General features: G+C 40.1%; 1 protein-coding gene across 1 annotated transcript; it reads right to left on the bottom strand.

Annotated features, from left to right (window-relative positions):
• Positions 1 to 13,623: 13,623 nt before the first annotated feature.
• Positions 13,624 to 63,240, bottom strand: TUBGCP3 (tubulin gamma complex component 3). The gene is made up of 22 exons (XM_066176750.1): positions 63,002 to 63,240; positions 52,350 to 52,457; positions 50,463 to 50,530; positions 47,883 to 47,960; positions 47,119 to 47,336; positions 43,410 to 43,582; positions 40,496 to 40,614; positions 36,470 to 36,595; positions 32,907 to 32,975; positions 29,165 to 29,297; positions 27,707 to 27,873; positions 26,208 to 26,318; positions 25,703 to 25,811; positions 21,822 to 22,011; positions 20,437 to 20,572; positions 19,581 to 19,649; positions 18,660 to 18,795; positions 17,641 to 17,729; positions 17,374 to 17,505; positions 16,844 to 16,984; positions 16,185 to 16,301; positions 13,624 to 14,716 (listed from the first exon to the last, which is right to left on the bottom strand). The coding sequence occupies exons 1-22, from the start codon at positions 63,075 to 63,077 to the stop codon at positions 14,558 to 14,560; spliced, it is 2,724 nt and encodes a 907-aa protein (XP_066032847.1). The 5' UTR covers positions 63,078 to 63,240; the 3' UTR covers positions 13,624 to 14,557.
• Positions 63,241 to 72,089: the final 8,849 nt, after the last annotated feature.

Raw genomic sequence — 72,089 nt, 5'->3', positions numbered from 1 at the left:
GATGAAGAAGAAGAAGAAGAAGAAGAAGAAGAAGAAGAAGAAGAAGAAAGTGAAGCAGATGAAGAAGACAATGACAATGACAAAGAAGAAGAAGCAGAAGAAGAGGAAGAATACTTTAAAAAAACATAGAAGAAGAAGAATAGTAATAGGAATAAGAATTTTAAAAATACATAGAAGTAGAATAAGAATAAGAGTAAGAATTTTAAAATATAGAAGAATAATAGGAATTTGAATTTAAAAATGTATAGAAGAAGATCAATAAGAATTTGAATTTGAAAATTCATAGAAGAAAAGGAAGAGTAGTAAGAAGTATAGAAGAGTAGTTAAGAATCCATAAATGAAGACGAGATCTAATGAATAAATAAAATTTCCAAATAATTTGTATTTATTACGTATTGTATGTTTACATCACAGTCTATGATATAAAAACATGAATATACAATATGTTGTAATTAGAGTATATTATTCCCAAGAAATTACCAGAGAAGAACTATTTGTTACTGAAGAATTTGCATATTTTTTCTAATAAGGTTTGTAAGGCACAAGGAAAGAGTCTCCGAATTTCATTTCCCGTCTCTCGGAGGTACTGAAGTATTTTCACACTCCGTGCCAGGGAGTGCCCTGTGAACAGTGAGTGCTCAGCCCCCAGCGGCAGCGGGAGAGTTCCCGGCTGGGCCAGCAGGGCAGGGCTGCCGCTGCTCTCTCTCTCTCTCTGTCGGCAAACTCAAGGCGCGCGTTGAGGCCGGCGGAGAGAGAACTGTGCTGGGAAGGCCTTCGCAGCAGGGCTGTGCAGCCGGGACAGCGAAGCCAGCACAGCCCCGCTGTGATGCTGCCCATGGCCAGGGAGCCAGGCTGGCTGTGCTCCTCAGCAGCGCTGCCTGCCCTGAGCAGCCTTGTGCAAGGCGGGAGGGGTTCCCCCGCTGCAGCCCCAGCTGAGGCAGCAGCAGCAGCTCTGTGCTGTTCCTGACACATCCCTGTGGGAGCAGCTGCACGGGGCTGTGCGGCCAAAGCCCCCAGATCAGCGCACACGCAGCACCGGAGCAGCGCCGCAGCACTGGGGCTGCTCTGGTGCTGCTGGGCAGCCCCGCAGGGCTCAGTGCTGAGCAGCCCTGCCTGGAGCCCGGTGTTGGCACCTCCAGCCTCGGGGCTGCTCCTCTGCTGCTCCAGGGTGGGGGCTTTCTCTGGGATTCTGTTTTCTTTCTTCTGGGATAACTTTCACAGAACCCCTGAATCCCTGAGGTTGGAAAAGCCCTCCCAGCCCATGGAGTCCCAGCTGTGCCCAGTGCCCACCTTGTCACACTGCCCAGAGCACTGAGTGCCACATCCAGGTGCCCCTTGGACATCTCCAGGAATGGGCACGCTCCAAACCTCCCTGGGCAGCTCTTGCCAAGGCCTGACCACTCTTTCCATGAGGAAATTGCTCCTGGTGTCCAACCCAAGCCTCCCCTGGCACAGCTTGAGGCCCCGTGCCCAGGGTGTTCCTGCCCCCACTGAGAGTGGCTCAGGAGGGCACAGCCCGTGTGTCCTCGAGCTGGCAGCTGCTGCCTGCGCCACCCATCCCCTCAGGGGCTCGTGCTGTGGAGCACAGCCTCATGGCCACAGTGCTCGAGAAACAGGATAATGACAATGAGCTGCACCAAGGGGAAAACATCAGTGACCAGGAGCTGTCCCAAGTGACAGAAGATATCGAGCTCTTCTGAGGGGACAGCAGGAGTGACCAGGAGCTGTCCCCAGTGGCTGAGGCCATTGTGGTCATTCCAGCGGACAGCCCGACTGATGAGGAGCTGTCTGATGTGGAAGAGGACATTGAGGTTGGTCCAGAAGACAGCACATGTGACTTTGAGCTGTCTGAATTCAGAGAGGTCATCAAGCTCTTCCCAGGGGTAAACAGCAGTGACAAGGAGCTGTCCCCAAGGGAACATGACAATCAGCTCTCCCCAAGGGACAGCAAAGGTTACAAGGAGGTGTCCCCAAATGAAGAGAAGCAGGAAAAAGAGCCGTTCCCAGGGGAGAGTGACAGTGTCAAAGAGCTGTCCCAAGGGGATAACAATGAGGTTGAGAAGCTTTCCCCAGAAGACATCAGACATGATACAGAGCTGAGGTTTGGGGAAGGCAGTGATATGGAAGAGATGTTCCCATGGGAAGAAGATGACAGCAAACTATTCTCCAATTGGGAAGAACACAAGGATGAAGAGCTTTCCCATTGGGAAGAAGATGAGGATGGAGATCTGACAAGGAGGGCCCTGCTCGGTGGCATGGACAGCGATTCAAGCTCGTCACCTGAACTGCCAGATCTGCAGCGGGTGTCAAGATATCAGAAGGTGCTGGAATGGCTGTAAGCCCATTTCCCCAACAATTATGGGGCAGAGGAGGAGGAAGAGAACAAAGCTGTCAGACACCAAAAACTGTTCCAACTGAAACGGTGCCTGGACAAGGTGGAGGCCCAATGGCAGGAGCTGTTGGACACCGTGTTATCTCCTGGTTTCAAAGTTGGTGACAATGTGCTTTCCAAAGGTGTCCCAGAGGTGTCCCAGGGGGAAGTTGCCATCTGCAATAAACCCTTGGGCCCGGTGGATGATGAAGAAGCCCTGGAGGGACCCAGCTGTTCCAGACATGTGGTCACAGAGGTGACAACAGAGTCAGTTTGTGCCCTGCCCAGCGTCTCTCCTGCCCTGTGGAGTCCCACGGGTGCCAAGCCAGCAGATGCTGAGGAGGAGGAGCCCCCCAAGCCTCTTGGCCCGGAGATGACAAAGGCACAGAGTCAGGTCTCTGAGAAACATCCTTCCCGCTTCAGGTGGCTGCTGCGGGCACTGCTGGGGCCACTCCAGTGTCCCTCTATGTTGCGGGAGCTGTTCCAATGTCCCAGCCTGGTGGCACAGCTGGAGGAGCAGCGGTCACGCCAGCACTGGGCCGGGCCTGGAAGTGGAGGCAGAGCAGCTCTTGGGCAGGACAAATGTCCTGGTTGTGGTTCCTGGGGATCAGCACAACCCAGCACAGCAAGTGCAGGAGTCAGCCAAGAGGTGGCCATGGACCATAGAGGGGATCAAGAGCACCAAAGACCCCCAAAACCATGGACCCTTTTCAGGACAGTCTGAAAGAACGGACTGGAAAGAGACCCAATTTGCATAGAGGTGAAAAACCCATTTCAGAGTGGGGAACACAGTCCATAAAAGGGTACCCCCACCAAGCCCATGATCCTGGACATCCCAACAGCTGGATCATTGCTGGAACCAGGAGTGACATGGCATCAGCTGGATCAACACTGGAACCAGTCATGGTGTCCCATCAGCCAGAACCATGCTGGAGCCAGGAGTGATGATCTCTTTTCCTCTCTTTCCTTGTCTTTCTTTCTTTGTTTCTGTCTGCCCCTTTTTAATTCATCTTTTCCTTTCTCTCTGCCCTTTCACCCTTTCCCTTTATCCCAAACTTACTGCTATGTGTTTTTATTGTAGGTCAGGGACTTAATGTAGCAGTTGTGTAGTAATAAGTCAAATTAACAAAATATTAATGTATTAATTTAAATAATCATAAGTGTTTAACAAAAGTGCTTGATTATTTTGTGGATGCTTTGGCTTTTATTGTTGCTTTCATCCCTGAGCATTTACGATTCTCAGGTACTTCCTTCCCCTTATGGGTGTGTGATCACAACACCTTGATAAAAGATGCTGCTTTTTCCAATTTTCCTTGTCTGTGCCTGGTCCACATCTAGAGCAAGGCATGTGCTGGCAGCATAAATAGTCATGGAATCGTGGAATATCCTGAGCTGTAGGGACCCACAGGGATCATCCAGTCCCACCCACAATCCCAGCCTCTTTTCCTGCTTTAAAGCAATGGAAATTCTAAGAAACTAAGTAGAGAAAGAGAGAGCCTTTCTTGTTTAAAACTGTCCAAAAATTCCAGTCAAGGGTAACCATAGCTTTGTGTTGTCCTGTGTAAAGACAAGAAGGGAAGAAATAGAAACATATCCTTTAGGCTGATGTTCGCATTGGTACATATATGTTTATACTGCCATGGATGGAAGAAGGTTTTTTTGACCATTGTAATGTACAACTATGAAAGCAATTCAATGGCAGATGGGTCTTCTAGTGAGATCAGTGAGAAGAAACAGCAGTCACTGCTCGGAGAGTCAGGCCCACAGAATCATAGAATGTCTCAAGTTGGAAGGGACCCATAAGGATCGTCAAGTCCAACTCTCTGCTCCTCATAGGACTACTTAAAACTAAAACATTTGTCCAAAGCATCCTCTGTATGCTGTTTGAATTCTGAATCCACTGAGGGAAGAAGATCCTCTAGCAATAGGATGGATGAACCAACAAGCTCTTTCAAGGTCTGTCCTCCAGCAGCCTCAAAACCAGATGATAAGGTTCCCTTTGGGATAGCAGCTTTGAGCCCAGACCTGCACTCCAGAGCCCAGACTACATGTGCAGAGATTAAAAAAAAAAAAGAGTTAAATACAACTGCAAATTTAAATAGTTAGCAAAGCTTGGCAAGTATCCCTTGTATGTTGAAATTACAGTGCTCCAAATCAGTTCCTATTAAAGGCCCAGTTCCACACTGTGTAGCAGGAAAGCTCTGAGCATCTGACATGTGAAACAGGTATGTTGGTAGACAGCAGTCTTCCCTCCAATCTCCCTCTGGTGTGATCCTCTCTGTAACTGTGGATAGGCTGTAAGGATAAGAAGGAATGTGGCTGCATCTCACTGAATCAGATAATTAAAACAATCAAAACTGCCACAGCCATAAAAGCAGTTCTAGAGACAGTCTACAGAGATACTCCACAGCATATTAATTTGCGGTGACTTGGAAGTTCCCTTTGTTGCTACTGAAATCAAGCAAATGTTGCTGTTGCAGGATTTTCACTCATTTAGAGACACTAACAAAGTGAAAAAGAAAACTTTCTGTCAATGTCAAGACAGATTACCTAAGATTACACAACAATGTCAAACACTCCATGGGATTATCAGCAATGCAGGGTCTTCTCCTTTAACATACAGACTGCATGATTCCCTCCAGACAGGAGGAACACAAAGGCTGCAGATGTGTATGAAAACACCATATAACAGTCTCTGTGGCAGTCTCTGATTTCATATTGTTTGGGGCTTCAGTAGTTACTCCAGTGAAGGAAAAAACAGCTGATGCCCACCCCACATAATTCTTTATTAGATGGTTGATATTAGCAATTAAGTGCTTGCAGTCACAAGATTTACCACTGAACTTTGGAGTACAGCATTAGCTGGTTACAGTACTGAAATCTTTGATGTAATTTTATTTTAATTGGCCTCTTAAATCATATCAGTGAGTATCATGGAATTGAAAAGGATAGAAAAGACCTCTCAGACCATTGGGTCCAACAGTTGTTCTTTTCTGAAACATTTTTTCTCTTATAGAGGAAGTATATTACCTAATACTGATACTGCCTATAAAAGAAAATAATCAGAATCAGTAGAACACAGACAAAACTCAGGAATATAAGCAAAAAGAAGATGTGATTACCATACAAAATACAAATCTCAACAATAGCTGCAGTCAACTATCCATGACTTCCAGAAGAGAAGTCCTAGGGCAATGGTATGGACTCAGTGATTTCAGAAGAGCAGTCTGATCATGAGACACCCTACACTAACTCAGCACCAAAAGCAAATGATAAAAAGACCAGAATATCTGTAATTCTACTGTACCACAAAATTTAAGCAGCTATCACAAATACCTATTATCCACAGCTGTTGTTCAGAAATGAAAACTTAAGAGAACCACAGTGCCTGCCTCACAACAGTGGAGTTGGTAATTTACTGGTCATGATACTAATTTAGTACAGCCAAACATGCATTACTGTCAAACAAACTGTTTAGTACAGTCAAACAGACTAGCAGTGTAAACTGCAGGTTCTATAATCCAGATTATTCTGGGGAAAAATACTGGACATATTATGTTGGAGCTGTGAGGAGGAGAAAGAGTGTCTTTGCCTCAACTACAGAATTTGTGATGTCTTGTCAGCAGATCTTTTTCAAGGTATTGGCAGCCTGCTAAAAAGTTAATCTATCCCTTTTGATTTTGATTTAAAAGGCTTTCTCTTGAGAGTGCCATGTCTAATTGTCCAGAAAGAAAATGACATCACGGCTGAATCCCCACCTTTCTGTCCTGTGTCCAATTGAAATGTCTGTGTCCATCCCACCTGGGAAAGGCAGGTTACCCTGCAGGATAACCTACTGGGAAGCACTCCTTACACCGTCAGCAGTGTCTGGATGGCCAGAGGACAAACCTCTTAATCTGGACCTGCAGGTTTCAAGCATTGTCCTCATGAGTCAGAGCAGCTTTGCCTGCATGGCCTGGGATGTGCCTCTGCATCTCAGGGGCTCAAGCAAGCTAAGGGCAAAGTGCAAAAAAAGTCATAGATGAGGTTCATTTGAGAGCAAATTTAATTAATAAATTCCACACAACTGTAACTACAGTTAATACTAGTACCAAAGCCTTTTCAGGGGTTTGTTTGCTAGAGAGATCTGCAAACCACCTGCACTCTGAACTGGAGCTTCTCCTTGCTTACCCTGCTCAAAATTAATGTCTTTCTGTTGCAAAAGGCAAAACAATTGCTTGAAAGATAACTGGTATTTTCTAAATTTGTACTAATGAAGCCTAATATATGGCTACTTCAATTATCTGTCATAATGGCTTTTTTGCAAACAAATCCAGAAACATTCTCTCCTCCATTATCTGATTAGAAACATATAAATACATAGCAGGAAAATAAACAAGGAAAGAGAAATAAAGTAGATTTCAATTAGTCAAGATATTTTCTAACATCAGTTTTTGAAAAGAAACTATACTCTTCTTTGAGACCACTGGGGTTTTAACTTTAGTTCTTAGGATATTTCGTAAGCAGTAAGGTCACTGCTGATCTGCTTCTACAGTTCACTCCCGTACAGAAACCACAGATTTTCCCTTCTAAATGACTACTTGAAAACAAATGCAGAAAAAAAGTCAAAGTACCTAAGGTTATTATAAATACATCACCGTGTTGAAAATTATCATAACTAAATATTTTATATAACTTCTTAACAAGAACATTTAGTCTGAATCCAGAACTCCTGGCTATAACCAGAATTATTTAAAACAGAACAAGTATGTATTAAAAATTATTTCTATTTTCTTATTAAGAAAGGAAATGGTGCTTTCTGTAAACAAAAGAACATGTGATTTTCTTTGACACAGACCCAAGTTACAGTGGAAAAAGCTCAGAAAGCTTCAAATAAAATTGGCGCTTGTTTAAAAGGATGGTTGAACAAGTTGATTGGATGCGGTTCAATCAGCCCATACAGTCCGGTAATTCTAGAAACATCAATGTAAAAAACCCTGCTTTTTTTGCTTCCTGCTAGCCCGTGTCACACAATCACTGAGCGAGAAGACGCTGCCTGCAGCAATGGAGACACGGCTGACACAGTGTGGCCGCATGATGTCAGCCCCGACGGCCGTGTGCAGCCCGAGGCGCCGCTCCGGGCGGTGTCCCCGCTCCGGGCGGTGTCCCCTCGGCAGCCGTGTCACACGTGGGAGCTGCGCCTGCCCCGCGGGCCCAGCGACACGCGCAGCCGCGGCTCCCGGGCCTCGTAGTGCTCGTTGAAGTCCAGCCGAAAGCTCAGGAACCGAAGGCTCTCGTCAGAGCTGGTGGTCAGCATTTGGATCTTCCAATGCCTGCCACGAACGTCAGAGTCTCCAGTGCAAACAGCTTGGTCTTTTAAAGTGTGTTCCCCTTTGCCACAGCCTTGGGACAGCATTCAGGATCCAGCCTGTGCCAACAGGAGTCTCACCTTGAGTCCTTGTCGCAGGTACCATGCCATCCAGGCCAGCGCTAGAGCGCTGCTGGCTTCACCCAGACCCATTTGTGCGGGTCGTACAGCAGCATGTGACACCCCACAGGCTCACAGCGCAGGCTCTGCCCAGGTCCTCAGCCAGATTCCAGCATTTCATGCAAAACCTAATTACAGTCTAATTATTGCTAGAAGCTAAAGTCCTAAATTTTGACCGAAAAGTTCCCAGGGAGGGAGATGTGCAACATTTTGACCCAGCCAGCAAACTTCTGACAGATTTAAAGCCCCCCATGACAAAGGCCTCCCAGAAAAGGTCCCCAGTATTTTTTATTGGGGGACACTCTTACCTTTTCTATTAGACCTCAACATGAAGAAGCGAGCTCCTTTTGACAATGCAGCTGTTCATTCAGTGAGGCCACAGCTTAGCCAGACGGAAAGTGGAATTCTTATCGATAGAAAAGGCTACAATATAATTAAAAATACACTGCTGTTACAAGTCACAACCTTGTCTTGAAGAAACACAGTCTGTGAACAGCACACATTATTATTTGAATGCACTTTGAATCATAATTCATATAAAAACCAAAGTATCCCGGATTATGAGACCGCAGCTGAAAATCCACCATTTGCAATTCTCCGCTGTCCCCTAAAGGCTGCTTCAGGAATTTCAGTCTCTGACTGAAACGCAAACTTTGTATCCACGTACTTAGAGCACGAGTCAGCAGGTCCAAGAGATGTGAGAGGTTTATGAAGAGCTTCAGCTGGAAATCTGCAAGCCATTGTGAAAGATTGGTCTGACCAGGACACAGAGTGACCACCTCTGTGATATGTGTGGTACTGCACCGGCAGCATAGCTGGCTTTGGCAGGGTATGGCATCAGCAGGATTTCTGTTCTTCTGCATCCTGTTACAGTTCATTTTGCTGGTGAGGTTTGGAAATCTCTCAGCATGGCCAAGTGCCTGCTACAAGTAGTAATGTGCATCCAAATCAGCTTGCCAAAACTAAACCAAAAAATCCGGTCCTGTTTGGTGCCTATCTACCCATTTAAAGGTGATTTTGAGGAGTTCTTTATTTATAAAGGAGAAAGGTCAAGCTTAAAATAAGCCTGCAGTTACATAACTGTCCATTAAGAAACCCTCTAGTTCAAGCCACAGGCAGCTGTAAACTTCTACACAGCTATTTCTTCTGATTCACTTACACTATTGCCATTTTACAGTCTTAATCAAGCAAGTGGTGACAACTATTATTTTATTTTGCTTCCTGGATACCATCCAATTACTTTTTTTTTTTTGGGTAATTATTTCCCATTCTGTTATTAATGTCTGTTTTGATCTTTTCATTTTAAGGAGCTTTCGTTAGGTTACCAGAACATTTTGCCTGTGGAAAACTGGAACCTGTGCACGTGTTCTAACGCTGGGATAAGTCTGGATCTGATTCTGGTTTTGTCTTAAACTTTAGTTGTGTTAATAAAGTTGCAATGAATGGAAGTTATGCTTTTCTCATTTACCAAATACCATTTTCACCCCACATTTTATGTTCTCTTTATGCTTCCTGTTCACCACTAAACGGCGCAATTTCACTTCTCTCTATCTGGTGGTTCAATTGCTTGCTTTCTAAAGAATTTTAGTTTCTTCCTTTTCTACCCATCATAATATGCTCCATATCTAATTTTTACACACCGGGTTGCTAAAGGAAAGACCCCAGTTGTCTTTTTAATTACTGTTGCAAGCCTGTCTGTAATTTCCCTCTGTTTCTTCATGCTCTTCAGCAGGGTCAGCAAAAGCAAGAGGCAAAACTCAGTACAAATACCCTCTTTTAAGAAGTGAATGCAGTGCCTTCTTATAAAGCGAGGCAGAAGACTGTTCTTTACATCCCTCTTGGTAATTTTTGGAAAAAAAATTCAAAGGGCGATGAAGTGGCCTTGAGCAGCTTTTTTTCTACCCATTGTAGAAGCGAGAGGCATCCTAGGTGCCTAACTATCTTGTTCTTGTGGCAGATAACTCAAATGCAAATAATTCATTTTCTGTGGCACTGGAAGAATTCATACACAGGGTGATCACGGTGTGACAGCGTTTTCTTATCATATATTTTAATATTCAGACTGATGGTAATAATAATCATTCCAGTTGCATTTTAAATACCCAAAAGTTTAGCTAACTTAATTGCTGTTCTTTTAACTTCTGAAGGAAAATATTTAACGTAATTTGCTCCACAAAGAGCTAAAGTAAATTAACTGTGCCGTGATAGAAATTTTACCTCCTACACTCCTCAGATTTTTCTTGGTATGTTTTTCTTTCTCTACTATTTCCTGGGCATCTCTTTGGCCACCATTTGATGCTTCTCAGGATTCCTGCTCTCTTCTCTGCCCTTCTCTCCTTTTGTGAATGAATATCCACCAGCTTGGTTTCTTTAGCGCTCCTGACCTCTGTGTTCTCTCTGACCCCATACACCTCTGGTCAGCTTTGGCTTTTCACCTGCACTTGAGTCTCTATTTCCACTCATGTGGCATTCAGGTTTTAGTCCCAAGATATTATGAGCAAATGTACAATACTAGGTTGTCAGAGTGTATTAGCCAAAAGCTAACATTGGAACAAAAAGAAAGAAAATAAATACTGACTGAGGTACCTTTGCTGCTCTTCTGGTAAAAGTCAGTAAGCACCGATTAATCCTTATGAGAGATTTTCATGCCTTAAGGATTGCATTGCACCAAGCTAACAAAAATAGTCAAAATACTACGTCAGGGCGCCTGCTACTTTAGGGAGTCTGAGTGGTTCATACCTTAAAGTCATAGCATTCCTTGTCAACATAAAAAATAACACATTTTCATTATATTTTAAAATTGTGGTTCAGCAAGCCCTCAGAATATGTTTTATCAATGGCAGCAGAAATTTTCACTCTGAACAACTGCAGATTAAGAAAGAGAGTATTTTACTTGTAATTGTTTATTATCCTTGGAATTTTAAGTTTTATTTCTGTTAAATAGGGTAGAGCAGGTAATGATTACAATGTCCTTGAAGAAACCAGACAATTATTTCCTCTGACTTCTGAAACAGCAGGTTCTTTCACCTGTCCCTGCTCTACTTGCCAATATTTGCATATCTCATGCAGCTCTTCCAACTTTTTCCTCTCTCCAGTTAGCAGAATCTTATTAGAGGCTTAAGTGGCATTTTAGGTTTCAAGTAATCAAAAGATGATTTTCAAAATTAATGAGACACTTTGGAGAAGTCCCTGAGCACCCTTATGTGAGTGTGAAATACATTCTGTCATCTCTGAGGCTGCTCATTCAGGTGAAAATTGAAATGAGTACAAATGTGCACAGCCACGGCTTGTTTCTAAGGCCAGCATTAGGAAACATTCATGCAAGATCACAGACAACTCCAATCTTTAAATCTAGAAGTTTAAAATAAAATTCAATTTTCTGTCCAAATACCTAATTTTTTTTCCCAATCATTTATTATCTTTCAACTCTTAGTGTGTTTAAAAAGTCACATATGTATTTAAAGAGTGTCCTCAATATTGAAATTCATTGTTAGATGTAGCATACTGCAAGTTAGAGCTGCACATTGACCAAAGATAATTGGCCATTCTTGATAAGAATGCTATTTTGAAAAGTTGAAAAGGTTCTTGTCCAAAACATGAGCATCTTACATATGTGACAAGAGGAAGACAAAATCCTTCCACAACTAATTTTAATAAAAACAAATCACATAGGTTTTGGCTTTTTAAATAAATACTATGCTTCTGTGTAAGGCTGAGAGACCTTGGCATTTATTCACTGCATCTGGTGTAGGAGGAGAAAATACACAGGGCCTTGACTGAACAGAATCACTTAAATAAAACTGGATTATAATTATATTCTGTCCTTGAACTCCTACCCTAAGCTTATAATTCACTGGAAAATACATTATATCATGAGCTTCTGCACGTGCTAGTGGATGCTTCTAAAATACTAAACTGCATCATACTGAACCCTGGTGCATTCGAGCTGTTAGAATTTACAGAGGGAGATAAAACTTTCAGGGGTTGTTCTTTTTCTTCTTCAGAGTTCATATTGGTTAAGATATTATTTCCCTTCAGTTACCGGAACAATATCCCTTGTAATTTAAAAGAAAATATTTTCCAGCTCTTTTCCTTTTAAAGTATTTGTGATAGTGGTAGCACCACATGGATAGCCCTTCACCCAGAAGAGTGTTGCATACTGTGTGACACCCTAAGCTGAGTGATAGTTTCATACTTGGTTTCTGCATTTCGACTTTTACTGCAGTTCCTCCAAAATTTCTTTAGGCTTTGGCAACCCTGAAAAGGAAGGGGCTGAGCATGCAGGTTCAGTTAGCAATGGCCCTGGAACAGGATACAATGAGGAGGAGCTGGAAACATGGCAGGAGACATAGACCCACAGCTGTATTTGTATTTTCAGGCACTGTAACTCGAAGAAAAAACCACTGAAATTACCAGTCAGAAGCGTGCATTAAAAAATAAAGAACATCCTTGTAGAGTAAGTGTGTTGCTAAGGGTTATTCTTTAACATTGACTGCAGTATATAACTTCAGTGTTGAAAAATAGAGAGGTGAAAATCTCTCGCGTTTCTCCTCAGTAATGTACCTTAATGGTGCTGCTGCCACCCACTACAAGGAAAGGCACTTGTGTAGCCACAGCAGCAGGAGCCTGTCCTCTGTGCATTCATGTAGAATTCAATACTGGTCTTTGGGCACAAATGAAATGGAAGATCATTTCTCTCCCACTTGTTAAGAATTGTTGACAAAGGCGAGGTTGGCACAAGAAAACCCGTGTAAGTTGAAATAAACATGCCAGCTGCCAGGTTAGAGGGTAAGAGACTGGTGTCCACCCAGACAGAAGCATGGGGACAATAGCAGGTCCCCACTAGTCCCCTCAGCCTGGCAATCAGCAACTTCTGCGGCAGTGAACTTTCCCCAGATCAACAGGTTGCTGTAGAATCACCTCAAAATGATCATTCCCAGCTGGCCACTACTGTGAGTTTCCTGGGTACTGCTGGATTAATTTTAGGAGCAAAAAGAATTTAACCTTCCTCGAGAACTTGTCCTCTAGTTCCAACATTAGTGCTGCCTCTCTGGCCCCTGACTTCTCTAGTGATATGATCATGCAACACATCTCTCAACCCAATGGCAAAAGAGCGCTTCTGCAGCTAATTTTTTTTTCTATGTCTTGGTCAAAACACAATCAAATAATCTTTGCTGTTCTTCCCAGCTTTACAACACTACGTTCTCACCACACTGGCAAAAAATGAGTTACCCGTGCCTGTCAATGATCCATGACCTGATGACGCCAAGCTGGGCATCCTTCAGATTTCGCTTGGCTCAGAGTCCATGCTTGCTCACAGCTGAAATGCTGCCTTCACACTACACCCAGTGACAGCACCTGCACCAGCAGGGCACAGGGAGAAAAGCCTTACATGTTTTAACCAAAGCAAGGATTCTGAGGCCTGCACAATAGGAATCCTGGTGTCCAGAGAGCAAACCAGCTAGTCCATGGCCACAAGTGGTCCCCACCAGAGCTCACTGCCATGACGACTCACAGCAGCCTTACCTGCATGGCCTGGCAGGTGCCTCTGAGTCCCAAGGGATCAGGCAGAGTAAGGGAAACAGGCCACAGACCTGGCTGATCTGAGGGTAATTGTTAATTAATGAACTGCATACAACTCTCAGTTCAAGTAAGACTAGTACGAAAATCCTTCAATGGGAAGGGTTCTATAAATCAATATGCTTCTAACTGGAAGCTTCTCCTTTCTTAACTTGTGAAAAAATCATAAACTCTCAACTGCAAATAGCAACACACTTGTGTGAAAGATAATTGTGTTTTTATTTTTCTAAGCTCGCACTTGTGGAACATAATAAATGACCTGATATAATGACAACTTTCCAAAAGAAGAATCCCCCTCTCCCCAACATCTGGACAGCAATATATAAATATTTACAATGAAAAAATAGGAAAAGAGAAGAGAATGAAGTCAACATTAGCCAAGTTAGTTTCTATATATTTGATTTTGAACATTAAGTATTCAAGCTTAACCAACATTTTCCTTCAGTACTGAGGCTTTAACCTCATTTTTAGATCTCATGTGCAACAGATACACTCCGGACTTTGCTTTTATAGTTAGCTCCTGTACAGTAACCATAGAATTTCCCCGCTAAATTTTTATTCCAGGTTTTTAACTTCGAAAACAACAAAAAATTAAATATAACTTTATGTCTCCTGATACAAAGTTTCTCACACAGTCAAACACATCACAACACTGAAAATCAGCATAATGAAATGCTGTATAGCTTCTTAACAACGACAATAGGTCTGGGTCCTGATCTGTTGGTTTTAACAAAAGCTCTCTTCAAATAGAACAAGTACATATAGAAAAAATAACCTTCTTATTTTCTTCTTAAAAAAGGAAATGGTGCTTTCTATAACAAAAGAACATGTGATTTTCTTTGACACAGACCCAAGTTACAGTGGAAAAAGCTCAGAAAGCTTCAAATAAAATTGGCGCTTGTTTAAAAGGATGGTTGAACAAGTTGATTGGATGAGGTTCAATCAGCCCATACAGTCCGGTAATTCTAGAAACATCAATGTAAAAAACCCTGCTTTTTTTGCTTCCTGCTAGCCCGTGTCACACAATCACTGAGCGAGAAGACGCTGCCTGCAGCAATGGAGACACGGCTGACACAGTGTGGCCGCATGATGTCAGCCCCGACGGCCGTGTGCAGCCCGAAGCGCCGCTCCGGGCGGTGTCACACGTGGGAGCTGCGCCTGCCCCGCGGGCCCAGTGACACGCGCAGCCGCGGCTCCCGGGCCTTGTAGTGCTCGTTGAAGTCCAGCCGGAAGCTCAGGAACCGAAGGCTCTCGTCAGAGCTGGTGGTCAGCAGGACCAAGAACTGTTGGACGATGCCCTGAAAGGGAAAGAAAAATCCAAGAGGCAGCTAAGAAAACACCCTTGGTGTGTTTTGCACAGGAATATCAGGTGGTGCACAGACAGGCAGAGAGAATCTGGGAAAAGGCAAGCACAAGGGTTCATATCCAACAGAATGACCCCAGCATAACTGATTTGTTAACTTTCTGCAAAAGCCCAGAGCGTTTTTATTTTTCAAGTATCTGCCATGCATACCAGAGTCTCCAGCACAAACAGGTTTAAAGTGTGCTCCCCACTCCTTGTGCCCTGCTGGCACACTCCATCTGCCTGAAGGCTCCCAGGCTGCAGAGCAGCTGTCTCTGTGTGCCTCTACCTTGGGATGGCATTCAGGATCCAGCCTGTGCCAACAGGAGACCTCGCCTTGAGTCCGTGTTGCAGGTACCATGCCATCCAGGCCGCCATTAGAGCACTGCTGGCTTCAAACATACCCATTTGATGTGGGTTGTAGAGCAGTACTGGGCAGCCCAGAACAGCAAACCATGTGCCCAGGAGGGCAGTCAGTGCTGCAGACCAACTAGAACGTGTATTTGGAGCAATTAGGGGAGGGGTTTGCACTTGGCATGAGAGGCACATTTCTGCATCCCATCCTCCCATTAGGCTCTCTCCTAGCTATGTCACTGCATGAGCCTTGCAGGACACAGGAAAGGAGAAGACTTTGGGAAGATGGGAAAATTCACTTGAAGAGCTCATTCCTAATCTCCATAAATAATAACAAGAACATGTCTATAACTAGAGTTACTAGAGTAACTCCATTACTTCCAAAGATGACCAAAGCTGGCCAGGGAAATCCTGTGTGGAAAATCTTGTAGGGCTCAGCATGAATATACAGTCCAGGCAGGCAAAACCTATATTGTTAACTTGTAGCAATCTTGTAGAGCACATAAACCACAATTAGTTTACAACCTACACTTTAAGACTTCGGCTCATTTTTCTGGGGAATGGTAGTTTATCAGATACGACAAATAAAGACAAAATAAAAAATAAATTACTTACTGAAAAATAGCCTGCACATGTTCCCCAAAACATCTTATCCGCTGCTCACTCCACTGATCTTAAAATTAAGTGTTAGGCCCTTAATAAAAAACTTTCTGCAGTCTTTAATAGACTGCAATGACTTGCAAAGACTGTGAGGAACAAATAGAATGCAGAAGGAATACTATCTTTTTCCTCCTCAGACTATACCAAACAATAGCTATTACTTTCACTACTGGAGAAAGAAAACAACTTGCATGAAGCGATTCTTCTCTTTTGTCAGGGGAACATAAATGATCACAAAACCTTTGATTACTACGGAACAGCGAACACAGGCTTATTAGGAGAGAAGGAAAAAACAAAGACCAAGCTCCAACTTCACACACATGAATACAGAAGTTATACCTACTCAATACTTGAAGGTCTTTTCTACACAAAGCTCAGCATGTTTTAGAAAAATATAATTTAAGAGGCACCTGGTAAAAGTGAGTGAGTATTCGCAGTTGTGAGCACATTTTAGGTATTGAGTCTTGAAATTCTTTCATCCTCTTGTTCTCTTCTTCCTCTTCTGATGCAGTTACACCCCACTTGCCCTATATAGAAACCAAACAAGTCAAGAGGTGAAGCATCATATGATTCAAGTTGCTAACTGGGACACCTTCTGCCCAGTGACATCAGCTTTATAAAAACCAACCATTGCCATAGAAAGACAAACACAGAGCCTCCAATATGGAAACTATCAGACCCCCCCTTTGGTGGTTGTACAGCACATGAAAGAAATTAGGTTTATTAGCAAGGCAAGTCTCACACCAACACCGCATGTCAGTCTCCCAGCAGGGAGGCAGACATGGAGCTGTGGCATTTTTTGCAAAATGGTTTCATTTACTTCATCTAAAAGAACCCTAAATTTCTCATCCTCCAAAGTCCACTAGAGAAATCAACACAGATTTTGGGCAAGACAAAAATCAAAAACACCACTCAACAGTTTTTCTTGGTCACTAGCAACTGCTGATGACTTTTACATCTGTCCCGACTACATTTTTCACTTTTACTGTATGTCTACATGGTATCTAAAATCCTCCATGTATCAAAAGCCTCAATTCATTTTTACATTCTAGAAATATCCTTATTGTACCTCAAGTTCACGCTGTTTTTTCCTCTCTTCAAATTGCAACCTCAGCTGCAGCTCCTCCAGAGCAGCTCTGTACATTGCATCTTGGGCATTCTGGAGCTCAATGATCTGGTCAAAAACTGCTCGAAGTTGGTTGAGAAGTACCTGTGAGACAGGCAATAAAACAATTCAACAGCTGTACAGCACAAGAGTTTTAAGTTACCATCCTTCTCCAGAAAAGGAGCAAAGAAAAAAGTAAAAGAAAAGTGAAAGAAAAATATCTTTTTACACAGCTGGAGAGACTGTTGTGCAAAGCCCTAAGTCACTTGCTCTATGATCACACAGATTCTTAGCTGTGGCCAGCACTACAGCAAATTTCACCCAATATGTCTCACTGTGTCTGGGCAGTAGGTAGAGAATCTATCACTATAAAATCTAAAATCAGAGGAATAAAAATGACTTTTCCCTTTGCTCCTACAATGTTAAAGGTGGTCATTCCTGACATTTATGCCAAGATCATAAAGTTACAATTTCATGCGTAGGAGAAGACTTACCCTGGAATCACTATCCAGCAAGCACCGAGCTATGATCGTGTCCAGAAAAACTTCATGAGCTGCAATGATGTGATCCAAGTCCTGTGCTTGTTGGACCTTGTTCCAGAGTTCATCCCATGAACATTCAAGCACCTGGAGCAAGGATACAGGATTGGGCTGTTTTGATTTGCTAGATGACAAGCTCTTTGAAATTTAAGACACACAATACATACAGAATATTACAAGTGCTTCATTTTCTAAGTAACTAATTGGGTGAGTAGAGTATACCTCAAATGTAATATAATACTGCATTTGATGAATGAAATGGACCATTTCTGATGCCAGAACGTGACACTGATGGAGCACCCCAGAAAGCTCTGTAAAAAATCCAAAGAGATGGCATATTAAAGACTGCAAGGACAAACACAGCCAACAAATCAGCTTGGTACATTTTTTTTCACCAAATTGAATACTTCATAACACAGCCACTAATCTTAAATGGTAGCAGCAGTGACCTTCTGAGGCCAGGTGTCCTCTCCCACCTATCAAAAATTCTTGATTAGAAAACAAATAATTTCTAAGTATTACTATGCCATAAAGAAGAGTAACTGTCAATAGTTATCTTTTACTGAAAGAAATGTAGATAGATTAAAAAAAAAAAATTCAAGAGTGAGCCAGTACAGATGCTCACAAATATAGCTATATTCTCTAGCTGAGAAATAGGATCAAAAAGTCCCAGTCCATGAAACATACATCAGAGCCACTACATTTCAGAGCTTTCCTACTTCTTCTCAAACATCTTTCTCTTCTTAGCCTCTTCTGTTCTTAGCTAAACAAAAGCAGAGGGAATAAGTGAAGGTAAAACTAGTAAATTCGAACTGTGCATGCATGAGGCTTAATAGTTACCAGACAGCATAAGAAAGAGGGAGACATGGGGTACAGATAAGAGATCAAGGAAGATGAACACAAAAGGACAGAAGAGCTACAGTCTCAGAACCTGGCCAGCATAAAGATACTTATGTAAGTGCAACTCTTCAAGACAGGGACCAAGGATTAAGCAAAACAACAGAAAAGAAACTTCCATTTACAATAATGTTATTTTACCTTCATCATCATCACCATCATCTACCATTAAACAGCTAGTCAAGATGAGTACCAAAATACAAAATTAATCTGAACATCATTCATCAGACGTTGTTCTTTGTTCAACAAAGAAGACTTTGTTCCCTCTTAACACACAGTTTAAAATAAGATGCAGTCATCCATATCCATTTTACAAGCATGTTATCCATCTGGACACCTCTCACCTGGCATACTTTTCAGAAGCTTTGCATTGCACATGTGCCCTTTCCATATATCAGTAAGAATATACTCCATTCTCTTCGCTCTCCAAAGGAAATTAAATACTCTTAGATAGTGGCTCATGCACTCACGTGTAAATACCTACAAAACAAAGAAAATAACAGTATAAATTAATAGACTTCCCATATGTCCTGAAGTACCAAGGACCTCTTCACAGCCATCTTACAGTCCATGCAGTTTATTGGTAAGTATTGTAAAAATATTGTAAAAAAAAAAAAAAAGTTTCCTGGAAATCCCAGAGTTTTTGGAAAGGCCCTTTCTTGAGGGCTGAACAGTTACCTAGCACTCAAGTAGACAGCGGGCACTGCTGGAAGTGTAAGAAGGGTGAACATAACAAAGCCTCAGCTTCTTTTAAATCTGAATATGAAAATTTCTTTCTGCAGGTCAGACTCAGTTTGTCCTGCTTAAAAAGAAAGTTCTTTCTTTGCAGAGGCTAAATCCATTCTGATAAACAGTGCAACGACCTATGAAATGTCATTTAGACAGCATAAATAAGTTCTCCACAAAGACATTCTTCAGTTCCTTAAAAATTTTTCCAAATTAGTACCTACAGACTAGTAATTATCAAAGAATAGGAGCACTCAATTTATTAAGTACTTGCTAAAAACTGTGCTGGAACAAATGAATTACTGATTTTCAGTAATGATTGTTTTACATGTAGCTTTTCACCACTCAGAGTTAACTGGTAAGAACTGAGATTTTTGCTTAACTGTTGATACAGTGGGTACATCCTAGATGCAAAATAAAAAAAAAAATCTCAGATTTCACACTCTGGAACAAAAAAAAGGTTACTTCAATTAAAAAAACACTTAGGAATTTAATTCAGCACCCAAAACACATTCAGAGCCAGCAGTGTATGACATTACCGTTGCTATTGGCCCATCAACATGATAGTCCAAACTGAAGACATCCCATCCAGTGTCCCCAGGAGATACCTGTATTAAAAAGATATGCTACTATCAGTGTATAGTCAGAGCATCCTAAAGCTGAAGATGAGCATTGCTTGTTTACTCTTTCATTCTGAAGGGCCTATGAGCAAACAAGCATCCACATCAACAAGAGATACAGGAGTTTCTTGTTGAAAGTAGCAATTAGGCAAAAACTGATCAAACCATTTGATACAAGGGCAAGAATGATCTCACACGAATACTAATGTTTGCAATGTCAGTGTTTCTCCAGTGTACCTAGTAAAGGAAAATAAAGGTAAGGAAAAATTTCTTTGGCATCTGAAATAGACTTACTTCAGATGCTATAGCTCAGCACTAAAGTCTCACCTCAGGGAATGAAGCTTTCAAATTAACTCATGTTTCTAAACACAGGCCTCTCCCATGAAATGTGCTTTCATTGCTTCTCTTTTTTTAACTAGAGGCAAGAAGGAAGCACACATGCCAACCCGCCCTTTCCTGCCCCAATTCTTGTAAGAGCAATAGCATTAAGGGCTGTTAGGAGAACCTCAAATCAGGGCCACCAGCATCAATTGCTGTTAGGCCCCAAGTACTCAACCTTGCATTGTCAATGGTGGTAAACCCACATCTTGAAATACAAATAGACAAAAGACAGGGAAAGCAAAAAGAAGATGACTTATTAAGTTACCTTAATATTTAGTGGAAAGCAAGGGGGGAAATGTATTCACATACAAAAATTTTGTTTCATATAGATGTCTGCATGTATACACACAAACAAAGGTATGCTTCAGGTCAGAGTCACCATGATGCAACAGACCTCCAGAAGTCGAACATCCAATCGCTTGAGAATCTCAGGATTATCAAACTGGGCGTTCGTGGCCCTCACCGCCGTTTCCAGGATTCCGGTGAGATTATGCTGATATAAGGTTGTAGCTGGTCGTGCAAGCTCTGGCCTGGTGGTTACGAAAAAGTCATAGCACATTACTGAAATATTCTGCAGCAGCAATTCAGTAGTAACTGCAGCACACAGCAAAACCCTTTTCTAACAGGCATTCAAAACTTTTCATATTACTCTTTCAGACTTAATCACGAAGAAAATCAGTGAGCAAAATATTTGCACAGAATATGTCTATTCATGTGCAGTTACACTCCTGAATATTAGCATGAGGAGTAACTTAACCCTCATTTAATGCCAGTAATTTGAAGTTACCAGGATTGCTAGTTTAGCTAGCCTGTAATTTGAGATGCATTTGTATCTTAAATGAGGCATATTAAATCATTAGCACATCAAACCAATAATTTCACTTCAGTTTTGAGAAGCTTACTGATAGCCATCTCACAGGCTCAGAAGTGCTGGCAGGAATATAGAAACCCACACCCTTCTACGTAACTTCAACTTTCCAAAGGGTTGCAACATGCAACTCTTGTACTACCTCTCTCCCTTAGAATCTGGAAAGCCTCTTACTCCTTCCTGCCTCAAATGTAATACTGACTCCACAAACCAACCTCATTCTGCTTCACATTAAAAAGCATGGCCATGTACTGTTGATTTTGATTTACAAACAAGTTAATGAAAGCTTTATTACAAAGCCTGCCTCCTAGATCAAAGAAAAGCTTTGCGGGCCAATGCTTCTGATGGAAGAAGTTTCATCAGTAGCACCAGCATGTAAAAGTGAGCTTGCAAATACACTTTAAGAATTGGAATCAGTAGTTGTGGGTGCATCTGAGTCCTGGAAACAGAATCTGGTGAGGAATCAATTAGGTTTTTAAAATTGCATGGAAGGGTTTTAACACAATGTTTTGGACCAAACACCCCCAAAATACAGAGGCCTAACAATTACAGCTGAGCTAATCAGTGGCATCAAGAGCAGAACTTTTCTGCTTAAACTTGCTGACAGGACCAAGAGAAATGCCAACATCCTTGAGGTTGTCACAGGGCTAACATAAAGATATCTGTATTAGTATTACTTTTCAAGACTCCATCAAATGGTACTGTTATGTACTTCTTAGCAAAACCGAAGAACAAATTTTAAGCCTCAGGGTCAAAGAAATTTAACCCCAAATAGAATTTAAAGTTACTACTCTAAGATTTAATTGAACAAGATACTTAGAGAGTCCTCTTCAAAAAGCAAAATAGTTTCTGTGCTGATCATGCACAGAACCATCAGAAATTCAACATAATTACCCTTCCTACTGTCTTACTTGAGCAAGTCCATTAAATGCCTAATAAAGTCTCCTTGACCGAGTAACAAGTAGCGCCTCATGGCCTGCATGTGTTCCAGCAAATTGTACTTCTTATTGAGAACATCCAGCAGGTATTTGCTGGTTTCAAAATAAGCTGCATCAATTTTCTCTTGAAATGCATTTTCCAGATCTGTGAACAAATCAGCAGCTGAAAGAAAATAAAAATAAAATTAAATTAGTAGTTTTCAAAAACTGAAGCAAACAAGCTTTGGAGTTGAAACACACAAACAGAAAAACTGCCATTTTTTCTGATCCACTGTGTTATACATTTTTCATAGCCAAAGCGAAAGCAAGCCTAAAGCAGCCTACACTTCAAAAATTTAACTTCTAATCTGTGCTCAGATTGTACTTTGCAGTAGAAGCTCATGTTATGTCACTTTTACATAAAAAGTTGTGGACTTTTCAGTTTGCTGAAATATTGCAGTTTACAAATCAAATAATTTATGGAGATGTAAAAGTGCAGAATTAGGAAAAACCTTTGTTAGGTGAAATCTAAATAAGAAGGCACTTTTAAGGGTGCAGCAAAAAATAAATCAAAGAATCAGAATGTTAAAACACTTAACAGAAGAGAGTTTCCATAGATAAGGGAATGAGAGAAAAGGGAATATGCTTGAGTTACCTGGGGGACAGCCAGCAACCTGCTATTTTCTCTCCATCTTTCATGCATGGCAATTTGGACACACAAAGCAGGAAGCAGTAGAAAGTAGCAGGAAGCTTATTTCACTGTTTTCTACAACTACAACTTCACAGACAAAGGGACTCCAGTAAAACTGTTATGAGATAGCAAGAACTATGGCCTCCTTTTCAGGCAGCATGGAGCAATACTCCAAATACTGGACTGCCAACTATCATAAATTCAGATATGAATTTCTTCAGCATTAAAGGATATACACTCACCTTAACTACTCAACTAATAAAATGCTTATGAATTGAAGAAAAAAGCAGTGGCTCTAATAAAGAAGTCATTCTTTAAGAAGGGAAGCCTAAATGTCTGGTTCACTGACATTCCTGGAGGTTTCCAAACTGTCATTCAGTAATCAGTAATTCAGTAATCCTCTCCCTTGCCACAAAAAGTGCAAGTGATGTCAAAGAGATGACACTTTTACAACATATTGCTGTATTTAAAATCCCTAGACTAGGGAAATACAACTTAGTCAAGTAACACACATCAGCCTTAAGGATGTGAAATTAATACAATCCTGCAATAAGTGCAAGTGTCTTTCCTCAAGATGCTGCAAGCCTTACAAGCAAAACAAGAGAGGAACAAGCCACTCCAGAAAGAGTTACTAGCTAATCTCTTCAGTCCCAGGACACAGAGTCCGGGTCTAGCACTTGGCTCAAGAGCACAAGCAAAGCCAGTAGGCAACTCCCTGGCTTGTCTTAGGCCAGCCCACCGTGTCAGGCATGCTGCTCCTGTCTCCTTTCATACAGCAGTGAGCTTGTCTAAGCAGTAGCTCTGAGATACACAGACCAGTCTCAATCTCTTACTGTCTCAAGCAGAAAAAGCAGCCTTTTCCCTCTCCTTAATACTGATCCTCTTGCCTTGAAGGAAGTAACCTGGCCACAGCCCTTCATCTCAGACTGGAAAGTCAGTTTTACATATGTAGCTGTAATGTACCACCTCCACATACACACACACAGGCAAAACGCAGCATTTCTGCCTGACAGGCAAAACTGCTAAAAAGGTGGTTTACATCGACAAACACAAGGCCTAGGCACAAGTTTTGAAAACTGCAAAATTATCTCAGAACACTGAAAAGCCAGAAATGGATAAAGAAAGGGTCAGACCAAAAGCACTGACAGGCAAGTCCATGAGCTGCCACTGAATATAGTGTCATTCCTAGTCCAGAAGTTCCCCAACTACAGGCAGCTTCATGGTGGAGCTGAGGTCACTTCATTGGCCTTTTTCTACTGTTCCTCTCTCCCAAACGCTACAATTCCCTGCCAGGCAGATGACCAACTTCTACACAGTTATGTCAGACTTCTTGTTTTAATACATGTTCAGTTTTCTACACCATCATTACTTCAGCATCAAAAAGAAACTGGGGAAATATGATAGTTAAGTTTCCAAAGCAAATGAAAGAAATAAATAATACAGCCAAACCCATGTAACGTTCAGCTCTTAAATGACAAAAAGCATCCAAAACTCAGGCTGGCATGCTAGCCTTCCATGATCTTAACAATAAGTAATTATCTAAAGGGACTTTCAGGATATTGTTAGATGGCACAAACAAGCACAAAAAGAAGCATTTCCAACATCCCTGACATAGACTCTTCTTTCAGGATTAAAGGGGTAAAATGCCCTAAACACAAATGCAGTTTCATGCAGAATTAAAGCAATTCAATACCATGAGGTATTTAGGTTGCCAACTGTAAGCTCAGCACGCCTTCAGCACACTGCAGATAGAGTAACTTATTTCTAAAACTATGCTTTTGTCTCAAACAGTTATTCTCAACACTTCAGATAATGTAGATGCTTTGAAGCTCTCATGCCCTACACAATAGGAAACTGGTATTTGTGCAGATCTTCCATTTAATCAAGGAGAGAGAGAGAAACAAGTACAAATTTAAAGAAATACTGGAAAAACATGGCCATAAATGCTGAATAAAGTGGTGACAGTAGTGCAGCCAAAGAATGTTTTTATCCTTTTTTCCAGGAGTAGCTGGCAAGATGATTGTTAAAATACAGCCCTTATTCACTTAACCTTGACCCCCTTCTGCACTTTAGGCTTATCTTTGACTAAGCAAGCACTGAACATGCCATAAAAATCGTATTATTAGAAGACATATTCTTCCAGATGAATGGGCTTTTATAACGAGAACATTTTTTTTATGGAGGTACTCATGCCAAAAGTCCACACTGAAGAGTTAATATTAAAACTAATCCAAGGTTATCTGGAGGCAAAAAAAAACTCCAGCAAATCCAAACCCAACAAACCCACATACACAGGCTTTAAAGTTATATATAAGCAATATTATGTTACATAGTGTTAAGTATGTTCTTCGAAAACAAGAATTTGATAGAAAAATATTTAGATGACTGGCATCAGAAAACTTATCCCAGTGATATCTCAACAGGTGACTATCTTTGGTATATTAAACAAATTATGAAAAGAAATCTGTCCTTTCTCTGAGATGTAGCAGCATCCTACACATTCTTTGCTCAGTATTTAGACATGGAGTCTCCTTGGTTTAGAAGTTTACTATTTGCTATCTTTCATTGTAACAATGTTGATTTCATCGCAACGAATATGCCACCAAAAAATAACCACAAATAAGTTCTCATTCACAAAATCTGAGATCTATTCTAAATGAAACAAAATAACCTGAAGGAATTCTAATAGTTAAGTTTTGGTTCCATGCTCACCAGCTGGCAACCCCAATTTTAAATAACTTTCAAAGAGAATGCGACTAACAACTAACTGAGTATTTTTATTTTACAACCACAAAACTAATTCAGTATTATGGAGTTGTATGATGGAGTATATTTGATGAGAAGTCAAACATACTAAATTCTTATTGCAGCACTCAAGAATATCCCTGCTCCTACTCCAGCTGAAGCAGCTGAAGGCAGACTTGTTTTTTGAATGGTTTCATTCCAAATTCATTACATTAACAATCATCCAGCAAACCTAACAAATTAAGAAAATTATACACATGCATCAACATACATTTTTTGTAACAAAAAAGTATCCATTAAATTATCTATATTTTAGGGCAGATGGGATTTTTGTGCTCCTTTCCAGCCCACCATCCATGAAGTGAGTTTACAGTCTAAGCCACGTATAGTACAGGAGGTCAGTTCAAAGGGGAGATACTGAGTAATATTAATACTGTACCATCTTTTGAAGATTCTGCAGATTTTGCAACAGCAATCATCTTTGTGGATGGAGTTTGATCGTGACAAACTTGATGCAAGAAGTTTATGGATTTTCCTATTAAAAGGACCTGAACAAAAAAAAGATTTTTTAAAAAGTGATTTGCCTGTAAGAAAAAAAAAATAAAATACCAAACAAAGAAGCCATCCACAACCAGGACAACAAGATATTTTGTCATCTTCTGTGCTCTTAGTTTCACAATCCCAACCACAGCAATCCAGAACAGCAATGCTAATATAAAAAGGTTTTAAACAAAAACTTCCTTTCCCCCTTCTTGAGATCTCCTCAAAGTTTAACAATTAGACAAAGGAAAGGAGAAACAGCCTTATAGTCTTCCTCAGCAAACAAATCTAAAATTCCTGAGATGATTATTTTTTGTTAAATTTGGCCTCTATTTTCTCAAAAGAAATTTAAGCAGCAGCACAGGGCAAACAAATCATCAGAAGATTAACTTTAAGATTCATACCTTTTTTGATTGTTCCATTGTAATAAAAGATGGGATCATAGATTTCCTCAAAGTGTATTTGTCATGCCACAACCGATCAGTTTTAACTGTAGGATCTGAAGCTACAAAAAACTGAAGATTGAAATAAAAATTAAAAGCAAAAGATTAATGTAAACTCTAACCTATAGTTTTACCTATTATTCCTCCTATTTCAACAGATGCAGAGGAAAAAAAAACCCACAAGAAAACAAAAATCCCCCCAAAATTTTGCAATTGGTACGGTGATCAAATGCTACAGTCTCTCAACTCCACACAAGAGAATCCCCTACTTGTAAAAAACTAGAACTACATTATTAGTTTTGTTGAAGTGAAGTTTGTCCTCATCCTGTCAAACAGTATACCCATTTACTGGACATGAACTTTCTTCACTGCCTCCAAATACCACTTTCCCCAGGAATGACTAACTGTCTTTGTTCAAAACTGCCTATCATATGAAAAGTACAGCTTTCAGTACAATGCATCCAACAATAATTTTCAGTATTAAGAACACTCCAGTGTTCTCAAGAACATGTGCATTCCAGTACACATGCAGAGGTTAGAGCTAACAAACTACATAAAATCCAAAAAAGACAAAACCTCGTATCTGGGGAGTAGCTGGGAAAAAAAGTCTATTTTACACTTCTAAAAAAAGATTCATAGGCATTTTACACAATTCTGACCTTAAAGATCAGCTGTCACTGTCACTCACTTAAATTTTGACCAAAATAAGGATGTTCCAAAAAACAAACAGCATATTTGACTTTCAAGTAAAATTATTCAGATTTGTCTCAGACGACTCAACTAATTTTAAAAAATGATTCTTTGGCTTGTTGAAACAACAACAAAAAAAATTTAAAAATCAAATCACTTTAAAAAGACTGTACTGATCCGAGACAGGAAAGTGTTGAGATAATTGAGAAAAGCATAAAAAGTATTTCCAAGAAGAAAAAGGACAATTACTAGAACCTGATGTTAAAGAAGTCACAAGAAATAACTTCGCAGAGTTTCTATTCTGGAACCATAAATTTCTTTTATCCCATTTGACAGACTGAACTTATTTATCAAGGATAACAATACACAGTCAGAGAAAATATTCTGAGATTCATTCCAAATACAAGGCTTGCATTCTGAACAGTTACAAAGAGCTCTGCATACATTACTGTTGTTACAGTAAGGAAGAAAAGATATAGAGGAGTTGTTTTGTCTTCAGAAACAAGGACCTACTGTCAGTACACCATTCTGACTCTACTAACAAGACCCAGCATATGATTTGTTGAAGACAACACATTGCATCGTGCAGATATCAAATTCATGAAGAATTCACGAAGAGAGTGGTATTTCAGGTTGTTGTTATATGTATTTGCTTACTCATGTTATACATTTTCATCACACTCTACTTTTCAAATTCTCCTCTAAGCTTCCTACAGATTATCACAACACAAAGCAAAGAGATGAAGCATTTACTGTAGTACATACATTACCTCATGGTATGTATCCTCCAGCTCTCCATCATAAATCCACCGATAAAGGAAGTTCAGTACAGGATGGGATACTAGGCCAAGAATGTGCTGAACCAGAGATCGCATGTAGGGATCTCCTGTTTTAGTATAGGCATGAACTGCTGAGGCTAGTTCACCACCTTTTCTCCCTGTAAGAAGAAAGGGAGAGGAACAGAAACATTTGAAGGAAAACCATATGTACCCCATTTAAATTTAGCAGCCATTGATTTTAGCTACCCACGTGTCACACTGAGCTTGCTAAACAGCTATCTGAAAATGTAGCAAAAGTAGGTTTTTCTCATTGCTTTCAGGGAATTCCTAGGTTTTAAGGCATGAATTACTAATCTCACTAAAGCATTAAGCGGAGTTCTCTGTCTACTCTATCATAGCTTAGAGGAATGCAAAATTCAAAGCATCACACACAGAAGTTGATGTTATGCTTCCAGAGAAGCAATAAAGGAGCCTTAGAATGTTTTCCTTCACTCCTGTACTTGACACTCTCAGATATTCTGTGCACATACGTCCACACAAACACAGCTTTCCTGTTTCTTGGTAATAGCTGCCCCCATAGTTCCATTAGGTAATTTCTCCTGTCTTCTTGCAATTGAAAAGTAAGAGACTGTAAAAAAAAAACAGTTAAAAATAGATTGAATATTTGATTTTGCTGCCATGCTCCACAGCTTACCGTTTCCTTGCAGCAGAGGCCATGGAACTAAAAATTTTCATGCATGTCGTAAAAGAAAAGATCATTTTTTTAAAAAAATGCTACCAATTCTAATAATCAAGGTAAAGCAAGCATTGTAGGGTTTTTTTGGCTAAGATGCTCTTTATAAAGGGCTACAATCTCATAAATCTGAAGTACCATCAGGGAGAAGCAGCAGTTGCTGGTCACTTTAGTCAGCTACTGGCCAAAGTTTTGGTAAACTCCAACACGACTCTCCCCAGCATCTTCTTGATGATTGCCAACAAAATCACAATATTTGCAGATTTGCAAAGTTTTGTTGTTTCACATGAATCTGAAGACAAGTTGCTAATGACACCTCTATGCCATCATATACAGAGAAATTGCATAATACTCATACATAGTGAAGAAACTAAGCCAACCACTTCATAACATATTAGTAGGGCTTTTTCAGTGTACCACTCTCTGAAATACAATTGAGTAACTGAAAATAACATGAAAAGTGCATGCTTAAAATTCAATTTTTTAACACATTCTAATTTTAAAAAAGTAAGAAGTCTGAATGTATCAACACGGCACTATAATTTGTCATGCTTTTAGAAGAGGGAGAATCTGAACTACCTAACTGAAATTTAAAAAAAAAAAAACAAAAAAAAAGCCCAAGCAAGCATTAATATTATTGATATCCACATCTAGCATGCACAACTACCTAAAGTTATATAACATCCCCAGAAATATTAGATTAATGTTAAACAGACCTTGACAGTGATCAACAAGTGCTGCAAGGGTCTTTAACCTTATTTTGGGGTCGTATGTCCAGACTAGAAGACGGCGAAGTGTTAAACTGCTCTCAAGTCCCAAATTCACGCCCTGATCATCTTCCAGTTGTAACTGATCAAGTCAGAAACAGAAAAACATGTCAAAGAACAAAACTGAAGCAGAACTCAGGTTTTAGTTTGTTGTGAAGTCAGATTTTTACTAATGCACTTGAAATAAACCCAGTGTTATGTGTTCTCTCATCAAATCCCCAGGCCAAAACCTGAGAGTCAATTTTTAGTGGAAACAGAGACTTGAGCACAGGTGAAAGAACAGAGACAAGCGTAAGTGCAATAAGGCAGACAAAGCAAAAAGACCAAAAACTTAAAAGACAGCAAGGTAATAGTCAAGAAAAGAGAGAAGAGCAAAGGAAAGAGAGAACAGATCCTGAAAGACAGCAAGAGATACTCAAAAAGAGTAAAGAAAAACATCTAAAGAAAAAGCAGTCCATAGGAGGTAAACTTTTTATTACTGCACAAGCAGTTTATTGTAGTTCAATATGGGACAAATTCCACTCAATGTCTTCCTCCAGAAGCCATCACAACTTAAATTAGCCTTATAGTGAGATTAAGGAATAGCTACATTGAAAGAAAAACACCAAACTTTAAAAGCTAGAATAAAAACAACTATTATAATGTGACTACCATGAATCCTCTAACACCATGGAAAATAAAAGTCAAACATTTGCATCCAAGTTGCAAATGCAAATCTTAGACGAGTATGGATGGAATAAGCAGGACTAGAACACAACTTAAGAATACAGAAGCAAGCTCCTAGAACTTTGTACAAAGAGACAATCTCTTAGAAAAGATGCTGTTTCTGGTATATGACAACCAACCCACTCTGTGCTTTCCCATCTAGCACATTTTTTTAGTCAAATGCAACATACTAGTTAAATTTAAGACTAGTGTCATCCACATTAAGTTCAGTCTTAGAGCCAGTTAAATACATTTGCTTCCGAATGCTCCTGGGTCCATGTCTGGGATTTTTCTTTGGTGTTTTTGGAAATCAGCAATGATAAGAGAGATACATGAGCCACACTTTGACTTTAGGGAAGACATGGTACATCTTCATCATGGAACTGCATTTTTAAATGGGCTGACAATGTGAAAACAACCTGCAAGAAAAAGACCAGAGACGCTTATGGAATAGTAAACAGTATGCTCAGGATTACTGATTCAAGGACAGAAACATGCTCAGGGGAAGCTCTGAAGACATAATAAAAAGTTATAAAGAGTATAGAACCCTTTGACAAGATTCTTGTTGTTCTATGCCCATACTGCTCTCTAGAAATGCAGTTAACAAATCCTAAGCTGGCAGCCTGTATGATCTCCTGAATCTAAGAATGCCACATAACACTCAATTTCAAGTCAATTTTCTACATGTTTCCAAGAAGCTAAAAGGTACAGATTGTGCATCCATTCTGCAGTGACCTTCAAGCCTTTCCGCCTTTCAAGTCACAAGAATCTCTCCTCCACTGCTGGATCTCCTTTTCTTTAATGTCTTTGGGAAGAAATGTTTCCAGGAGCTTGGGAAAATCCAAACAAATCATGACTCTGGGAACCCCTCAGTTAGGTGCTGAGGGACCTAGATTCCCCAAAAACTCCAGACTGCTGCTGCAGCAAAGCATTGCCAACACTGTACTACTGACTGTTCCCTATGAAAAAGCATTTAATCAGCATGCTCAATGCACTCATAAACTCTAACACTGAAGATAAATCTGGCAAGGAATGTGAAGAGCAATAGTAAGAACAGCAGTAAAAGTCAGGCTGGAAAAAATGTGTGTCCAGCTACTGAATAATGCTAGGTGAGGGGTGACAGGAAAAATGGAAAATGCTGAGATACTTAATGCCTTTTTTGCCTTGGTATTTCGGTAAGATTTGCTGCTGGGGACATGAGATGTCAAGATAAGAAGAGAAGTCTGGAACAATGAAGACTGAGCAAAGAAGAATCAGGCTATGGTATACCAAACAAATGGGATATGCTTAGGTCTATGGGACCTGATGGGATGCACCAATAAGTGTTGAGGGAAGGAGCTGGCCAATGTCACTGCAAGGCCACTCTCCATTATTTTTGCAACACAGCAATTTGAGGAGATTTGTGACGACCCTGAGAAAGCAAATGTCACTCCTCTCTCCAAGAAGGAGAAGCCATAAAACTACGTATCAGTAAGACTCAGTTTGTTCCTTGGGACAGCAACTAATCCTGGAAAACCATTTCCAAGCTTACGGAGAACAAAAAACTTTCTCAAGAAAAAAAGCTCAGGGAAAGGAAATAGGGACATCAGTGGTGATGGAGTATGTCTTCCCAAGCAAGTGTTAAGTGTCCTGAGGCCCTGGCTGCCAGAAGCAGCTGGACATCTGCATGCTGATGGAAAGCAGTGAATGAATTCCCTACTTTGCTTTGCTTGCACGCACAGCTTTTGCTTTCCCTTCTAAACTGTCACTAACTTGATTGACTTGTCTTTTTGTCTTCTATTTTCTCCCCGTTCCTCAAGAGACGGGGGAGCAAGAGGCTGGGGGGGTGCCTGGCTGCTGCCCAGGATCAACCCACAAAGGCAAATGCAATTTGAAAATATAAGTAGCCCCAGAACTTTTGTTTCCTCCTTACAGGCTTTGCCTCCAACCCTACTCATCTCTTCTTTTGCAAAGGTTTGGTGGAGCAGGAAAGGTAGACAAAACTGCATTTCAAAGTAGATGAGTATTTTCATGGTCAAGAAGTTTTAGAAGTTAGAATAAATCAAAGCTCCAGCAAACCAAGAGGGAAAACACATTTTGGACACAGCAAGAAGTAATTATAAAGGAAATAACTGAATAATAGCCAGGAAAAACAAGCAAAAAGTATATATAACAGGCATTCCAAAAGTGAAGAAAGTTCAGGAACTGCAAGTGAGTTAAAAGGAACAGATGCTTTGAAAACATTAACAAAAGCCTATGACAAACTATAAAGATTTTATTGAAGATAGAATTTTAGAAGGCAGTATAATTTAGCTTTAGGTCAATTCTCAGGATAAATTTTCCAACATTACAAGTAATGAATCCCTTGAAAACCCCTTTTAAAAAAAGGCAAGCAGAAGAATAATGTTTGTTTTTAATTTAAAGACAGCATCTACATGCACATACCTACAAACATTTGTGGGAAAACTGCAAGATTATCAGCACTGAGTTGGTCTGTATGTTACAGAAAAATAGTAAAACACTGAAACATCTGCAGAACAGACATCTTTACTCTCAGAATACAAAGGGACAATAAAAATGTACAAACTGCCCCCAAAGAAGAAAAGCTGGAATTGTTATTACTAGCACTAGAATCATGCACTGCTGGAAACAGATTGCTTTTTTCTCCCCTCAAGGATGTGTGACATTGTTTGGGATTTCAATGACAAAGATATTATGCAAGATGAAACTGACAAAAAGGCTACAAAACAAGGACAGAGACTTAGAAATACACATTGTATTCCTTGCTTTTGTAACACATCAAATACCAGTGAGTTCTTAAGAGAAAAATATTCAAGGGCACATACATTTAAGAAGTAAGAAACGTACAGAGAATTGTGTTCACTGTCAGCAGAAACTGCTATACATCCTTTACAATCTAACAGAATAGGTAGGTATTACCTTTTTAGGAGGTATTTAGATAACAAGGAACAAAATAGTAAAGGTGAATACATACCACTTAACTTACCTGAGAATGTAAAACAGACAGAAGTCGGTAGTATTCTTTAAGTTCCTGATGTAAGGCTGCACAAAAACTCTGTAAGAGAAAGAAAAAAATAAAGAAAAAAAAGAGGAAAAGTAATCAGGAGAAATCCTTCTGATTTAATTCTATCACCACGCTTACAACTCAGTCAGAAATTTCCTGAAGGGAATCTTTTTACAAGTTTCAGCATAAAAGCCAATTCTCAGAGAAATTAACAAAGTAGAAGTGCTTCTCTAAGAGCTGCGAATACCTTTTCCAAGCATTCATACACATTATCAAGTGACCTTGTTTTCTGCTACCTTAACTCTATCAACAGATTAAACTATGTCAAGTGTAACTCTTCAAGCAGATATATCATCTCAGTAATGACATTAATAATTAGCACAATGTACAAATTATAATATGACTCAGTTGAAGATTTTTTAAAAAATAATCATGTAAGATACAGAATGCAGTGAAGTAACAGAGTTTAAATTTCAGGAAGGCCTCTAACAACAGAACACAGAAGTTAGGCAACCATCATTACATTTTCAGTACAGACTACATGACATGAACAAGAAAATACAATGCTCAAAAAATGCTCCCAGTAAGTGCTGATAGATGAAGTACTCTAAATTTTTGACCTTTTATCAATTCACAGGTATATATGATTCTTCACTTGACATGGAAGAAATGAACATCACAAAATATATCTTCAGAAATCTGTAAAATGTGCAGAAGTTAATTCAGGCTGGAACTAAAGCAAAAACTCTTCCATATATAACAAGTCTAAGCATGGCTGCATTAGGTTGTTTAAAAATCAAGAAAAAATTTAAAACAATTCCTGAAATAATACTTGTTTAGTGAAAAATACTTTCCACAGTTTAGTTTGGGGGAGATCTTGCTTTACTTTTGCAATGGTCTTAACCTAACATACAGACTAAAAAAATCCCTGCAACACATGTTTCAAAACAGAGCTAAAAATAAGGCTCAATAATTTGGGACTAAGTGAAAGAGACTTAAAAACCCTCCAAAAAGTGGCCGAAGTTTTCTATTTATTTGGTTTCTTGGAAGAATACTCTCATGCACACACACAAATTCTTCAGAACTTTCTAACCAATTCTCAGCTAATGAATTTGATATGTATTTTGATGGATTTTTTTTAAATGGGGAGATTTCCCAGGCTTTTCCCTTCAAGACCTTTCAAAATTACAGTCAAAAGAATTTGGAAGAAATAAGGAAAACTTCATAGAAAGAACCCAAAAACTTGAAGTAAAGTGCTTATTCACTAGAGTATGTAAAAGGCAGACATAATATCTAGAAGCATAAGGAGAAAATAAATCTTCTTTCCTGCTAAGCAGCTAAGAAGCCTAGGAAAAAAAGTCATTAATCTTGCCATTGTATCCTTTTTAAGGAAAGGAGATTCCTTTCTTCAACTCAACATTGTAAATTGCAAAGAAATTTGACATTCATTTTATTCCAGAGGATACTGAAGGGCAAAAAGAAATCCACTTATGTGTAACTCCACTTTTCATTTCTTCTCACTTGCTTCTCCAGTAAATTTTTGAACCTATTAAAGTGGCACTGGCCAAGATAGAGGGCACAGCAGAGCCTCCAAGAAAACAATCAAAGGTACTGTTTTGCTCAAAAAGAAAGAACAGTAATCACAGACTTTAATGATTTAGTAGCCAAAAGGATTTAGAATCTAACTGGTCACCAATTTTTCAGAGAAGTTTAACAAATTAAAATTTACATCCAGTACCAATTCTTGCATCACAAACCAGAGACTTTTGCTTCCCAAACTGTTACAGAAAACTGGACATTATCCTAGTATTCTGATTTGGTCTGTGGCAAAAGAGAATTGTGGAAGAAAACAGAATGCTTGTTCAAGTGAAAAAAATTAAAATGCCCACTAGCTCAACTGGATCTAAAAGGGCAAAATGCCAAAGCACAAGTTAAATTATAATTAACTGCTGATTATTCTTTTTATTTTCTGAGGACAAAGTAAAACTTAGATATTAATCAGCAAAGGTAGGAAAATATAAAGTGTAAAATTTATTGTTATATCTCTATTTCTAATGTCAATACCTGACATTTGTGTGGTAAAACCAGTCACCAGAATCATAATAAAAGAGGTGACAGACATCTTATTCTACACCTGGTTTAAACAGGGGTTTACACAACCATTCTTTCAGGACATTAAGTGAAAGATGTTTTATAACAATATACACTGTTGCGCTAAATTTCCTTAATGCACAGTGTGCAGCACCTGAAATTCTCAGCTATAAAAGCTAGGAAGAGCATGAAGGCATACTCTCTGTGCCCAGACACTGACAGCAAGAGTAGAATATAAGTTCTTATTTGTATGTTTATGTCCTAGAAATACACACAAGTGCTTGCCTCAAGCAAAATTAGCAGCATTAGAGCTATGCAGACTCAGGTAACTTAACTGCACAGCCGCCTGCACAGGATGTGAAACCTGCATATGGAAGCCAAGATACTGCACATTTAAATTCCCTGAAGATTTAAAGTTCTCCCCTCTCTGTAAACTTGAAGATTAAAGCCAGAGACAGTAAAAATAAGTACAATTCTAGATAAAGAATAAAACTTCACCCAAATATAAGGGGGAGAGTCCAAATAAAATGCATACATAGTATCATTACCACATAAAACATGGAAATCAGCATTGGATCAGTAGAAAAATAATTATTAATAATTATTTATATGTAACTAGAAGGGTTACTTAGAGTAAAAGACAGAATGGAACAGAATAAAACATTAGAAAAGTAGGAAGCACTACAGTGTCTCTACTGACCTCTTAAGAAAAATTAGATTGAAGGGAGAAGCACTTCAATTTCTTGGCAGATTAGGTAGGATGTTATGGCTAGAGGCAAGGACAATATTTCTGTCGACTCAGAAGGGATAATATCCAGTTTTACAGAGGGAGCAAGTGAGAGGAAACAGGAATGTCTTAGTAGTAAATGTGGTTTTGAGTATTACAGCAGCAGTGAAGTTACTGTAGACTATAAATCATGATGATGAAACCTATAAAAACAAAAATTAATATTCTTTTGATGCTGTATTCAGAAGAAAGGGCAGAAGATAATGGACTACTTGCATTTTATGTATGCTAGTGCAGTACTAACACATGAACATCAACAATAGCTGACAAGAATGTCTCCTGCACAGGTCACTAACAATTGAATTGGTGATTAATTACCTGAGGGATGACATCATCCCATTTAAGAAATGTTTTGTTTATGAGCATGCATGAATAATTTTTAAATATTGATTTTTATAGAAAAGGAAGATTAAGAAAAGGAATTTATGAGCGTTTCCAGCTACAAATTACAGGTGCAAATCCTTAAGATCAGCAAGAGCAAATGCCTTCTCCTTGCCTGCTGACTATCACCCATATCGAATGCAGCATCCACAAAAGGAGTAAATCAAATGATGAATTATTCAAGCTCCAAAGTTCATGCATCATTCTATCACTGCATTTACTCAGTAGTTCCTTAGCCAAAGAAGACCAAATACTGTAGTTAGATTGTTTTTTCTAGCTGACCCACCTGTCCCACAAGTCCAAACGCACGATCCAAACTCCTCTGGTCTGTGTATTTTCTTATTTTGTTATGCAGCCACCCCAACTCTGCAAGTCTACTTGTAGTATCTCGGAGAGATTTAGACAAGCTCACCTATAAAGTTAACAGAAATGAGTTTGCAATTAAGTCAAATCTGCCATGCCAATACTGGTTTCTTCACAAAGGTCCCTCTTTTGGGAGGGATCAAAAAAGCCAGTTTGAGAAACAATTCATTTTACATTCTACAGTACAGATACTGCAAAAAAGCAGACAACCACGAAACTAGCATTTTATTTATACACACATGCTTTAAAAAGGCAGCAGCAACAAACTACTGGCAAGAGACTTTCTCTTTCTGAAATTTTAATGTAACAGTATTCATACACTCCTTTTACCTTAGGTAATTACGGCAATAACAAAATGGTGTCGAGAAGAAAGGAAGAAATCTGCATTTTCATGTTGTAATATCAGACTTTATCTTATACTGACAATCAGCAAGACTGAATATATGACAGTTGTAGCAGAGATGTTAATGACTGAAAGTAATGAAAAAGCTTTGACAAAATAATTCGTTATTGCTACATGTGAAAGAAACCTTTAATAGAAAATAAATGACCCAGTGCCTGACTAGGCATGAAAAACACAAACTTGCTGAACCCAACTTCCAAGGTTAAGTAAATTTTTTAAGTTATTGTCTTGGTTTATGTAACCAAAAAATGTTTATTCTATTCCATCTGTTGAAACTGGTTGGGGAGGTGTTTCCTTTGTCTCTTCTAACTCCAGGGGGAAGTGGGGCAGCTGCCTTCTGATAATGGGCCAGCTGTCAAAACCGGGTGGGGCAGTTCCTTATCTCTTTCCACCCTGCGGAGGGTATCTTCTGTTAATGGGCCATTAAGGCTCACCAATGACAGGACACATCATGCCATTGTGAGATGCTCCACCCAATGGGGGGAGTCAAACCGTTCCTACCCAGATAAAAACTGAGACGTAGGGATATCAAATTCTGGTTTTCCACTGGATTCCTGAAGGAAGACTGGACCCATCAGTAAGGGTTTTACAGGACCCTTTTTCTACAGGACCATCTCTACTCCAACAGAACTGTATCTGCCACTCCAGGAGGGCTTCCTTTGGACTGCTTCCAACACCCTTACCAACAGTGAGTCAGGTTGTATTTCTGACTGTCAGGGTTTCTAGGATTTTCTGTTTGTTTTGTTTCCTTGGTTTTTATACTACTACATTTGTATTCTTAATATTTCTAGTAAAGAACTGTTATTCCTATTATCAAATCTTTGCCTGAAAAGCCTTTAATAGCAAGATTATAATAATTTGGAAGGGGGGTGGGTGGGAGGGGGTGGTTTACATTCTCCATTCCAAGGGAAACTCCAGCTTTCCCTGGCAGATACCTGTCTTGCCAAACCTAGACGGTTTTTAATCAGATGTCCTTCTGAACTCTTCTAGTCTGTTTCTGGTTTTCTTCTAGCATCCCACTCACCTTGCAAGCCTGCCTTAGTCCCAAGACCCTATTTAGCTACCAGTATAATCTTCATCTGAATCAGCACATTTCTTCCTCTAAATTACCAATAGATAAGACACGTCCTACTTGAGATTTTCTTTTTCCACATTTCACCATATTACTCAAGAACACTATCATCAAGTACTCAAAATTTCATTGAGTAAAAATCCCCAAACAATCGAACTGATAACACAGACCACGAGGCAGAGACAGACTTGCCCACAGTAGCTGGCCCTGTTCCACCTCTGCAGACAGTCTTAACTCTGACAGCCAGCTTGAACAGTTGAAACCAAATCAAGGAATTGTTCTAAGAAGTTAAGTTGCTACAGAACTAGAAATCATCTCCTTCATTAAACCTTTTAGTTAACAGTACAAGCATTCTCCAAGATAACAATTAGTGTCAGAGTGTGTTATTCACACCAGTATGAGCTTGAACCAGGCTGCAGCATTTGGTTGTAAGACCAGAGTTCTGTCCCTAGCCCTCTTGTTTACCCAGAGGTACAGCTTTAACTTCTTGAACAACTTCTGTAGGGTAAATTCCAGCCCAAACAAGCATAATTGGACACAGAAACCCTGCCCACAGCTAAAACCAAAGAGACGACAAAAGAACTATTTAGAATTCTGCAAGTACAGAGTACTTGGCAAACACTGAGCACAACACACATCCGCTGGAATTAAATGAGGAACAAGCAAAATTGGCTTGGTGTTATTACATTTGTATGTCTTCAATCAAATCAGAAGCTGCTATCTTATACAGTGCTGAATGTCACCACCAGGTCTAATATTTACCCTAAGATTAGGAAACATTTCAGCAAGAATAGCACCTTAGAGAGTATGTTTCTTTCTGGAAAAAAACCCAACAACCCAGACTGCACAATTAGAGTGTCAGCTGAAGGAGAACTACATGCTTTGACTACTATTTTGCGTAATGTGCAGTCAATACAGCTCGAGGAGGTATGGTCTTGGCCCTCCTTGTTTGCCAGAAGAAGTTCCAGCTGCAGCTCTGGTGAGTCAGATAATCTCATCTTCACTGGGTCTGGTAGCTCAGACCAAGTACAAACAAGGAAGAATGAGGGTTAGTGACTTCACAAAAATAACTGAAGACAAAGTTCTCAGGCAAAGATTATTCAGCTGGCTTGTGGTCAGTAATTAAACTCCCTGAATTACAAGTTCCAAGTAAAACAGCTTCTGACCTCAAACCAGCCTATTGGATATGAAAGCTATACAGAAAACCAATGAAATCCATTGTCAATTTTGTAATCACTGACTAAATTTTCTTCACATTCCTCTAGAAAAATATATTATGCTACCCTTCTTTTGCCATGTACAAACCCATATATAGAATATAATTTACTCAGTGAAGGTGCTGAGGAATTACAAACTTGGCGTCACCGACAGGTAAATGTTGATTTAGAATCTTTTAATTAATAAGATTTAACTTATTTAACAAGAGTTAAGCTTTTCCATTTATCCCTCCATTAAGCAGCCATAAATGTCATTGTAAAGTCATGGTAAACAACTATACATTTCACTTTTTGCTACTATTATGAAGGAAAAAAGGAAATTAGCTCAGGTATCAAGATTAACACCTGTCTACCATGCTCTTGGCATATGAAATGGCCCAAAAGTAATTTCCCTGCCATTTAGGGACTACGTAATATTGTCATAGTAGAAAGTTTTTAATATAGGAAAAAACTGAAAGCGTTGTCTTTCCATCTGAACAAGAAAACCAATTAGCAGGAACTGAACTCTGAAGCTGTACTGTCTAAATACTGAATGTGAAGATGCTAAAGCAACTAGTGCCATTTTTTGTTCTTTGCTCAGCTGACTCTATCACAGTCTTGGGTTTTTTTTAAATTGCAGATAGGCTTAACATCTCATCACCTTGAAGCAAAGTCTCTCAGGCATCTCTCCTATTCTTTTGTCCCCCATTTGATGTCTTCATTCAAATTCACATCAGGCCTTTCTTCAGTTCTACCACCAGTCCTTTCTTTCCTAGGTAATCTGCATCTGATCACTTATAATTGTAATCAAGCCCGTAACATCAAGTGGCTGGCATCCATTCCATCCACCCATCCATTCTCAAGCTGTTAAATTTAATTCAATGATAATGCAGTCAAATGCCTGTATCTGCTTTATATTAGTTCTTACACACTGAAAAGGAGAAATGTCGACAGAAGTCCTCAAAGCCAGAAATTAAGAGTCCTTCTACTGGATTAGGAGTTGGGAGGCTATCCACATCTTGTGAAATGCTACATTTTCCTTCTGGCATCCAATCTACCCAATCGATTTTTAACTACTATGGTTGAAACCACTCTGTTGTACTAACAAAAGAACCCTCACAAACAAAACAATCAAAACCAGCACAAAAGAAAACGAAACATCTGGCAGAGGGAATATAGACTTATGTAATATTTTAACTTTTTTACATGTTTCTCACAGCTATTTTTCCCCTATGTAGTTCTCTGCTCACATATGAAATACAAGTCACCATACAGTACCTTTCCCTCCACTTTATAGCAATTTTCAGAATTGCACATTTTGATGTTTTTGCCATCTATTCCCTGGAAGACATATAAAACATCTCTTACAAGATTTGCTTCCGTTATTTCAACAGAACCTAGAAAAGAAAAAACCAAAAACAAAACAAGTATTTAGATTTGTTGAGACAATTGGGTTTTTTCGCAATTTGAAGAGCTATTTAGATGCAGAGCCAAAAAAATCCCAAAACTATAAAAACTATAAAGCCTTGTGCTTGTAACCTGTAAAGAAATGTTTTAGGTCCTCTCAGTCTGACAGGAAAGCCCAAGATTGCCTCTACTTGCCCCTAATGCTACCTGTGGTTCTCTCAGAGCAGTCAGCTTGTATGGCACAGGGCATGTCCTGCTTTAACCGACACATGGGCCAGTTCTTAAACTTGTCATCTCTTGTGATCCAGCACCAGTGCCAAGTTCTGAGGCAAGCCCCACAGCAACTTTATCTTTCTTTGAACAAACAGTCAAAGTTTGTGAAACAGACTTACAGAATAACCTCTTCTACATTCACCTAGGAAAAGAAAAGTTAATCCAGAAGGAAGAGCTGCTTGTTTCATAGTGCCTTTCAATCACATATGCCACTGCTCAGTGCGAAGACTGGCCAAATCAGACTGCGTAATAGCCATGGGCCCAGAAAATATTCAAGTGTAAATACTGTTTCTGAAGATAAACATATCTGTGATTTAGTAAAGCTGTTGCTATTGCAACATACAGTTTGCTTCTGATTCTCATCTCCAGTCAGAGGTTAGATTGTGTTAAGAGATATAAGACATAAGAATTTAAAGCAAACATAAGATCAAAAAAGGGACTGTGTAAGTCATTGAAACTATACCCACCTTTTCTGGGCAAACTGTCACCATGTGCTTTTGTAAATTCATTAAGGATTTCAAGAATTAAAAAATTTTAACAACAACTATGCAGAAATTGAGATGCTACAACATGTTTCTCCCAATTTAGACATTATTCTTACTCTTGTCAGTTTGCCTCCCCAACAATCCACTTTCCCAGAAAAAAAACAAGAAAAATTAAATTCTACTCTTGCTTCAGCAAAAGTAGTCTTTACTTCAAGATACCATTTAAAACTAAGTCTTCCCCCATAACAATAAGATGTGCATGACTGTAGGTTGTCCTTCTTAGGCACTGGCTAGTGAAATGGTGAAAGATGCAAGTGCGCACTTCCTTGATTGATAAATAATACAAGTATTAACATCAGCCATACAATGTGCCTTTTTATACTATGTATGTAGATGTAACAGTAAGAAAAGTTCAAATAAAAGCAAGCAACTTTAGGAGAAAAAAATTATGTACAGGAATTTAACATTCATAAAAATGTATCTTCTTGAAAATAGACTTGCATATTCTGAATGCAGTCCTATTCTACACCAGCAAGTGACTACATTTAAGACAACTGTCAGTCCTTATACCCATCCCACACAGAAAAGTCTCAGCTGCTGGCTGACTCAACAGAGGAAGTATTGCTTTTTATAGCAATCAGGATAATAAATTAAGAGGCAGTGTTAGATTTTATATGTTTTTCTATTTCTTTTTCCTATGCTTTTTTCTACTCCTTTTTCTGCTTTTTCTTTTTTTTCTTTTTTTGTATATATATTAAATCTACGACATATAAAAACCACTTATTTACATTAAACAGAGATACACACACACATCTTCTTGCATATAAGAGTCTTGTTAATTAGGTTCTAAATGCCAAATGCTGCCCTCAGACACACCAGTACAACTCTGATCTATAAGCCACTGCTTTGTACACTGCTACTCAAAGACGCAGAGGCTGGCAGACAGGCTATATTTTAGTTCCTTAATATCCACACTTACCTGTATAGAAGTTAAAAACAAACCAAAATAAAACACCACAAACAAAAGCCAAGCCTGCATCTCTAATCTTTCTTTGCCAGAGAACAACTGGTGCTATGGGATGGTAACATCTGCCATCAGCTCACCTATTCAGCACTTGCTTCCTTTTATGGTAAGAGTTGCCACAGAGATCACCTGTTAAACAATTCCTCCTTAGTTACACTTGTGTAAATTCAGAATAGATCCTCTAGGCAACAGCTTCAAGTTCACAGGCACTTAATCATGGATGTACATTAGCAATATTAGGAATTTGGGAAGAAATTATTTACTGTGAGGGCTGATAAGGCACTGGAACAGGTTGTCCAGAGAAGCTGTGGATGCCCCATCTCCAGAAGTGCTCAAGAATAGGCTGGATAGCTCTCTGAGCAGCCTGGTCTAGTGGAAGGTGGCCCTGCCCATGGAAGGAGAGTTGGAACAAGATGATCTTTAAGGTACCTTCCAACTCAAACCATTCTGTGATTTCAGGAGTCTATATTTATATTTTTTTTTATTTTATTGACAGTATTTAGTGCTACTTGTTCTAAATACAACCACTGTAAACAGTATGCTAATTTAAAGAAGAAACAGGTTTAAGAGCTCTGTATTCCAGTTGACATTTCCAAGTTCTGAAAGACACAGAACCACAAACAGATGAGTATTTCAACAAGTTCTGTTTACTGAACTCTCTTTCTGACTCTAAAATAGTATCATCTTCTGATCTTCAAAAGAATGATCATTGCTCACACGTCACAATCATTTAACTATGACACACACTGGAATGAACTCAGTCTTTTAAGAGGACCAGATCACAATCTAACCAGTGCAAGAAGAATTTAACAACCAGCTAAAGATATTGTGGCCAAATATACCAGTCCTGCATATTTGCTTCTATCCTCCTATTAAGCACATTCAAGAAAAACACTCGTCAAAAAATCAACATGCTATAATTCCAAAATAATTTAAAATATAATGGAGAATATAGATAACAACTGCAAAAAACATTATCTTTAACAAATACATCTTTGCTCACCACTTGTATCTCCTTCTCGCCTAGACCTTGGCACACCACGAGAGACAGCATTTGAAAAGCCTTTTGAGGTAGTGCTTTGTAAAGAAGGCTGGCTTGCAGTTAAAGTCCACGCAAGACGTGAGCCTAGCTGCTGACGGAGGCAATCTCCAACGCCCGGAGCTTGATAGGATTGTCTAAAAGGATAAAAGGAAGAAACAGCTTTAAAAACTTAGATTCTATACCCATTACATGGTGTGGAATGATGCAAATTTTGAAAAATGTCCCAAGTTTTTCACAGATATTTTTTTGGGGGGGAAGTGCTGGTTTAATAAAGGAACCTTAAAAAAAGGCTAGAGAACGCAAAAGCAATGTATTTCTTCCTGTAAGCCTACACTTTAACAAAAGCCCCCAATCCATAGAAAAGGGAAGTGTAAGTTCGACATACATGATTTCATATCAAAGATTAACTTCAATAAAACATGTAATTATACTGAAATTGACTAAAAGTGAAAGTATTATAAGAATAATAAACACAGTCATAGTAGAAACACCTAAGTATTTATTACTACCTGAAGCTGTAGTTATGTGTCAAAGAACTAAAGTAAAATAGAGAAAAGAGGAGAAAGCTCACTTTCAAACTCTTTCAGATAGTTTGTATCAACTGCCCAAAGATGTAATCAAGTACAGAATATCCAGACAAGTTTCAATTTCCCTTCCTTTCAGTTGTCAGTTCTTTTCACAAAGCCTTAACCCTGAAAAAATGTCACACTGGCCAAGCTCCAGCTGCCCGGGACCTCCTTGGTTAGCCAGGACTGATTAAATGATGGACAGCCTCTTGGTGAGCTCTTCCACCAGCTCCCTCATCACTCTAGGACACATCCCATCCAGTCCCATACACTTGTGAGCATCTAACTGGGTCAACAGATCAGTAACTTCTCCCTCCTAGATTAGAGTGGGTTCATTCTGCTCCCTGACCACATCTACCAGCTCAGGAGGCCACCTGTCCTGAAAACAACCAGTCTCAGTGTCGAACACTGAGCTCTGATATCTTTAGCATTAGTAAGGCCTCAGAGTATAACACTGGATTTTGGCTGTTCAGAAGAATGTAACTCTAGAAAAAATGGATATAAAGAGAAGCTCAGAAGGAACGAAGCTCACAGAAAGCTTTAATTTGGGTTGTTCAGCTCACAGACTACAGGACTAAAGAGCACAGTGAAATTGCAATAAAATGTAACAGTATGAACAGGTCAAAACACGAATATGCCAGAAAGAGGGCAGGTTCTGCTGATATTTTTAAGCAAATAGATATAAGAAATAACCTCACTGACATATCTTTCTATACTGTATCAGGATTATACAATGATTAAGGCTAGAAGCGACCTCTGGAGATCACCTCCTACAATCCTTCTGATCAAAGCAGATCAACTAGAGAAGCTGGGGCATTGTTCAAGTCATGCTTTTAGTATTTTCAGGCATGGAGACAACACAACCTCTCTGGGCAACCCATTTCAGTGTTTCACAATATGCCCCAGCCCTCAAACGTACATCCCCATCTTAATGCAGAAAGGGTTTCTTTTTTCCCCTTTTGATTAACTGTGATTCACAACTCACAAATTTTGCCAGTTACCTCTTGTTATTTCCCTGACCCAAGAGTCTAGCTCAGTCTTCTCTATGCCCCTTGTCATACCATTACATAGGTAAGATCCCATGACTTTTCCTCTCCAGGCTAAACAATTCCAGGTCTCACTCAGCTTAGCTTCCCTTCATATGTCAGCTGCTTCAACACCTTAAATGGCTTTGGGCTTCCTTCTCCAGACTCCTTCCAGCCCGCCTATATCTCCTCCTTGTACTACAACTGGACCCGGTGTTTCAGATGTGTCCTTATCAGTACTGAGCAGTGAGAAGTTTTATTTGCCTCACCCTCCTGGTGATGGTCTTTCATAACACAACTCAGGAGGCCCTTAGACTTCTTCACCACACACTGCACACTCATGTTCAACATGGTGTCTACCAAGAATCCCAAGACATTTTCTGCAAAGCTGCTTTACAATCAGGCAGCACCCAGTACGTACTGGTGCATGGAGTTATTCTTTCCCAGGTACAGGACTTTGAACTTCAGCAGGCTCCTGTGAGCCAGTTTCTGGAGCCCACTGAGCTCCCTCTGAGAAGCAGGTTAATGACCTCCTTTAACAACCACTCCTCCCAGTATTGTATCATCTGCAAAGTTGCCAAAGATTCACTCTGTGCTATCAAGTGGAATGAAGGATGCAGCTTCTGGTTACACCATTAGGGACTGGGCTCCAACTGGACTTTGTGACACTGATCATAATCCTTTTGATTCCAGCAGGTTCAGTTCACCTCACTGTCACCTTACCTAGTCCATATTTTATTAAGTCTGTCAATAAGGCTGTCACAGGTAGACAGCATTAAAAGTCTTAGTAAGGTTGAAATAAGCAACAATTACTGCTTTCTCATTGTTCATGAAGTCAGTCATCTCATCATAGAAGGCTGAAAGATTGGTCAAGCATGCCTTTCTGTACTCTGTGCTGACTACTCCTAGTTCCCCCCTTCTTGTCCATCACGTCTGGACATGCCTTCCAGAGCAACCAAGACATTTCCAGGGGTCTCACTGTCCTGTGCCAACTTTACTAGCACAAAGGCAAAGCAAGCACCAAGTACCTCAACTTTTCCCACATCTGTCACCTAAGTCCATGCCCCTTGAACAGGGGCTCACGTTTTCTCTAGCCTTCCTTTACTGCGTATGTAGTTGCAGAAATATCTGCTGTTTCCCTTCATGCACCTTGACACATTAAGCTCTAGGTCGGTTTAGGATTTCATTGTAATCACTCTGCCCCTGGATGCTTCTTTGCACCTGGCCCTGCTTCCATCTTTTGTACAGTTTTTTACATCTGAGTTTTGTCAGAAACAACTTGCTTCTCCATGCAGGCCTCCTGCCATTTTTAATTCCTCCTTGCCCATTTCTTTCTTAAGCTTGCACGAGGTGATCCTTGAATATCAGCCAGCTCTCTAGTTCAGCAATTGAACCAAATGATCATTGTAGCTCCCTTCAAACACAATGATCCTAATTCTGTTCTCTCCTCAAACCCTCTTTTCTCCAAGACAGCCTCTCAGGGAATCTTTCCAAGAAGATCCCAGAAGAGCCCCAAGTCTCCTACCCTGAAGCTCAGAGATGAAATATTGCTTTTTGCCATGCTTCTACTTCCAGAACCCTGAATTACATCATCTTATCACTACTGCAGTATTTGTATTATAAAGCCTATTAATAACAATAAAATCCAGTTCTGTCAGCACTCATTCCATGATATGAATTTATTTACTCATGTCAAATACACTCCACTAAAAAGATATGTCTTCAACTCAACTCAAAAAAAAAAAAAAAAAAAAAAATTAAAAAAAAAAATAAAAAAAGCTTTAGTCCTTTCTGAAAATGCATCTTGTGATTTTGTGTTTGTTTCACAACTCTTGGGGGTGGGAAGGAAAATTAGCAGACAAGAAGACAGTGATTAAAAATGGACACATTTGGGCAGCCATTTATAGCTTCATATGGTCACATGCCAGCACCTGATATTCTGAACTGTTCAGTCCAGTTAGTTTCTGTGCACCTAAAGTGGAATTTCCAATGGCATACAAAAGCAGAGGGTGGAGGAAAGAAAATAAAAAAAGGAAAAAAGGAAATATTCTCCAAACCTATCTGTAAGGTGAAATTTACCCTGGAATGAGTGATTGTGGAGTTGGAGTTGGCCCATTTAGGGCATACAGGCTGATGCTGCTGATCCCACTGCTCCCCATGCTGCAGGAACTCTGGGCAGACTGAGCATTGCGGTCTTGGTAATTCAATGGAAGGGTCTGAGGCCTGGCATAGTAATAAGGGGTTGAGTGAGCATCCCGTGGCAATGCTTGAGCAAAAAGCGTGGCATAACTTGACACCTGAAAAGGAATAGAAAAGGGAGGAATAATAATAAAAAAAGACACGGAAAATGATTTAAATCACATTTTCAGTTGACACAAGTGTAATATCAAAACCACAAAAAATATCTGCATGTTTATGCAAAGAAATATTTGCTGATGCAATCAGCAAGTTATCATTAACAATAGCTTCAAAACAGCACTTCGGTGCCAGCAGAGCTGCAACTGCATTTTGCTTTCCCTATTCCATTTAAAACTCATTATCACATAAGCAGACATCACACCACCAAGCAGAAAGTAAACATAAAACCCACCCATCTAATATATTCACAACTTCAGTTACACGTGTTGGACAGCTCATCTTTTTACATTTATGCAGTGTAAGAAAACAACACGAAATATTACAGATACTTAAGTCAAGTGTTTTCTTCCTTCCAGCCTCACACACAAACACCATGAAAACAACCTGAAGCATTGGTCAAGTCTGGATAACGATTCTTGAAGACATCTAAAATAAGTGACACACATTTACTATTTCTCAGAAGCAACAAAAGTCTCCTCACCTACCTTGTTAGACTGTTTACGAGGATCTTCACTAAGGCTAAGCAGGAGGTAGAGTATTGACCATTTGTTTTTCAAAACGCCCTTCAAAGAAAGATGAAGGCAAACACAGTAAGCTTAACTCTTGATAATAACAAAACTCTTTTGAATTATCCAACTTCCTAATACGTACACATATAATAAACTTTCCAGATAAATAAGACTAACTCAGAGCCATGTTCTTGAATAAACTGTGAGTGTGCAGTGCAGCCTCTGTATTGATAATTTTATGCATTTTTCCACTGTGTTCAAATCATGCATTCTCACCTGGTCTGAGATCAGCAAGCAGGCTCAATTTAAAATTCATAGCTACTAAGAATGAGGTTTATACAGAGCTAAAGTGTTACCAGCGTTCCCACACACTCTCACCACTTAAAACATCTCAGATGCAGCCATTAATTTAACCTAAACATAAAAAAGGAAAACTCTTGGTTGAGTTTTAAGCAAGGAACTGTCTTTTCTTCTTTTTACCCTCCACTCTCCTTTACAGGGAGACCTTGAAAGTGAGGGCTTCAATTTGTATTACTTTAAATGTTATTTAACAGAGCTACTAAAATTTCCATGGCTTAAGATGGAGACATTGTTAATATGAAACTTGAGGAATACACAATATAGTCTTTAGACACATACAGACTTATAGAATAAGACTGTCTGATTTAAGCAGAAAGCTGAGCAACTTTAGCTAAAGCCCAAGCTACAAACAGAATACTTTAAAATGAAGGCAAGTACTAAAATGATTTATTTTAAATATGCATATTCCTAGATTTGTTACTCCATAGTTTTGTGACATTAACACTTGCATGTGAATTTACCAGAGGCATAGAACCTTATGATGGACATTAAGCTGTGTCAAAGATATTACAAAGATTTCCTCATAGTATTGATCAGGCTATGATCTGCAATACTAACCAATGTTGAATATAAAGCAAACTTGAATCATATCAAGATTGAACACAGATTCCATCCCTTACGAAGCAACATAATCTACCAAAGCTCTACATTTTTGTAAGAGGAGACATTCTATATTATTATGTAGAGCACAACTCTATTATCTTCTGCTTTGATCTCAAGAACAATCAAAAAGTAGAGGTGTTGCACCTGCTGCAGGTAACTAATACAGCAACTGATTAACAAGTGGTGAAGAAGGGGGAGCAATGCAACTGCTTCTTCTACTGGCCAGGATAGAATAAATCCAAGTGCTCCAAGAAGCACGGTTTGCTCAGCTGGCAGGCTGCCATAAAAATAAGCACTGATCTCATTTCCAGTTTGGAATAATAGATGAAACAAAGTTTAAACAGATTCACACATACTTTTTCCCCTCCCAACTGCTTTCAAGAGAATTGTTGGAAGAAGAGCACCTCACTGTTTCAGAAAATGTATATCCCCTTGAGCCCTTCCCTACGCTCGTGGGAAAAAGAAATGATTGTACACCATTAGTAATAAACCTAACAGCAGATTGAATAATAATTGGTTGTGTGCATTTTAAAGAAGCCACAATACTATTTCACATACACAAGATGCTAGCAGAGGAAAAAAAAGGTTAAAAGAACCTTAAATGTTTGAGGAGGCAGTAAAATACCAGGAGATAGCTTGCATTACATTCAGAAGAAAAAGCAAACATATAACACAGGCAAGGCATTTTGTTCCAAAGATTAGTCATCATGCTCTGCAGCACTTTGCTTGCCAAATGGCAATGCACTACACAAGCTACAGAAACATGTTACACCAAGTCTGTATTAAGAGTTGTCTGCAAATCAGCGCTCTGCTGTACAAACCAGTGCAATTAATACACAAACCCACAGGATACCAGGACAACTTACTCACTTGAGCTCCAAACGGTAACAAAGTAATGAGTAAGTGAAGTATGGAAGAGGGGAAGAGGACAACCAAGTTCTGGTTAGTCATACTCTCCACAGAATACCTTTTTTGTAATCTTAATCTTAACATTATCACGTTAAACTCAGTTTTCTACATACTAACATCTTTTGTCAGAATACTGGCATGCAGTATTCTTTGATCAAGACTGGTGTTAGAGCCATCCAAGTCAGCAAACCCTTAACCTGCAACATTAAAGACCTGGAGTACTTAAAAATTCAGAAGCATGAGAATACTAGATTAGTGAAATCAAAACATTCTGTAATATTCCGTAAAATAAATGATGAGAAAATTCATCAGTTTTACATATAAAATGAACCCTTGATTTCCACAGGGTTGCCTTCTTCATATGAGGTAACCCTTCATATAACTCGAATCAAATACTAAAATATAGCTAGGGTTGAAAGGCACCTCTATAAGCTGTCTGGTCCAATCCCCCATTTAAAGCAGGGTCATCCACAGCAGGTTGCCCATGACTATGTCCAGTCAGGTTTTGACTTTTCTCCTAGGATGAAGACTCCACAACTTTCCTAGGCAAGCTGTTCTAGTATTTAACCATCCTCCCAGAAAAAATATTGTTTGTGACTTGAGCATTCTCCAAAACAACTCTAACAAGAAGTATGCTTATGAGTGCTTTCAGTTACTTTACTCTTTACACATTTATTAAACTACCTGTGAACCGAGTTTTCTGTAAAGTTCTGAAAACAAAGCAGCATCTGCTTCCCTTCTTTGTCGCACAACTATAAAAAAAAAAAAAAAAAAAGATTAAAAATTTGAAAGTCTAACAATCAAGTCTTTACATATACTCATGGTAAATAATAAAATATGACCAAGAAAGCTTCATGATGCTGGACTGTTTAATTGTATTTACTTAAACACTTTGCCCATTTTCATCTTATCTGCATTCCAGCCCTGAGAATTCTTGCAATGCAAGTGATTCAATGTAAATACCTGCTTTTCTTAGCTCAATCAAAATATATATTTTTTAAGCAAGTGTCCTGGTAAAGTCTAATCTGCCATTCAGTTGGTCTAGGGCCCTAAGGGACTGAAGACACAACTGAAAGCAGATAGGCATTACAGAATGTTATAAAAACTACATGTAATTGCTCCAAAACTAGTAACTGTTTCTATTTTAGGCAATAAAATCAAGGAAAAAAGTAGTAATGCCATTTGCTGCAAGTCAGGCAGAACTCCAGAGTCACACAACTTTCATATATTACAAAAAATGATAGTCTCAAATCAATGCCAGCTACAGAAGTACCTTCTCAGAGGAAACACATCTTTCAACTAAGATTTCTTAAAAAGCTATATTGCATCAGAAAGAGCCGTGTTAAAAGAAAACCAAGGTGATAAAGACATCTGAAGAATTTCGGTGATAAGAAAAATAGCTATTAAATGTTAGAAATGCTAATTAGCATCAAATGTCACTGGTAAGTACACTTTGCCAAATAAGTCATTACTTGTGTGGTTATCTCCAAAATAAATGTAAAGTTAGAAGGACATGTATCCAGTCACTTGTTACATGACCACTAATATAAGCTTACAAGCTGAAGCTGGGGAGGAGGATAAGGGAGACATTTCTCTTCAGAAAACTGGCAACAGGCTGAAAGAATATATGCTGTGCTATCTACAAGTAGTCAAAGCATGGCAAAAAGTATATTGTAGATTCCAGTGTTTTGGAGTTGTAGCTAGAGGAATTCTAATGGGCTTATTTATCTATCAGCAAGTCACGGAAGCTCTGCATAAGCAAAAAACACACACGGATCTTAAACCAGTTACAACCACTGACGTTGGTTTTCCTAATTCAATCTCTGAATATTCAAAGCTCAAATACAAAGCTTTAATTTCATTAGCACAATTCAAGTAATTGTTTCTGGACATGCTACTGCGCAGCAGAACCTGCTGAAAGCAGTATTTGGCTTTTCAAGAAGAATTCATCGTGTCCCCTTTGGATACACACAGCGCAACACTTGACTCAGAGCAGCAGAGAGCACAATGGAATGGAAATGCAACATCCCTTACAAAGTCATGGACTGTGATTTTGTTTTTAAGAAGGTGGTTGCAGAAAAGTTGTAGAGAAAATGAAGGCAAGTCAGGTAAGTCACAAACCATTCCATCAATTCCCAGGATGCTCATTCAGCAAGTTTCACACAGGTGTTAATGAAGTTACTTGTGCCAACGTGTAATATTCCTTAAGTGCGCATCTCAAAAACACCAGTCTTCTACTCTTCTAAGAAGAACTATGAATTCATAAATTCTGAGTACTGTTAAGGTGAAAGGAGTGCAGCATTAATTGTTCTTTGTCTTCTAGTGGCTAAGATACAAAGCAGCAAGGAAAGTTTAAGCTGAGTATTGAAAAAATCTGAGCTGTGAATACAAATAGCCACTCAGAAATATTTACTAGGAAATGAATGGCATTTACATCATGAGCTTTTCAGTAAGTAAGCATTAATAATAGATTAGGTAACTATCTGAGGCAGAGTTGTCCCCTTTTCAGAGAAATAACTTGATTAACTTCATAAAGACTTTTGTATTTCTAAAAGAACAAGATGCACTTACGTTCTTTCTTGATTTTCTCCGCTACAAGAAATTCATCACGCTCAACAGTGGGAGCAAAATTGCTTCCAATAACTCTTACTGCATACTGAAACTGTTGGGCTGCATCAGCTGAAAGAAAAAGAAAACTGTCAGTTAAGGAGAATGCTAAACTTCTATTAAAACTAATTTTTTAAAAAAAAGTGAGACATGAGATTACATTGCTATGTCTGAAAGCAGCAAAGCATACCCAGCTTAGATCTGATAACGCTGTGCTGCAGTTTTTAGGCACACTTCTAACCAGAGGGCAGTAAAGTTCAATTTATCCAGTTTAGCATAGCACTAATGCAGTATTTCAAAACACACTCACCTGTACACACTCCACAAATAACTGCACCAAAATTTGTGATTAAACCCTTCCTATTCTGGGCTGAAAGAGACACTTAGGTCTACCCAGTTACTAGAGAGCATTTGAACATCGAACTGGTTCTGCCCATCCCCACGGACAGAAATGCTGTGGGACCTGGAACACAGTCACACATCACAGCAATACACTCGTGTTCACCACCTACCTGTGGATCTTCACTCACATAACCACAACAGTGGCTTTACCAGTTTGCATCTTGGTTTTAGGTTTGGTTTTGTTTAAAAGAGTTTGAATGGTTTCACCTTTAGGTTCAGAGCCAGCTCAGAGATATCAGCATCATATCCCAATACATAATGTGAACACTAACACACAGGTCACAAATCAGTGACCTCCTTCCACTGCTTCTTCCTCATGCAATAATTCTGGTTTTAATCTTGTTGTTGAACAGCACTGTTTTAGTGCAAGTATCTTGCTTTCAGGGGAATCTAACAGTCTGGTAACACCAAGATAGGGCCAGGTCAGTATTAATGCCTCTACAGCGTAGTCATATTCCCATTTATTGACCTGAAAAATAAACAATACGCCTACAGACATGCCAAGTGCCCTTATAAAAGGTCAGACACATTTTTATTCCTCATCTAGAAACAACTTGAATAACACAAAGGAAAAAGGACACAAGAAATTATCCAAGCGTGCTTGCCACATATTTGAATCTTTTTACTTCCGGAAAGAAACCCATCTAAGCAATTCTGCATATTGTCTGTTCTGTATACAACAATTATGCGTGCAACTGCATCACATGCTTCTGTGTTGAATTTAGCCAGTGGAGTTCTCAGGGAAAACTGCCGAGTAATGCAGCAAAGGTTCGGCCAAGGATGCTGGCCAGGACAAATATGTACAAAATGAACAGAAAAATGAAGTAAGCACAGGACCACTAAAAAAAGAAATATTTTCAGTGTTTATCATCTCTTAAATTAACTAGTATTTGCAATTGGAAAAAAATTGCCTTGGAGATATTAGGAGTCAAATATTGATTAAATGCATTAAAATCTTCAAAAATTTATGGAAAGAAGTTTGAAATTTGAAAATTACAATGTGCTAGATTGCGTCTGAATGCCCTACACTCTTCCTGAATGTCCATTTTACACTGCCTTGTACTATTAAAGTCATCCACTGGTCCAACTCCACCAGAATACAACTGTAGAACAGCAAGCATTAACCCATTCACACAAAGAAATACCTCACATAATCAGGAAAACAGTCTGCTCAGACAAAATCATTAACATTTAACAGTATTTTGACAATACTGGCCTAGTGAAGGAGCAAGAGTATTGTTCTATTGTCAGAGAAGACAATGCTCCTATTACTGTAAGGTCACAAATCTCTATGGCAAATCCCTCCTCTACTGTTAAACTAAGCAACCTTTCAATTGCAATAAGGTTTTGAAAATACAAATGTAGATTTTTTTCAGACCAGCTACCGATGTAGCAGGTGTGAAGAGTTAAGTACGAGGAAGCACTTCTGTGTAATTCTAAGGTTTAATGCATGTGATAACAGAACTCAAGATTTCAAAGAGTATGCTGCATGGTCAATTAAAGCCAAATACTGGCACTAAGTTATCCCAAACAGTATATGTTCCATTTATTCCTCAACTGTGTACCTGGCAGCAGATAGGAAAGGGGAAAGCTTTTCCTGTAATGGGGAAGTTTTAAGGAAAATCTATTACCTCCTGTAACAACCTTCTATTTCAACACCAACCATAGCAAGACTAGTTAAAGCACTGAAACTCAGTATAGCCTTTTCCATACTGCCCTAACAAGGAATCTGAGAAAGATCTCTAGTTGACAGATGACAATTCCATCCAACAAATCCTGCTTTTTAAACCTGTTGCACTATTGAGAACATGGAAAAAGTTATCTGCTCTTCATATACTGCTGATTTGCACCAGCAATTCAATAGCTCTGTAGCAAGACTGGTTTTCTATTTTATTTAATTCAGATTTTCATGTTTTATTCATATCAAGTCCAGCCTCTCTTTTACAAACAAAATTCCCTGCTCGGGGTGTTACTTCAGCAGATTATTTCTCCAGAATTCGTAAAATAACTTCCATACCTGAGGTGATTAAACATAAATTAATACAGATATGTGTCAGTACAATAAAAATTCACACAGCCTACAACTAATAGGCACACCTAATTGCTTCCCTCCTCAAAGAATCATCATTATGACAGCAGACATACTTAAAATATACAGCCATCTATCTATTTGAACATCCCTCATCAGAAAATGATTACAGCACGACTCTGTTACATAACAGCAAGCTCAATATATCTGATGCAGCTGTCTGAAGGCTAAAGGGGTAAAACAACATTGATTTCCAGAGGTCCAAACACAGCAGAGAAGGCAGAGACAGCCACTTCTCCTCAGACTATATCCCTTAAGTAATACACACACAATTAACGACACTGATAAGCAGCCAAATAGCTTAACAGAGAATTGGCACTTGTGTATGACAAGGAAAAAAATGAAAATTTTAAAACTGTCTCCTTTGAACAAAGCATCCCGTCAATCCTTCAAAGATTTGTACTCCACACAGCCATTCAAACTTTCCTACACACAGTGCAATTTTAGAATTGAACTACTTCAAAAGGCCGATAACAGCACTTTAAAGCTGAAGAAAATACAACTGTAGTACATGAAAAAAAAAAAATATATATATAAAAGCAATGCACAGAAAGACTCTGGTTGTAAAGAAAGTAAGGAGAAACAGGACTAAGGATAAAATTTAAAGGAAAAGTTCACAAGACAAAGAGAAAATTAGCCAATATACTTGCAAGAAGGCAGTATTTCAGAGGACATGCTCAAATTCAACAAGACTTTTGCTATAAAGAAGCTGCTAATATTACCTATAATTTTAGGGAAGTGAGCTGAGATTCACTTTATACTCTTACATATTTATTTAGATAAGGTTGGTTATTAGTCAATTAAGTTTCCAAAAGCAGGAAGGGGGAAGTCCTGAAAAACCTAAGTAGTAATTGAAACTGTTTTTCCGAATCATTGTGAGAAACCTTGCTTCCTGAAAAGAAGACATTCGGTTATTTAAATACATCTATAATCAATTTCGAAACTATAGGACCATGCTAAAGAAAGTTTAGCTGAACCGGTTTCTTTCTTTCTTGAAAGTCTTCAAAGATTAGCAAACTCTCAAGTCAGCTGTCCATAATCCCAGACAACCATTTTCCTTAAACACAAATACAAAATTATTGTAAAACAATTACACCCTAAACTGCATTCAATGCTGAAGGAGTGGCACTGACCACGGAAAAATTATTTCTGCAAACTACTTCAGGTACAGATGCTGCCAAAAACACATACTGAAGAAAAAAAACTCCAAACAACAAGCTTCTTTCCCGTAACAAAGTATTTGCAAAATGCCTAATGTGCTGTTGCTGCAAAACTAAGCTGGGAAGAAAAGCTGTAAAACTTTTCACCTTCTCACATATACCATGAGTACATATGATGTTTGCCAAGACAATAACGCTGCTGTATCTCCTGTTCTGCTCAGATCAGATGTTCTACATTACTAGGAAGTATTACCTGGGGAAAAAGGCAATTGCATTAACATGACATATAGTGATAAACCAGAAGACTAGTCTCAAATGCCATTAGCATTACTATTTTGTTCTTGAGGGGTGAGCTAAACTGCTTGTTCCTACAGAAAACACTGGGTTTGAAATGTGCAATTTTAGGCCCAGCCTGGTTATGACATGCAAGGTGCTGCACTCGGTTGAGGCAATCCCAGACACAAGTGCACACTGGCAGAACCCATTGAGAGCAGCCCTGCAGAGAAGGACTTGGGAGTTCCCATGGATGAAAAGTCGGACACGAGGCAGCCATGTGTGCTCGCAGCCTGAACCCACCTCGGGCTGCATCAAAAGAAGGGTGGCCAGGAGGTCAAGGGAGGAGATTCTCTCCTTTGCTGTGGCCTCATGAGATCCCACCTGCAGTGCTGCATCCAGCTCTGGGGTCCCAGCACAAAAAGACTTGGACCTGTTAAGAACAGGTACACAGGAGGCCATGAAGATGGTCAAAGGGCTGGAGCATCTCTCCTGTGACGCCAGGCTGAGAGAGCTGGGCTTGTTCAGTCTTGAGAAGAGAAGGCTCTGTGCAGAGACCTTATTGTGGCCTTTCAGTACTTAAAGGGAGGCATAAAAAAGAGAGAGCGAGAGCAACTTCTTATATAGGCAGATAGTAACAGGACAAGGAGAAACGATTTTAAAATAAAAAGGAGACATTTAGACACCATGCTAGAAAGAAATTCTTTACAGTGAGGATGGTGAGACTACAGCAGATTGCCAAGAGAAGTTGTATATCTCCTGTCCTGTGGAAGTGTTCAAGGCCATGTTGGGTGGGTTTTTAGCAACCTGGTATAGTGGAAGGTGTCCCATCCCATGGCAGCAGGGTTGGAACTAGATGACATTTAGGGTACCTTCCAAGTGAAGCCTTTGTACCATTGTATGAAGTATTCCTGAAAAAAATTAATTTTACATCAGTCTTCTGATTTAGTCAACTATCCTAAGCTCCTCTTCTGTTGATGAAAGTTTCTAGTTGAAGCATTTTAAATTTATTGCTAATTAACTGTTTTTCTAGTCTCCAGACTCCTTTCCCACAATGGAAAATAAATCAACATAAGTACAAAATAAAGCTCAACCTACACACACTCCCATTCTTTCTTACTTACAAGTTGTCCACAAACTTTGATGCACAGCCCAGGAAACGTAACTATTCTTTAATTCTTTTAGTATGGCTGGCTCTTGTTGCATTGTTAGTAAACAGGTTTATATGAGAACTGTCCCACTGAACTACCAAGAGTTCTGTCATAATCTTTTCAGAACTTTCCCTCACTGTGAATTTTTGCCTCTTTTGTCAACTTCCATCTGCTCTGTCATTAGCGTAGGTAAAACTCCCTCCATATCACCTTTTGAATGAACTCTATGCTTTTCCCCCAACATGAAATTTTAACATCTGTTCCAATAATTTAGAGTTTAAAAAACCAAAATCAAACAGCAACATAACTGCCACTGACACTCTGGAGATTAAATTGAGGTCACAGTATGCACTTCAAGTAGCAAACTGCTCCCCAAAGACTGAAATACTACTTTACTTTCTAGAGCATGCACACCTCCAATAGTACATCGGCACACAAAAATCTTTTTAGGTTTCAAACTCAAATAGATTTAGCTTGAATATTTACAGCAATACCATTTGTTTCCATTGGGGGCACTAAGAGTTCTTAGAGTTTTAAGATTACCAGGAGGTTTGGGAAAGACAGCTAAGAACAAGAAGTTCTTTGTCAAAAGGACTAAAATCACTGTCTGAAAGATGCATGCAACCCTGTATAACTGCTGGAGCTTACAAATACAGATGGGGGGGGGAAACCAAATTATAGCAATTACTGCACAGGTAAGCAAGCTCCCTGCAAGATCAGGTGTAAATACAGAAGTGAGTGGACAGCCTGGAAAAACACAAAAGATAACACAAAGCCAGTACAGTAATTCTTAGACACTATGAGAACTTGTGGAAGAGAGAGGTCAGCAGCACCTCCAACTGCAGGGGCAGAGACCCCAAACTAATCACAGTGACTGACTGCAGACATACAGCACCATGCAAAGCTTTAAGCCCCTCCTTGAGGACTGGTTAGAGCACAGCAACAAAAAGCTTTCAAATACTAGTTTTTTGGGGAAAAAAAAAGTTTAGGTAGAAACTGTTAAAAAAACAAACAAACAACTAAACAGTTCCTCCACATGACTCAGTAGACTTTGTAATGAATTTCTCACAAGCAGTGATGTTTGCAAAAACGTCAATCCCAGTAACTAGGCCTACGCAGTCGACTGGTTCTGAAAACAAAGCAAGCTGTCTACTTAGGGGATGATCTCAAAAGGGGAAAGAGAGGGAAGATGACTCCACCACTGAGAGCCTGACATCACAGTCCATCAAACCACAAATTCACTTCAACATAAATCTTTAACAAGCTGAAAAGGTGGAAGCCTTCTAAGGCCATCATGGGCAGAAGCAAAAAATTCCTTGATGAGGGTTTATGGAAGACTTCAGGCAGGGGACTGCACAATGTAGACTTGGAAGGAGATGACTCCCACCTCAGCCTTAAGTGAACAATTATCATACAGGCATTACATAAACAGAACCCTTCAGCTCCTCCTGAAGCTACAGCTTCCTCACAAACACGGCAACAGACAAGTGCTGAGAAGGAATAAAGGGAGAACAAAATTTCTCAAGTAGAAACTCAGGGAATGCACAAGCAAGAACAACTATTAAATTATCAAACATCAACATCGAACATTCCTTTACTATTTACCATTTAAATTTCATCCAATTACATCAGCACCTTGTACTTCACACTCACAGCAGGTTAACTACACAAATGGTTTAAGATGGATGTTTTCAGCTTCTTGTTTTGAACTGTTAGTAGAGATTTCTCTACTAAATTTAAAGATCTCTTAAGTGTCTAAGGTTTTTGCCCCTAAACTCTGTAGGAGTATTTGAACATCATAAATTACTTTCCAAAGACTAAACCGATAAAACTTGTAAAGTTTGCTTCAAAAAAAAGGATGTGTATAAACAAAGTAGCCTAACTTCATCGTACACAAGGAGCAGAGAAGCTGCAAACAGACGACTAACCACAGACTAATACTTTACTTCAAATTTACCCTGTGCTGAAAGGAACAAGAATTACAAGCCTGAAAAACAGCAAGATGCTAAATAGCTTGTCCAGTGGGTTCCTCACCACCTCTGGATACATGCAGCTTCCTCGACACAGAGGATGCTATGGTAATATAATTACATAATTCCTTTTTTGTCTTTTGTGTATTCCTTCGACATAGATACCAGGGGGTGGGGGGAAAAACCACCACACACACTTTTAATGACTGAGACTTGCACAGAATTTTTGATTTTTCAGTCTCTGTGCACTTGAAGTCTATAGCTGAGCTAATACATGTACTACAATTGACTGCTCCAAGGGAAATGCCGTCTTAGAAGGGTGAGGTTTCAGTGTTAGCATCCCTCTAGGAGCAATAATAAAAAGGAATAAAGAGCAGGGTAAGAACAGGCTTCCCATCTGTCACACGCATAAAAGCATGGGTGATAAATGTGGCAGACAACCCACTTCTTTTTTTTTAAGCTGTCACTTCAAAGAAGTCCTCAGATAATCCTCAAGTGCACAGACAAGCAGGCTACAGGTTGCACAGAGAAACCGTGATTTTGACCAAAATTTCCACTTTCTTCAGTCAAACATAGAAAGGATTTCAAGTTACATTACCAGAATCCCAACACACAGGAAGAGGTTCAACATTTATTTGAAAAAATAGCAAAACCCAGTTCTCTTGCATGTTTTTGCACATACTGCTTGTAAATAAAATTACTATTCCAATCAGGAGATACAGAGAGGTATTGAAACTACGACTTCAAAAAAAAGCTAGATCCTAAGCTGCTAGAAGTGAGCCATCTCACCTCAATACTCATACTTCAGTCGATAAACAGAGGTTTCCATTTCTGTTCTCATGCTGTTTAACTTTTTCAAGTATCACAGACCTAGATACCACTAAGAAACAAACTTAGATTGAGTTTAGATTAGACTCCAAATCTAGGAAAAAAAAGTAATGAAAACAGGACTAGACATTACAGAAATAATGTTCTTGAAAAGGCATTCACTATTCCAATAAAGCAAGACAATCTATTTTCCATTTTTTTAATTTATTTTGGGAAATAGAACTAGCAACTGGCACAATAATTTGAGATTTCTGGTAGCAAAAGTTTGAAATACTCTTAAACAAGAATATACCAATCGTATCAGAAAAAAAGTTTCCAAAGAACGTTAAAGGCAAGAAAGAGTTCTAAAAACAGAGCTATAAGAGCACCTTAAAATTATAGACTGATGTGAAGCACCCTTTAAAATACAGTTAAAACACTTGGTAAAAGAAACGTGGTTACAGAAGAAGACAAAAGGCATTATACAGTTTAGAAGCTACAGCTGACTTGGTGGAGATAGAGGAAGAGTAGAAATCTGCCACATCCTGATAAAAATCTTAAAACAGGAATTCCTGACACAGAAATACTACAGATTCTGGAAAAAAAAAAATTGCCTTGCAGAAGACTTCAAAATGCAATGGAGAAGGAAATGATTTTGAAAAACAAAACACAGCAATCAACATCTGTTAATCATAGAATTATTTAGTTTGAAAAAGACCCTTAAGATCTTAGAGTTATATGGAGTACTTTCTGTGATTCACCCTTCTCAGATGAATCACAGAATCAAAAATGGTTTGGGCTGGATGGGACCTTCAAAGACCATCTAGTCCACTTCCCCTGACATGGGCAGGGACATCTTTCACTTGACAAGGTTGCTCAAAGCCCCATTCAATCTGGTCTTGAACATTTCCACAGTTGGGATTCACAACTCCTCGGGGCAACCTGGTCCAGTGCCTCACAACCCTGATTGTAAATGCTTTCTTTTCTGTGTCCAATCTAAACACACCCTACAATGGTTTAAAGCCACTACCCCCTGTTCCGTCACTTTAGGCCTTGGTAAAATGTGTCTTTCTTATAAGTCCTCTCTAAGCACCGACAGGCCACAATGAGATCTCTGAGCAGAGCCTTCTCCAGGCTCAACGACCTCAACTCTCTCAAACCTGCTTTGTAGGAGAGGTGCTCCACTCCTCTCACAATTTCCATGGCCCTCCTCTGGACCTGCTCCAACACATCCACAACACATTTTAGGACTCGGGGCCCCAGAGCTGAACACAGCACTGCAGATGGGGTCTCACAAAAGCAGAGCAGTGAGGGGAGAATCCCTGCTACCTGCTGTCCATGCTGCTTTTTAAGGAGCTCAAAATATGTTGACTTTCCGGGATGCACATTAACTGCTTCATGTCCAATTTTTCATCCACTCCCCAAGTCCTTCTTGGCAGGACTGCCTTCAATCCACTCATCCCCCACTCTCTACAGATATGGGGGATTGCCCCGACCCAAGGGCAGAACCTTGAGCTTCACACAGGCCTGCTCCTCAAGCCTTTCAAGGTCCCTCTGCATGACACTCCCTTCCCTCAGCACATCACCCGCACTGCTCACCTTGGTGTCACCTGCAAACCTTCCAAAGGCACACTCAAGCCCACTGTTTATGTTATTAATAAAGATATTGATCATCATCAATCCCAGCACAGACCTCTGAGGGACACCACTTGCTATTGATTTTCATTTTGACATTGAGACAGTGACTACAACTCTATGGATGTGGCCATGCTGCCAGTTTTAGTTCCTCATTCACCAAACATTTTATCCATTAAACCCATATCTCTCAAACTGAGAGACAAAGATGGGGTGCGAGACCATGACATGCTGTCTGCAAGAGATGGAAACAAAGTCTGAGAGACAGACGACGTATTTACCTGCACCTTGTTGCTCATTTTCTAGATTTCTAAGATAGCAATAATCCCCAGGTAGGCCACGTTTTAGTAATATTTTACAACAGGTCAGTGCTCAAAAGTTTTAGTTACTGTCCTGGAAATATCTAAAGGGACTTGTAAGAAGAAAGGGGCATGGAGAGAGAAAAGACTAAGGGACTTGACAGCCATTACTAACGAGGGAGAAAGTCATCTCTCATACAAGAAAATAGATGCAGTAAAAGCTTCTGCATGAGTTTACCTAGTGAGCCATGCTGATAAGCACAGTAACTTAAAAAGGAGACTCAGCAGATGCATGCCTTTCTTTCCACCCCTCCAACTGCTTACTAAAAACAGTCTTCGCCTTGACTGCAAGGGAGAAACTTACGCAAACAGACAAGAGATTCATTCCCCTGCTGGAGACTCACAGCAGCATCAAGACACCGAGGACCTGTAGCGGACCTGGCGCACGCCAATGGCTCCACTGGAGCGGGCACCGGCGGCAGGCGGAGGCTCCTCGGCACGCACACGGGGCTCCTTTCGCCCCAACACCCCGGCACCGGCGCCCCGCTGCCCGAAGAGGAGCGCGCCTTCACGAGCCGGCCGAACGCTCCGGGGGAGCTGGAGCAGGAGGCGCGGAGCCGTCTCCGGCCGCCTCCCGCCGCGGGGCTCCGGCTCCCGGGGCCGCTGCCGTGCCCGGCCGGCACCTCAGCGCTGCCCGGGCTGTCACGCCCCGGGCCGGCAGGCCGCCGACGCTCCCTGCCCAGGGGGCCGGCACCTCTCCCACCCTGCCGGGGCAGCTCCCGCGGGCTCCGAGCGATGCCGCCGGGGGAATGGCGGGGGGACGCCGTTACCTTCGCTCTTGCCCAGGATGCGGCAGCAGAGGCTCTGCAGCAGAACGTTGGGGGATTTTTGGTCCGGAGTCGCCATCGCCGCGCGGGAGGCAGAAGGTGGCGCGGGGCCCGGGAGCGGGCGGCAGAGCCGGAGCACGGCGGAGGGAAGGAGGGAGGCGAGGACGCGCCGCCCGGTCGGCAGCGCACGAACCCGGCAACACCTCCCGCTCCCGCCGCCGCCTACGGCGCCATTTTCACGGGACCCGCCGAAAGCCGCAGCCGCGGCCGCACACCCACAATGCCCCGCGCGGCGGTTCCGGGGCAGGCGCCGCCCCGCGCGGGCAGGCCCGGGGCGGGAGCGCGCCGCCAGCCCGGGCCGCGGGCGGGACGGGACGGGTCCGGCTGGGCTCTGTCCGCGGCTCCTTCCCGCGCCTGGAAACGCCTCCCGCCCACCCTCAAAGACTCTGAAGTCACGTTCCGTCAAAGCAGTTTCACTGCAACGCAGATCTTCTAACGAGCGCAGGAGGTGGAGGCCTTCTGAGGCCGTCATGGGCAGGAGCGAGAAAGTCCTTGATGGAGGGCTGACGGAGGACTTGAGACGTGGGATTGCAGAATGTGGACACGGATGCTGAGTAATCCTGTATCCAAAATAGGTTTCACCCGGTGTGCAAGAGGCCAATACACACACAGAGTCGAGGTTTTTGATTTATTTACAGTTCTGCACTGATCCACAAAGCCAGCATCACAACTATCAAAACTTTTTATTATTCACACGTTTTAGTAAACAAAGGAATTAGTGTTTTTTCGCTACAAGTTACGTAGTTCTTAATTAGTCTTCTATCTTCTATTAATGATTCCCTTCCTTCTCATCTTTTTTAGTCTATATTCTCAGTCTTTCTCTTTTGACTGAGTGGGTTTCTTGAGTTGGTTGCTGTGAGTCAGGGGTCACAATCTCGTCCTGCCGGAATTACCTTTTACCCACCCAGTCGGAGCTGATTTCAGCACAGTTGCTGAGTGGGCTTTATTATTTACTTCTTGATCTTGGAAGCTCTGCTAGATGTCCTGGTGGCCCTAAATTCTGCACTGTGTCCACCTTCAGTCCCAAGTTTTGTTAACCTCCCCCAGGTCTGAGGTCATTGAATCATACCAAGCCCTAAACCTCAACAAGGCAATTCTTCCAAAAACTAATTTGTCTTTTTAACGCCTGGACATCACTTACAGCTTCTTAGCTACTCTCTGTTTCAGGTTAAATCTCCTTTTTCTTGTTGTTGTTTTGGCTTGAAAGTATAGAAAGATCAAACATCACAGAACACATTCTCTTCAGAAATATTTACATATTCTACATTTTGCAACAATCCCACATTAGCCATAAGTGCTAATGTACATCCTCACAAACATGGCAACACACAAGTGCTGAGAAGGAACACAGCCAGGGAGAACAAAAATTCTGAAGTACAAACTGAAGGAATGTACAGGTAGGAACAACACTTAGATAGTTGAAATTCAACTCTTTTTTGTTATTTACCCATTAAATTTTGCCCAATTACATCACTACCTTATATTTTACATTCACAGCAGGCTAACTACACAAATGGTTTAAGATCAAGATTTTCACATTCTTGTTAGGAATTGTTACTAGAAATTTCCCAACTGAATTTAAAGATCTCACAGGTATCTAAGGTTTTTGCCCCCAAACTCCATAGAAGTAATTGAACACCATGAATGAATTACAGGGACATCAGGTTCCCTTGCTCCCCCCAGAGAAGAACGAGCTGTGGGGTGGCTGCCCTTCTGTGATTTGCTGGCTTGGGGATCAAGGCTCATCAGTGGCTTTTCCACACAAAGTCATTATGCATCAGGGCAGGTCTGGAAGAATGCGTGAGGATCCTGGACTCACGTCTCCGTGTCCTGCTGTGCCATGCAACTGGGTGTCCCCAGTCCCTGCGGAGGACCTGGGGTGTGGCTGCTGGGCAGTGTGGGGACCAGGGACAGCAGGCTCATGGCTGGTCTGCGCTGATCCCTGTGATCTGCTCCTCAAGCTTGTCACCCCTAGCACAGACACTGATGTTACCAGATGTCTGAGTTCCATGTCTTCAGTAAATTCATGCTGTGTCCAGCCCAAAGTACATACTAAGGAAATAGTTGTTACACTTGTGCTGCTGGAGTCCTGCGTAACCTGTAAGGGGTAATTTGAAATGCTGCAGCAGCAGCCAGCTGGGCTTGGTGCACTGCTGGCTGTGAACAAATTCATTCCGGCTGTGCAACACATGGCTTTCTCACATCCCCTGTTGGCTTCATTGTCTCCACAGCCACAATTTTGTGTGTATGCTTTCTACAGGCACATAACATGCAGCCTTTCATTATGGGAATATTACAGAGATAAACAACAGCTCATTGCTAGCATTACTGCTAAAAAACAAATCACTGTGACAAGCCAAGAACTGAAACACATTGAGGATGTATGGGGTTTTGTTGCTTGGAATATTCTAGTAGAAACCTTCAAAGTCTCATCACTCACACTGTAACTCTTCAGTTCTTAGTGATACATTCCTTAGATTTTTTTTTGAAAAGTAAAATAGGACCCAAAACTAATAAAGTTACCAGAAATATCCCATGTAAATATGGGTTGTAAGCTTCATTTCCAGTAATTCTGAAGTGAAGACTTCAAAGAAGGTGTGAGCTTTTTTTTTTTTTTGGTACTGAACAGCAGAAGAATCTGTTCTGTTCCATTTTTCTGCCCAAAGCAAACACAGTTGAGCTACAAAGAGCTGGTGACTCACTGACTCACCACTGCTGCTAGTCACTTCAGATTTAGATTCCACCGTGGAAGGTGTTAATCTAGCAAGCAGCAAATGTGGTTCTCACATGAGGCAAAAAAATAACTTTGGCAATTATATCTGGAAGTGGTGTTCCTTTACAAAACCTTTACATTCCAAGGGAATCCAGTCACTCACAAAAATCCTGTTACTGCTTATAAGTGGATATTACTAATTCTTTCTGGTCACACTAGTTCATTTTAACTAAGGCAATTGTGTCACTGGTCTGAAACCAGAATACATTATGGAGCAGCATGATGAGAACATGCCATGGAAATGGGCTCACTTGGGCCTCCTGCAAGCAGCAGTACAAATACAAACCTAAACTTTTCAACTTCAGCGTGACCACATCCTATGTTATGCTTCTGAAGGAGTGTGATAACCAACCATTCTGTGACATTACTGAGAATGTATTCTCTCATTTCTAACCTCTTTTTCCCAAGGAAATGAAGCTTAGTGCAGTTATTCTGTATGTCAGTGCCTCCCTAAAACTGCTGTATCTCATCTCCAATTTTAAACAAATTCAGCAGAGGGATAGTTATTAAGGATATTGGTAAAATTTAATGTTTATTAAATTTTAATTCAGCAGCTGAGAGTACTAAGGCCGAAGCCAGTCTGCGGTGGTGCATGTCTCATGCCAGGCTAGCCCAACACGCCCCCACAGGATCTTGGTGGGATCTTTTTGGCCAGCCTCGTCCTGCCGCTTAGCTCCGGTGGAGGCAATGAGAGACGGGACTCTCGGAGGTTTAACTGGGGGTCAGGCTTTATTGAGGGAGATGCTCGCCTTTATGCCAGAACCTCGGAGAGACCCTGAGCCTCCAACGACAGGGGGCTTTAACCAAGGGGTGGACTCTTGGGGTGGGTACATACAGAACCAATGGGGAGAGAGAGGAGAGGAGCCATTCACATAACTGACAACAACACAGACTTATCACCAAAGAGACGGAGGGGAGAGCCCTCCAGCCAGCCAGTCACCTGGAAGCTCCTATCGAAGCTTCCAGACCTGGGGGACAGGCCCCGGGTGACTGGCAGGGAGGGGGAATCCCCCTGAGGGATTACAGACAGTTGCACAAGGCAGGAAAGGGAAGCCAATCGGGTGCTGCAACTGGGGGAAACCAGGAGAGGCAGGGGGAGGCAGAGGTTGTGACATGAGGGAGACTAAAAGTAGAACTGGGGTACAGTGAACAGTGAACTGAAATACATGAAACCAAAGTACATAAAACAACTGTTATACACTGAACTTAACATTAACTTTGCACCGCCCCCCTTGAAAAGAAAGATAAGGAGAACTTACTTCTCCCTACTGTGACTGCCTTTAGCAAAGCAGCTGATTGGTGTGCATAGCCTGGTGCATACATCCTAGCTCCGAGCCACCTGCAGCACCAGCTCTTCTTGCCCAGCCTGATGGATGGATGTTTTAAGAACTGAAGGTGTAAGGGACAGAGAACTCTGGAAATAATCTAGATAGTAGTCAGATAGAGACAAGAGGGATGGAAAATAGAGGGAAACGAAGCTTCATTAGTGTAATTTCTCACAGACCTCCTTGCTTTTGTCTTAAGGAAAGAATGAATCCTAAAATCCTGTTTAAAAATGCTAGTTCTGATAAAGTGGGTTGCTAGGACATGCAGCTTATTGTGGTTTTACCAACTCCAGTACAGTTATGATTGCTTAAATCAGCTTTAAAAGTCTCATAACCAATGAGAAAGAAAAAACATAAACTATTTTCTTACTGTATAGCTATAAGCTTAAATCACCATTCTGCTTGGTCTCTCACCATTGGGCAATAAAAAAAGAGTTATTGCTGCTCAGATTTTTCATAGTTCAGAAAGTTCATCAGCAGAGCTAAATGTGTGCTTTTAAAATTATGACAGTATCTTACAAGAAAATCAGCTCATGCTTAGGAAGTTAAAGGGACCTGAGTTTCAGATCTGCAACTTAAAGATCATATTTCTGATGGTAAATAGCTTTATAATAAAAGAACATGCTATGAGGTCTAGCAGGAGATGGAAGCTGAAGCTTGTCAAAGTAAGGCTAGAAACAAATGACAGTTTTAATTAAATAAGGATATTCACTTACTAGAGAAAGATGTTTAAAAGCATGGCACTTTATTCATATCTGAAACATTTTAAATCACCTTTCTGGTACAGGCCTAGTGACCAGGTATGAACTGGCATGGGAGCTACTGAGTTGCATTTACATTCTGCAAAAGATCAGTCTGCAGGGTATCACTGTCCCTTTTAATCTTAAATAGTCTAAATCTAATCAGTAGTATTAAGCAAAAAAATCTTATCCTTACAAAAAAATCTTATCCTTGGTGTGCTGTTTTTGTGAACTCTTCTTTGGTTATGCCTACAGGGCACAATTCATTAGATAGCTCTCACTCTTCATGGGGCACACCAAAAGCAGTAGGGAATCATGCTAACACCTCCAGCATTTCACTGTGCCGGACAGACTTTTTTCTGTATTATGTAGCCAATGTTAAGAATTACAGTGGCTGGAAATAGGGATGGATATTGTCTGTGCCTTAGTTAGCGTATGGCAGCCCTGGAAGAACAGCAGCTGGGCCTCTTCTGGCTCCAGCACCATGTGGCTTCTGTCCCTAAGCATATATTTTCCACATAGGCAACCTCATAATGGCCTAGAGCCCTGCTATGCTGAGTCTGCAGCATTAAAAGGGTATTAAACTGATCTCATTTTTGAACCGCCATATGTTTCAGGATGATGTTCCGTGACTCAGTTTCAGATAGATGTCCTTGTGCACAAGTGGGGCTCAGATGAAGAGAGAGTTTAATCCAGTTTAACCCTCCTGCTTGTGTTACTTCTGCATTGCAGCCAATTTGTTGTGACTTTCATAATATTATTACCATCTCTCCATTTTCAAACTCTTCAGCTGGTTCTGTGTTGACTGAGGAGCCTGAAGTACATTCTGTAATGCCATATACTTAAAGAAAGTCTACTGAACTGGTGTTAGTGTATCTAAAAAGAAACTTGTGTTTCCCAATATTTAAAGAAATGACAGAAACTATGATTTAAGCTATATAAGAGCAAAAAAAGGACATTTAAATTATTTATTTGGCATTTTTATTCAATACTTATAATAAAATAACAGTTTTAGATCGCAGAATCACAGAATGGGTCAGGGTGGAAGTGACCCATAGCGGGTCATGTGGTCTAGTCTCCCTGCTCAAGCAGGGTCATCCCAGAGCACTTTGCATGGGATTGTGTGCAGGTAGCTCTTCAATACCTCCAGTGAGGGAGACTCTACAACCTCTCTGAGCAACCTTTTCCAGTGCATGGTCACTGCACAGTAAAGAAGTTCTTCCTCACGTTCAGGGGGAGCTTCCTGTGCCTCAGTTTCTGCCCATTGCCCCCTGTCCCATTGCTGGGCACCACTGAGCAGAGCCTGGCTCCGTCCTCTGACACTCTCCCTTCAGATACTGACAGAGATTGGTGAGGTCCCCTCAGTCATCTCTTCCTAAGGCTGAACAGGCCCAGCTCCCTCAGCCTTTCCTCATATGAGAGATACTCCAGCCCCTTAATCATCTTTGCAATCCTCCACTGGACCCAATCCAGGAGCTCCATATCTCTCTAGTTGTCAGGAGCCCAGAATTGGACACAGCATTCCAGAAGTGCCTCACTAGGGCTGACTAGAGGGTCGGGATCTAGATGAATAGCATTAACTATCTAGATAAATAATACTTGCTCTCCTACAAACTGGAAGTTTTACTGATGTTTTGCATCTCGGGACAGTTGTCTTTCTTCTGCTGGTGCCTTGACTATCTGAGAAGTTTCATTGTTTTTGGTACTCTTTAGTGATAAACAGAATTCCTTTCCAACAGGAAGGTACCCAGACAGATACCCATTGAAGACCACTCCATATTTAATGCTACTGATCCTACAGGGAAGGACACCATTGTACATCTTTCTAAAGAACAGTGTAGCTGCAGCGGCAAACAGATTCCAATTAGCTCAGTAAAACTACCTGACATTTTCTTAGTCCTGTGCTGTCTGTCATATCACAGTCATGTTACATTTATGGAATTTCAGTAAAAAATAAATCACATAAAATCATCTTCTGGCAGCAAGTGATTCCATGAAAATACTTTGCAAGAACACTTCTCTTTTGTCAGAACTCCCTAAAATATTGCCAAGATATTTTTGAAAGTTTAAGCAACTTTGTGACAACTATTTAATTTTAAAAATCAGAGCAATAATTTTGGAAGGGAGCCGGGAATGAAGCCCTGTAATAAAACTGAGTTAATATTTCTAAATATATATGTTTCATTTTAAATGGATCATCAGCTTTTCTATAGGAGTTTTGACCATATCTGGCTTCAGCATTTTACAGCAAAGACTTAGTCTTTATCAGCCCTAGAAAAAGGTGTGCATGGGGAAACTATCAAAATAAGACATGGAATTAAAAAATGGCATGTAGCAAACCAGTAAAAAAATATGTGCTAATGTATTTGTAAGGAAATTATTTCTATAAATGTGATAATATCACTAGGCAAACATAACTCATTAAATACAGTATAAGTAAATAATAAAGCTCTATAAAGCATTGCAATACTATGTAGGCAGGAGTGACAAAATAATTAGAGTTTTCTGACTTTTTTTTTGTGGCATTGTTATATCTTGTTTTGCTTTAAAGCAATAAAGTCAGGATCGGGGGGTTTTGCAGTATTATTTTATTTGAACAACTTTACTTTGTTTACTCATTTCCCTAGGCACGTATTTCTTATTCCAGTAGCAACTCTCATGTCTATGTGAGCTGAAAGCCTCAGGGTCAAGGTTTGGGTTTTTCTTTACATCACAAGGAAGAAGAGAAAGCAACCGGTTGGCAAAGGAGGAACCAATTCCCCACGTGTTTTTGTTTTAAATGTCAAAAATATTAATGAACTGATAAGCAAATGTCGTCTTGTGATTTTACTTGAGCTAGCTGTATTTAGGCAGTTTTCTGACAGTGTACTCTTTAAGGGGTCAGTCTGAAGATTTCACTGTGTAATGCTTTGAGAGTGTTTATTGATTTTTCTGCTCTCCTCTCAGTGTTTGGAGAGTTTATCCTGGTGCTTATTTTTTCCTTTCCAATGAGCTAGTCAAGAAAATGATGTACTAGCTGTGTCCCTAGCTGTGTTAAAGGTATGGGGTAAACAGTTTTAAAAATAGAAGGAAACATTTTAATATTCTTTCCTGCAGGTTTGAGTATAGCAATTAGTCACTTCGTAACAGTATGTACCATACTTCCAGACAAAAATGACTGTCAAGGTAACAATATCCCCTGCAGGATACATCTTGAGCTTCATCTTCCTACAAATAATGGAAGAAAAATTCCTATTCACTTTAGTGAACTCTTTGTATTTATGAAGCTGATCTCCTAAAGTTCACTTCATACCAGCCTGAGCTTTTCCATTACAGTTCTTGAAGATTACTGGCTTGATTCCCACTATTGGGAGGAGTCTGTGTGTATCACTATATATATTTGTAAGGAAAACCAATCAAACTTCAATCCATAGCCTTCTTAAGAATATAAGAAGAATTCCTCGTGTACCTGCCAGCTGTATTCTAGCCTCATGGTTATTATCCCATGTGTCTACATTAGTGAATATGGTATTTTTCTCTGTTTCCTGCATTAAACTATTTTATCATTTTTCCATGCCTGGTTAAAAAACTACCATATTTGATTAGGTTAAGAGATGCAATAATTAGGTGCAACCAAGTGAACTTTTAAGGCTTGAATTTATGAAGGCATGTAGGAATACATGCCCCTATGGCTGTTAAAGCATTGGTGAGTTTTAGGCTTGTATGTGTTTGTGAATCCAAGCCTACATTACATGTTCCTGGATGCTCAGATTAGAGGAAGCTGTAGAATTTCCAAGTGCAGTTTATTGCCACCAGTGTTGAACTGAGGGACAAAAGGAGCAGCACTGGAGTTGCAAAGATTTGCCAGTTCTTAGGTGTGTGTTTTAGCAGGGGAACCACATTTGGTTCCTACATGCATTGTCCTGAGGTAGGGTAGTTTTTCTGTAGGCAACTTCTTATGTGTTTTACTGTTCAAAGATTTCTTAGATATAAAATCTAGTGGCTTAGAAACTAATCTCAATACTTCCTCCCTGCTTAAGATCTGTAGCAGTTAAAAGCATATTCCAGGAGAATCAGGCTCCCGGAGACAGAAATAAATACACACAAGTGATACAATCAGGTAGTAACTGGAGCCTTTGAGAATGAGGTTTGTTGACTCTATTTCTTGGGTTTCCTCTGTGTGATTAGATCAGCTCTAAACTGAGAGCCTGTGT

The sequence above is a fragment of the Chamaea fasciata genome, unplaced genomic scaffold (assembly GCF_029207755.1).
Source record: "Chamaea fasciata isolate MVZ Bird 193981 ecotype frontalis unplaced genomic scaffold, bChaFas1.0.hap1 SCAF_2, whole genome shotgun sequence".
Classification (NCBI taxonomy): domain Eukaryota; kingdom Metazoa; phylum Chordata; class Aves; order Passeriformes; family Sylviidae; genus Chamaea; species Chamaea fasciata.
This window is presented reverse-complemented; position numbering and strand designations above follow the sequence as displayed.

Bases quoted from the DNA above. Each gene is read 5' to 3' on its own strand.
- TUBGCP3 (XM_066176750.1), bottom strand. From the start codon at position 63,077: ATGGCGACTCCGGACCAAAAATCCCCCAACGTTCTGCTGCAGAGCCTC. The intron at 32,976-36,469 runs GTGGGTCAGCTA...TTTCTCTTACAG, and splicing joins CGTTTGGACTTGTGGGACAG to AGTTTTTGTGCAGCCTTACA. The intron at 17,730-18,659 runs GTGAGAGGTGTC...GATTTTTTACAG, and splicing joins GCTTCTGAAAAGTATGCCAG to AGCTTTCTGGGGTGCTCCAT.